Source organism: Raphanus sativus, chromosome 6 (genome assembly GCF_000801105.2).
Source record: "Raphanus sativus cultivar WK10039 chromosome 6, ASM80110v3, whole genome shotgun sequence".
NCBI classification, from domain to species: Eukaryota; Viridiplantae; Streptophyta; class Magnoliopsida; order Brassicales; family Brassicaceae; genus Raphanus; species Raphanus sativus.
This window is the reverse complement of record NC_079516.1, coordinates 24,692,070-24,764,158: the sequence shown is the minus strand read 5'-3', so window position 1 is coordinate 24,764,158 and position 72,089 is coordinate 24,692,070. Positions and strand designations below refer to the sequence as shown.

Below are 72,089 nucleotides of genomic sequence, written 5' to 3'. Positions count from 1 at the left end.
TTGAATCTTTGGATAATTTCTTAGAATTTAAAAGTGAAGTTTGAGAAATTCTTGAGATTACTTGTCATGAAAGAAAGGGTTTACAAAAGAGTTACAAAATTCAGCCTTGGTGTGGTGGTGGTGGTGGAGGCATAGACATGTGATGATGGAGGTGCATTGGTTGTTGTGGCGGTGGTGGTCCACCTTGCTGCATGTGTTGCGGGGGCCACCCATGTTGGTTCATTCCCATGGCTTGAGGAGGTGGTGGTGGTGGCCTTGGACCGCCAAAACCTTGTTGGTGATGAAGAAACTGGGGAGGTGGTGGCGGTGGCATGCCTTGAGGAGGACGATACTGCATGGGCGGTGGAACCGCTAAGCCGTGCTGTTGTTGATGAGGCTGAGATTGCCAAGATGGTGGCTGAGTTTGGTAGACTTGTGGAGGAGGTGGTGGCGGTGTTGGACGAGGACCCGGGATCGGAACAGGTTGCATGCCGCCATTGGCAAACGGACGTGGTATACCATTAGCTTGAGGAGCAGTTGGTGGACCGCTTGCGAATAGAGTATGGGGTCTGCTTTTCTGGGCAATTGGATTTGTGGCAGCCAAAAGCCTCTCTGCATTCACAAAAGTAATGTGATGTTTCGTTGATAGAGAGGAAGATCATTAAAAAAAAGCTCTATTGAATCAACTGAAATGATAAGTTAAAACAAGCAAATAGGCAGAGAACCGCAAAACCACAAGTTAAAATAAGAGACTAACCTGCTGGAGTACCATGGCGCTCTCCTTTGGTGTCTTTCTTGTATGCGTAAGAGACTGTTATTTGACGATTACACAGATACTGTCCGGTCATTGCCTGCAATATACATTCATTGGTTGTAGCCAAGTTTATAAAAGTGATAAGTCATGAAAGAATAAATAAAATTACCTCAATAGCAGCATCAGATGCGTCAAAGGAGTCATAGCTGATGAAACCAAAACCTCGTGAGCTCCCTGTATCAGGATCTCGCATGATCTGAAATGAAAGGCTCGGATCATCAGATTCTTAAGAGTACAGCCATTCTTTTTCCAACCACAAATGAGATATTACTCAAAAACTACAGATAATACATAAAACAATAATAAAGAATCTACCTTAGGATTAGAAGCGATCCCACCAAATGCACTGAAAGTATCATACAAGATCTTTTCATCCACGTCCTGTAAACACACAAATTTTAGTTGAAGTAGCAAACATTTCAGAGTAAAATTACCACCACTTACAGGGTCAAGGTTTCCAATGAAAAGGTTAGCACCAACATCCAAACTCTTCTTATCTTGAGAAGCCTAATAAAATTACAACCAGAAGAAAAAAAATCTCAGTATATCTTAATAAAGGATGATGCTGCAGAAACAAAGATGATACCTTGTTAACACGTATAGGCTTCCCATGGATCTTAATCATGTTAAGAACCTTAATGGCCTGCAACAAAAAGACGTTTACACTTTGAGCCAACAAAAGAAGTCTAAAGAAGGGAGGGAACAAGAAAACGGTTACATAGTCAGCATCTTCCTCGCTACGGAACTCAATGAATCCATAACCTAGGTGAAGACCTGTCACCCTATCTTTCGGGACGTAGACGTTAACTGAACCAAAACCAAAGAAAAAAAACACAAACATCAAGAAACCATTAGACTGTTTGATGAATCAGAGTGTTAGAACTTACCAACTGGGCCGGATTGTACGAACAGTTCCCAAAGCAATTCTTCAGAAAGCTAAATCAGAGAGAAAACAAACTCATAAACACACAAAGAATCTCCTGAATCAATCCAAAACCCTAAATACGAAGAGAGATTGACAGAAGAAACCTGGGGCTCGAGACCACCGACGTAAACAGTAGCTTCTTGGTTCCTCTCGGCGGAGTGTTGGCCGAGAAGATTGGCTCCGACTCCCGGAGCTATTCGAGTCGTCATCCACTACTCCTCCTTTACTCCGGTCGCCGGGAGAAAAGCCCTAACGACTGAGAAGGTTTACGATATTTCTAGCTCACAGAATGAACTGATTGGGTTTTGGGCCTTAATGGGCTTCTTTTAGGCCTATTAATCTTTTTTCAGTTGGTTAGTCGTTACTCGTTAGTGTCGATAAATTTTTTTTTCCTTTTAAGTGTCGGTAGGTTGCAACTTGCAAGTAATTTCCTTCTGTCTTTTGGCTAAAATTTGGTTCACACCAAAAAGTATTTTTTTTTCTCCAAGAAATTTGATTGTTTTAGATTTATTTTATGACTTTCTCAAGTACAAAGATAGTTGTTCTTGTGTTGTTATTGAAACCGATCAATAACACAAACAACATTCAAGAACGGGCGAAGTAATATATGCTAGAAAGGCCAAAATAGTGAAAGAAAAGGAAAGGTAGTGATCAAAATGAACGAGCAAATTAATATATGCTAGAAAGGCCAAAATACCAAACAACATGTCCAACCTTCCAAAAGGATTCTCCCAATGTCTGAGAAAAAGCATGTTATGACTGCGACTACTCATTACGCTACTTTACCATATTGTAAAAGATTGAAGATACTCCATCTCTTTTCCTTTTTTTGTGTTGGGGTGGGGGGTGGGGGGCGGGGCTGGGGTGTCAAGTTCATAATTTGATATGAAAAAGAAGGATATTTGATATAAAAAAAGTCTTCTTAACCTTTCGGAAATGAAATTATATTATATGTAAAATTGTTTTCTTTCAAGTGTCCGCTTTGTGTGAGTGTGATCTTTAGACTATATAAATTTTCATTTTCACTTAATTAACGACACTTAGTGCCATCATTAGCTATTAAAATGTAATTGATAGGTCTGCTTCATTTCTAAAATATACATTGCGATACGACCATACTTAATTCGTAAAACACTTAATTTGTTTTAGAAACACTATAAATCACTTTACAAAGGTCATAGTTAAAAATATGTAATATATGAATGAAAGGGGGGGTGTGGGGCTGGGGTGTCAAGTTCATAATTTGATATGAAAAAGAAGGATATTTGATATAAAGAAAAGTCTTCTTAACCTTCGGAAATGAAATTATATTATATGTAAAATTGTTTTCTTCCAAGGGGGGGGGGGGGGGGGGGGGGTCAAGTTCATAATTTGATATGAAAAAGATTTCGGAAATGAAACTATATTATATGTAAAATTGTTTTCTTTCAAGTGTCCGCTTTGTGTGAGTGTGATCTTTAGACTATATAAATTTTCATTTTCACTTAATTAACGACACTTAGTGCCATCATTAGCTATTAAAATGTAATTGATAGGTCTGCTTCATTTCTAAAATATACAACATTTTTCTTGCGATACGATACCATACTTAATTCGTAAAACACTTAATTTGTTTTAGAAACACTATAAATCACTTTACAAAGGTCATAATTAAAAATATGTAATATATGAATGAAAGTCATGTGCCATCTAGATTCTAGAACTATAAGTGAACAAGATTTACGAAGAATTACCCAAGTAATAAACAGCAGAGTTCATATATATGGTTTGTGGTTCGATGCCAGGTTAATTCATGTTTGATACCAAAAAAAAGAAGAGGTTATTGAGGTCAAGTGGACTGCTGTTTCTAATTGCTTAAATACTAAAAAGAAAACTAATGAATCAATTATGAAAACATCTAAATTACGTACACTGTTTATCAATTATAGGGTATACATAATTGTCGATATACATGCACAGCTATGCATCTATCTTATTAAAAGTGAAGTACAAAGGAGAACTAACCCTCACTTTATCTTAATATTTACGGTTGATTGCCACTGGTATTAATTAAAGGAATTTTAGAAATGATTCAACTCATTTCACGCAAGCCTTAGAAAAGCCCATTTCATTTTTAGACAATAATATAATGGGTCTACGTTTTGTTTATAACTGGACCTAATTGCCTTCGTCTAACCATCTCTAATGATCTAAGTAATCTATAAACATAAAATTAGACTCATATTCATATTTCACATAACCACAAACTTACTATACACATGAAATCATTTAAAACGAAACTGTAAAAAGAGTTCGTATAATCCATTACCAAATTCAAATATGAGTAACCTAAAAACCAAAAACTAATATATGTCAATAATTTTGTAACTTTAAGAATCTTTCAAAACCGAACATTATGTATTACATTGAGAATTGCTGAGTACAAACCAGTCGGTTTGTTTAGTCACTATTATATATGATATATAATAGTGACTAGGAGTGGGCTTTTGGATATTCATTCGGGTTCGGTTTAGATCTGTTTGGGTTTCAGATTTCCAGGGTCAAATATTGTAGCTCATTCAGATATTTTTCAATTTCGGTTCGAAATTATATTCGGATCTTTACAGGTTCGGGTTGGGTTCAGATAACCTATCTATTTTTTAAAATTCATTATATACTTTAAATTTTTCAAAGTCTATAAACAAAATAATATATTACATATAAATTTGAATAAATATGTTAGAATACATAAACTTAACATATAAATTGGTTTGATTTTAATATTTGGATTGATAATCAATAATTATTTAAATATTTTTGATGTTTTGATTATATTATAACTATTTTAAATATTTATTTTTGACTATTTGTATATATTTTCAAGTATTTAAACCAGCTAAAAAGTACCATATGTATTCTGGATGTTTTATATACATAAATCTAAAAATAATTAATATGTATAAGTATATAAATCTTTTTCGGAGACATTTGGAAATCCGAAATACTTTGGTTCGGATCAGATTCGATTTTTGTTCTTTATATATCATTGAATAATTTAGATATTTAATCAATTTTGGTTCGGATTTAATACTACTCTTTCGGATTGGAATCGATTCGGTTCTTCAGATCTGGATTTTTTTCCAGCTCTAATATTGACATGAAAGAAAAATAGTGACATATTTTTGAAAAATACACCTCTGCGAAAACCTAAAAATAACCAGATAACCAAAAATAATCATATTATCCTATTTGATTTGGGTTCGATTATGATATATTGAAACCTAAAAATATTAAAATATCTATACAATTAATTATATTATGACACATATAAAATATAATACTAATCATGATAAACAAAATATCAATTTATAAAAAATAAAACTTAAAACCCGCACGGGCGTGCGGGTCGATCTCTAGTGAACTTTTAAAACAAACATACTTTCTCGATCTAATTATTACTTTTCCTTGCCCTTTCTGCCTTGTATATTAATGAAAACGATATTTTATGTGTGTGAATGACATAAAATCAGAATCTACTTAAAACAACTTTCCCGTAGCTTTTACTGCTTTTGTGAGCTTCAAGCTTTCTCTACTTTAAATGAAACGTCTCTATGTTGTGCATCATCGATCGGCCTCTCCTTTGTTTTCCTTACTTCCTAAGTATTTGACTTTCTACGTTAGACAACTCGGTGTGCCAAGACGAAAATGTATATAAGCTTTAATAGCAACTAGATTTTGATCCGCACTTTCAAAACGTGGAATTTTTTCCTTTTTACGTATTTATTGTTATAACATATGTGTTTCTACATGAAGTTTATATCATGTGCTTTTGATTTTTATGATTTTGTTTAGTAATTTTTAATAAGTTTGGATTATCATATCTATAAAAATGTTACTCTGAAAATTTCTAAAAAATATTTTGTGGTTGCAAACTTCAGCAATCAATTAAATTAAAAATTGATTTGAAATAAAATTTAATTTAATTTTAGAAGGAAAATATAATTTAAACTACAAATAACTTGCAATATAATGCAAAACCATTGTAAAGGTATTTTTACATTTAATAGTTGTATATTTTATTTTAATTTAATGTAATTACAATGTATAATAGTTTTGATAATTCAATTTTACTATTGAAACAATTAATTGAAAGCTCATATACTTAAAAGATCATATTGGAAATCAAATATTAAAAGATACTTAAAAGATCATATTAGAACAATAGATCTTATGATACGTATAGATACCCTTAAAAATATTTTAAAACGACGGTATTGTCTATATTTAAATATTTTATTTTATAAATTAAAATATTTACTTCACTTTTTATAATATAGCCTGAAATTTTGGAATGTTATAGAAAAGGAAGAATGTTATTGGTTGAACAGTTTTAGGTTTGAATAATTAATAAAATTTTAAATAAAACAATGACATTCACTTGTAAATAACTTAAAAACCTAGGGGCAGAATCCTATGAGAGATTCTACTTTAATAGTCTAGATGGCTTAACCAAAATAATAATTTAAAGACTCCTGGTGTAACATCCCTATCGCTGACCCAAATTTTTCTTATGAGAATGGGCTTCTCTACGGCCCGTTTGTGAAAAACCTAGAATTTTATGCAGTTTCTTATAAATAGAACTGCAGCCCCCTTCTCTTCTCCCCATCAGAAACAGAAGCGAAGCTCTGCAGAGATTCCTGGAGACTGAAAGCCCTAGCCGTCAAGCTCTCTACCCTGCGCCGCCGTCTCTCTCTTCTCTCATCTCTCCCTCCGCGATCTCTCTCTTCTCTCTCTCCTCGCTGTCTGATCTCTCTCTCTCACCTCGGCGCCCTCTCTCTCTCTCCTTGCTGGCGGCAGATTGGTGGTGGTGGTGGTGATCGCCGTGTGGTAGTGTGGCGGTGACCAGATCAGATCTTGTTTCCCCTTTTGCCTCTTGTTTCAGATCCAGATCCAGATCTAGGTTAAGGTGAGGTGATCCAAACCCAGTCTCTCCCAAGTTCTTTATATTATTCTTGTTGGATCTAGATCTGGTTCGTCCTTGATTGTGAGTTAAGTTGGTAGATCATGATGGATATTAGATTGTTAGATGCATATACCATATTGCATAAGAACCTTCACACTGCTAAATGGGACATTAGTGGACTGCCTTGTGTTGATGTGGCTATTGTATGATGAATGCTTGTGTGCTTGTTTGGTCCCATGTGATGATAGAGATTTTCTCTTAGCATCTTGTTTAGTGGATGTTCATATTACTCCTGTGCTAAGTGACTTGTGTGGGGACACCGATAACGGGTGGCGTCTTGAGTATGAGTATGAGTAAGAGTCTAAGTGTAAGTGATTGAGTAAGTGAAAGAGTAAGTGTAAGTATGAGTAAGAGAATGAGAATGTGAAAGTAGAAGTGTCAATGAACCTCGTTTGTAGTCTTGCTTGGACCACCGAGATAGGGTGGGCGTCTAGAGTCTAGGATGTGTTGTGACCCGTGAGACAGTAGCCTAACAAGAGATACCCACGGGAAGTGTTGTGATGTGAAAGGAACCGCGCGAGGGCGGGATATAAATAAGCAAGTGTAGTGGTGCCTTAGGATCGAGTCAAGCCGAGAAGTGGCTGTACAAGGCTATGAATGGCCGGGGGGCAGACAGAGCCAGTGGGCCAACGTGCTGCAATCCGGGTAGTCTCTAGGAAGCTGGGCGGGTACGAATGCTCGAAAGAGGCGCCGTCCAGGATAGACCGGAACGCGTAGGGACATCCTTAAACTGTCATAAGTCCATCTCTTGAAGTGAGTCAGTTATGATTGTCGAGTCGGTATAATCTATGATTGAGTGTTATGCAGCAATGACTGAGTTTGTTGTATTGATTGACTGCTAGGTTGCTAGAAATGATGTTGTTACGAAATGTTTTATGATGCATTGTTGATTGTAGTCAGTCCTGGTTCCCGCATAGAGTAATGTAGAGTGTCTTGCAGGCAGGCTGGTCTAGAGTCACTTCACTTAGTAACCTAGTACACGGACCCTCCCTTTCCATTTTCCTGTGCGCAGGACTGTAAGTAGAAGTGTATGGATACAGATGGATCGGAATTTCAAAGAAAGCAATGCGACCGTCAACTCTTGGGACCAGTAACTGACACGGTGGGTTGCCTATAAGGGTATACGCGTGTCTATAACTCCCTTTCGGTAACCCCGGTTGGAATCGGGGGAAGGCGGATGTTACAATTGGTATCAGAGCGGGGTTAAGATCCCTTATTGCTATCCTAAGGGGTCGGCATTCCAAAGTTTTTTCGAAACCTTGTTTTGAAAGAAAAGAGTTTTCGAAAGTTTTGATGCTTGAGAAAGTTGTATGATGTTTTCAAAAACCACCCATTATATCTATACTTCTATTATGGCTCTTATCAGATCTTTACTTGAAGGATGTCTTCGCCAGCCAGTGGTGACCATGGTGACAGCCGTGAATGTAGTGGACCAGAAAAGCCGGGCCAGTTCGACATCCGGACTCCGCGCATCGTAGCGGGAAGAGTGGTACCTAGGTCGGGGCCTCCATTGCCGACGTTCGAGCGCCGGACTATGCAGTGTGAATGGGTGGAGGATCTGATGCGTGGGGATATTCGGGTATGCTCGAGCATCGACTGAGTACCAGTCGGGGAAAATTTCGGGTAAGCGAGGACGGGGTTGGCCAAGGAAAGAAAAACCAGTGTCAGATATGGAGTGGGTTCCTGGGCCGCTTGTTGAGGAGCCTTCTAAGAAGAAGCGGGGACGTCCGCGCAAGTTCTCAGCCCCGAGGGGAGACGCCTTCGAAGAAAGTTAGGAACCTGGTAGTTGTGATGTACCAGTCCAGATGAAAAAGAAACCATGCACTGTAAGAGATTACCTGAAGGAGTTCATGGATACGGCCAAGAAGTGAAAGTCGAAGCCAGCCGAGGAGTGGTGCCAGTTGTTTATAGCAGGGCTCCGCAAGGACGTTCGGGACGAACTTGAGGGTGCCATGGCCTCGTTGGAATTCACACTAGTAAAAATGGTAGCAAGCCAAGCAATAGCCGCAGAGGAGTGCTTCGCAAGGATGGGCAAAGAGGATCAAAGTGCACGCTTCTTCGAGTCAGATGAGGACGCGGAGACGGACGACGACCCGATGCCTATAGCTAGGAGTGCCAGCGCGGTTAGTCCTGGCAGTGCCGGACTAATCTTTTATATTGCCCCAGTCCAAATTTAAAATTATGTCCGTATGCATATTTTTTTTTTGTCAACACTTTGTGCATAATTTTTTTTTTCAACACTTTGTACATAATTTATCAAGACTACAAAATAGTATAAAAACAACATAAATTTTTAATTAGAAAAATCAAATTCCATAGTCTACTATCGTATAAAATATAAATTTATTTATATATTTAATTTTTAACAAATTCATAAATATTGTTGAAAAGTCCAACAAATATTATTTTAACTAAAAATACCTAATAAATAATATTTTAACAAAAGAACCCACAAAATTTATTTATTTATAAATAATAATAATTTTTTTTGAAAATATGCCTCATTAGTTTGGATGATAAGTATAAGCCCAACAAATCTTATTCTAACTAAAAATGCCTAATAAATAATATTTTAACAAAAGAACCCATAAAATTTATTTATTTATCAATACTAATAAATTTTTCTTGAAAAATATGCCCCATTAATTTGGATGATAAGTCCAACAAATCTTATTCTAACTAAAAATGCCTAATAAGTAATATTTTAACAAAACAACCCACAAAATTTATTTATTTATCAATACTAAAAAAATTTTAAAAATATGCCCCATTAATTTGGATGCCTCAATCTTTGGCTTGGGTGGCTTCCCCTCTACGCCGGCCCTGAGTCCTGGATCCGAGGCCGACCGTGCTTCTCCACATCATGGTGGCTAGCTGAGGCCATTTGATCATTTCGTAGGAGTAGGACTCGCGCTTTTGTTTGATTGAGTTATTTATTATTGTTGGCTTTGGTGTTTTCCATTTCTATGGTAGCCTGTGTTTGTGCAAATGCCTTGAGCTTTTCTATCTATTGTAGTCCTACTCCATTCCATTTATCAAATTCCTTCGTTGGTTTTAAAGACCCTGAGCAAAGTGTTAGTGACTGGTTTGTTTCCTGGGGTGATGTGTGATTATGTGGGTGTATTCCTGATCCGGACGAATGAGTTTAAGCTGGGAATTCGACCAGTCATGGGGAACAAGGTTTTACCTTTAGTGTTTTGATATAGATTCTGAGTTGAAGCATGTTAGTCGAGGACGATTTTATTAGTGAATTTGTATGGAGTTGCCACAAAAGTTATATGTACCATATGGAAATGGGATCGTCAAGACGGACAGACACACCTGAGTAGCAAGCTTATGTGCTGGAATAGGAAGAAGGTGGAGGGTACATATACTGCTGATGAATGCTTGCGCAATCTTACAACCTATTGGACTTCTGGAGATACTTGTACAAGGAACGTATGAGAGATCGTTTAAGAACCTTCTCTGCTTGATCGAAGTGGGGGAGAACTAAGGATAAATTGAAGAAGACTTAAGAAACCACAAAAAATCGATGGAAGACAATGTTGCGTAGATTACCGCTTAGGTAAAGGATGTTAAGAAATGGGAGACCCGTACGCGGAATTCGGGGACGAATTCCATTTAAGTGGGGGAGTTTGTAACCACCCTATCCCTGACCCAAATTTTTCTTATGAGAATGGGCTTCTCTACGGCCCGTTTGTGAAAAACCTAGGGTTCTCTGAAGTTTCTTATAAATAGAACTGCAGCCCCCTTCTCTTCTCCCCATCAGAAACAGAAGCGAAGCTCTGCAGAGATTCCTGGAGACTGGAAGCCCTAGCCGTCAAGCTCTCTACCCTGCGCCGCCGTCTCTCTCTTCTCTCATCTCTCCCTTCGCGATCTCTCTCTTCTCTCTCTCCTCGCCGTCTGATCTCTCTCTCTCACCTCGGCGCCCTCTTTCTCTCTCCTTGCTGGCGGCGGATTGGTGGTGGTGATCATCGCCGTGTGGTAGTGTGGCGGTGACCAGATCAGATCTTGTTTCCCCTTTTGCCTCTTGTTTCAGATCCAGATCCAGATCTAGGTTAAGGTGAGGTGATCCAAACCCAGTCTCTCCCAAGTTCTTTATATTATTCTTGTTGGATCTAGATCTGGTTCGTCCTTGATTGTGAGTTAAGTTGGTAGATCATGATGGATATTAGATTGTTAGATGCATATACCATATTGCATAAGAACCTTCACACTGCTAAATGGGACATTAATGGACTGCCTTGTGTTGATGTGGCTATTGTATGATGAATGCTTGTGTGTTTGTTTGGTCCATGTGATGATAGAGATTTTCTCTTAGCATCTTGTTTAGTGGATGTTCATATTACTCCTGTGCTAAGTGACTTGTGTGGGACACCGATAACGGGTGGCGTCTTGAGTATGAGTATGAGTAAGAGTCTAAGTGTAAGTGATTGAGTAAGTGAAAGAGTAAGTGTAAGTATGAGTAAGAGAATGAGAATGTGAAAGTGGAAGTGTCAATGAACCTTGTTTGTAGTCTTGTTTGAACCACCGAGAACGGGTGGGCGTCTAGAGTCTATGATGTGTTGTGACCCGTGGGACAGTAGCCTAACAAGAGGTACCCACAGGAAGTGTTGTGATGTGAAAGGAACCGTGCGAGGGCGGGATATAAATAAGCAAGTGTAGTGGCGCCTTAGGATCGAGTCAAGCCGAGAAGTGGCTGTACAAGGCTATGAATGGTCGGGGGCAGACAGAGCCAGTGGGCCAACGTGCTGCAATCCGGGTAGCCTCTAGGAAGCTGGACGGGTACGGATGCTCGAAAGAGGCGCCGTCCAGGATAGACCGGAACGCGTAGGGACATCCGTAAACGGTCATAGGTCCATCTCTTGAAGTGAGTCAGTTGTGATTGTCGAGTCGGTCTAATCTATGATTGAGTGTTATGTAGCAATGACTGAGTTCGTTGTATTGATTGATTGCTAGGTTGCTAGAAAAGATGTTACGAAATGTTTTATAATGCATTGTTGATTGTAGTGGCTAGTCAGTCCTAGTTCCCGTATAAAGTAATATAGAGTGTCTTGCGGGCAGGCTGGTCTAAAGTCACTTCACTGAGTAACCCAATACTCAGACTCTCCCTTTCCATTTCCCTGTGCGTAGGACTGTAAGTAGAAGTGTATGGATACGGGTGGATCAGAATTTCAAAGAAAGCAATGCGACCGTCAACTCTTGGGACCAGTAACTGACACGGCGGGTTGCCTATAAGAATATACGCGTGTATATAACTCCTTTCGGTAACCCCGATCGGAATCAGGGAAAAGCGGATGTTACACCTGGTTATGAAAAAAAAAATGAAAAGAAGGAAAAAAAAACTAAAATTTAGTAAACATTGAGAATGTCCTTGTCTAAATTCTAAAAATAAATGGACTTTCTAATATAATTTTCTGTTTCGATAAAAATATTTTTTTGTTAATATTAGTAAACAAGTAATATAGACCCTGCTGATATATATATATAATATATATATTATATATATATATATATATATATACTATAAAATCAAACCCCTTTCAATAAAATGTAAAACTAGCACTAGAAAATTCAATTTTGCATTATTTTTTGTTTTATTTTCAGATATGTCAGATAAACAAAATATAACTATGTAACCTAAATTAAAGTTGGTTATGATCAATTGATCTATATGACATCCCTATGGCTCTAATAAACTTTCCCAATATATTCTTTCAAAAAAACTTTGCCAATATATATGTCACGTTTTAGTTGACGAGGGAATCTAACGTACGTAGAAATATTATTAGGTCAGTTAAAATAAATACTGGCAGAATGGGAATATTATATATCATATGATTGATTGATTTGTTTAAACTTTGATCACATGTGCTAAAAACGGGGTTTTTAATTCCCGAAGTATTTGTAATTAGCATTTTTAATACCCAAATATAACTAGGGCAGATTTAATCCCAAACTCTTTGTTGACTATGCAAAATTAGACTAAAAAAAGTTAAACGTTAATTTATAGTTAGTGGCGTTAACTCTAATTCAGAAAAGGACGTCTTTGGTCTTTGAAAACTTAGAAATCCTAAAATCACTCTGAGAGTGATTTGAATGAACTGAAGGTGATTCTAGGCGAGTAAACGCTATTTCCGACGAATATAGTTACGAAATAACACATGTATATTTGGACAGAAACTAAGAATGAAGAACATGATTCTCTGCTTGTGCTTTGTGTCTTTGATCTGTTGGAATTGTTTAAGTATGTAAGGATAATCTGAAGGAGCAAACCAGAGACCCATTAGGACGTCAAGTGTAGATACAGCAAAAAAACTGATGAAACTGGTGTTAATGGATACACGTTCCAGCACATCCCAATACCCAAGAACAATATCAAGTTTTTTTCAGTCAAAAACAAGACATGAAGACAGGTTACTAGAGTTTTTTTTTTAACTGTGTTTTACAAGTTTCCGTTTCCAAAGAAGGTCTTCACCATCCTCCTTGCCAGAGATAACTTGATTGACACCAGAAATCACTTTCTCACGTAGGAGTCGTTCCAAAATTTACTCTAGGGTTTCTGTGTTTTCAAAGACCAGACATAATCCCTTTTTAATTAGAGTTAACGTTTTTAACAGAGAGTTAACGTTTGATATTTCTAAATCTAATTTTGCATAGAAAATTAATAGTTCAGGATTAAATATGCTCAAGTTGTACTTGGGTATTAAAAGTGCTAATTGCAAATACTTTGGGAATTAAAGATCCATTTTCCCCCAATATATATGTCACGTTTTAGTTGACGAGGGAATCTAACGTACGTAGAAATATTATTAGGTCAGTTAAATACTGGCAGAATGGGAATATTATATATCATATGATTGATTGATTTGTTTAAACTTTGATCACATGTGCTAAAAACGGTTTTATACTGCTGATGTTTAATGGGAAAAAATGGTGAGTCTCCCCCAAAGCGTTATGTAGAAGGGCAGTATGAACCCTCCATGTAAAAAGTAGTTTGTTTTTTATTATTTAATTACAATTAGGATTAGTTACAAAAAAAAATTACAATTAGGCTTCTGCAAAATATAAGGTAGTGGCATGTAAAGATTTTTTATTTTAAGTCCACGAACCTGCAAATTAATTAACTTTGCAATTTTTTTTTTTGCAAATTAGTTTAGAGAATCCATCAAATCAAATAGAACATGTGATATTTTTATATGTTGACATGAATATCCACGGGTTGATGCTAGTGAAAGAAAATTCAAATACACCGAAATATATGATGAAACTTGGGAAAAATGACAACTAACACCATTTAGACATATATGAAACAATGGCCTTTCTTCTAAAGAATTACGGTTCCTTTTTCTTATCAAATAAATTACGATTCCTAAAAGAGAACATGGTAGAACAAAACATGTTACTCTACCTCCCAATGCCGCAAATATAATGTTAATGAAGACTTCAGTAATGTTTTCATTAGCACACTTTATAAATCTAGCTTTTTGCTGCTGTACGTAGTGAAATAGCAAACTGTTTCAGCCACCACAGAACCAAAACTAACTTTGTTATATCGGTTCAGCTGATTTTATAATCTTTAATTATATACTGTAACATAGATAAAAAACGGCATATTTTGCAAAGGTTGATTATGTTTCAATGATAGGATGATTTTCCATCATATTATACTCGAAAAACAATGTGAACTTTGTTTGTAAAACATAAATTAGATAGCAATATATGTCCTTTCCAAACGTTTCATCTATGTGTTTCTAGGTTTAATGAACTTAATAGCTATAAAAAAAAACTTAATAGCTAGCCAAGTATATTGTATGCGCAAAGAAAAATGTTCCTTTTCGTAAAGAAATTCACATTTCTATAAAAGATATAGCAATATAAACATAGAAAATGGCTCATGCAAATACATATTTTCACAAACGGAATCAATCAGTTGATTATCTAACAACAACAAAAGATATAGAGAATTTAACTAAATTTTCCTATCATCGTTTTGTCTTATATAATGTATTTATATGTGCTTGAAATGAACTATTTAAGATTGAAATAATCACATTAGTAGGAAATTTCTAAACTCATATATATGAAAAAAATGAGAAAATAAAATTAGTAAAGGGTAAATATTTAATAGAGCGAAGCCGTGTGTTTTAGAACGATCAAGCTCTTATGTTGAAATGAACTGTTACGTGAAATCGAATAGAACTCTCAACCCTCTATTTTCCAACACAAGAGCTTGATCGTTCTAACAACACACGTTCAAACAACACAAGCCTTTGTTCTCTCTCACTAAAGTCGACAGCTCAAGATTAAAGAATTGTAGATATACATATACACACACGAAAAAAGAATGTAAAAGAAATAGAGCACACGAGACAAGACTTGATTACCCAGTGTTTACAGTGTGTATGAGTTATTCAGCAAGTCCAATAAAACAAAGAAATAAGTTATCAAAATCAAGAAATGCTCGCGAGGAAGATGATCACTCCTATCATGTTAACAATGACGACTCTTTTTTTCAAAAAAAAAAAAAAAAAAAACAATGACGACTCTTAGCCAATGTAAACTTCAAAACCCTGCCGTGCTTAACAAAGTATGCATAAGCTTTGAGTTTAGTCCACTTGTCAATAGAGACTAAATTTGCAAACCAATCAGTGAGGAATATATTCTCTGTCTCACTCATCGCAGCAAAGGCAAAGAAAAAAAAGATGAAGAGAAAGAAAAAAAAAAGATGAAGAGAGGTGGGAGTGAGCGTGTTATCTACGCGCTGATATCATTTGGTTCATAAATCGGTGAATCTAACGGTCCATACGCCTTCAACGCAAATCGCCGACAAAACTAATTACAAAGTGGGACCAAGGACTTAGGCAAATCCACTGTCTTGGTCGTTTCCTGTGTTATTTTTTCCAGCACACCATCAACCGAACCAAAATGTTTGGTTTTGCCTTTCGTCGGTCATGGTTTCAGTTTAATTTGATAACAAGGGTAAGACCAACAAAATCTTTTAACGATCAAAAATATTAATTCGATTAAGAATATAAATTTTGTTTTCTTAATATTCTTAATCGAATTAATAATTTTGATCGTTAAAGATTTTTCTAAATCTTTTTGTTAATTATATAATTTATTTAATGATGAACTGATTTCATTTTTAAAATATTTAGGTTAAAAAATCACTTATCATATAATAACCTAATGTTCAAGCCAAAAAATCTCAGGCTTACTATTTGGTTACAATAAAATTATGTCAGCTCGGTTTATACCATGATTTAACAATTTAAAGTTAATTGTGGTTATAAAAAGTTTACGTTCACATGTCAATCCTTTATCTCTTTAAATTTTCTTTAGTATTGTTTTTTTATTTTGATTATTTCTCGATATAAATATTTATTTTGCAGTTTATTCTTAGAAATATTTAAGATTTAAAATTATTAAAAAGATACATAGTTAGGTCAAAATCTGCGTCTTGTTCAGAATAAATATTTTATATTTTATATTTATTTTATGTTTTTCTTCAAGTTATGAAATAATACAATAACAACTATATTAAATAACTAAGAAAACAATTACTATTATGTAATAAATTGACGTGCGTATATAAATTAAACAATCACCCTTGTTTGTTCGCAATCATTTTAGGGTAAATATATCAAAACAATAAATCTTATATATATGTATATCATGTATAATCAAATTTAAATGATATTAACATAGATATATAGTATACTTTTAATATGAATATTTATTAAATGAGGTTTCTACTCATATGATTTTATGATCATTTGCATATTTGTCTAACAAAATTTTACACCATCAGATTATTTTTAGTGTGACATGTTTAGTGATTTCAATAATTTTTAAAAAATAATGAAACTTTCAAAATTAAAATATTAACTTTTCAATATATGTTTAATGCAAATATCAAAATATAAGTATGCATTTTCATATGATGTATAGTTTAACTTAAACGATATATTAACATAAACACCTATTAAAATAAAATTATTTATTCATATGATTTTATAATCATTATGTCTTATTACATAAAAAACTTAAATCTTGATTATAAAAGTTTATGTGATACTTTTAACAGTTTTAGTAATTTATAATCGTTTTGAAAATTTCAAAATTCAACATATACAAAAAAAATTTATTATATGATTAATGTAGTTATGTAATTTATTTTAATGATAAAGAATTAAACAAAATAATATAAAGTATACATATTGTTAGCAAATTTTTATTATTTAAAATCATTAATTGTCATATATGTTTTAATCACATTAGGTTAATTTCGTAGGCTTTATTTAAAGAAAAAATAGATAATAAATTTTAATTTGATAAACAAATGATCTATAATTAACATATTATATAATATAATATTCTCTAACAATTTAATTTTGTACTAACAAAATTCTTCATTGATTTTTAGGTCGACAAGTAAGCAAAATTAACATTTTAGTTAGACGACAATTCAGTATGACACTTTTTTAATTAGTACAAATTATATGTTATAACTTTTAAAAATGTTTTTCTTTAATATATAGGGAATTTTGAAAAAAATGGTCGTCCATTCCATTCAGGTAAAAAAATGAATAACTATACCAATTTTAACCAAAATTTTGAAGGGGATTAACCAAACTAGCTCAAATTTTGAACCAAATTAACTAAAAAATTTAAACCAAAAGAACCACATATATATTCAAAGTGAAACTAAATAATCCGAAATCGAACATTTTCAATTAATTTCCAGATTTTTTTTTCACACAGAATTAATCACATACCCAATCAAACTTTTTTTGGTTCAATACGGCACACAATTTTAGACAGACCGAACCTGCAGTCCTATATATACAACTACAACTTGATTTTCTTATGTCAAAAAATTGTCTTTCTGATCATCATCAGCATAGTGGAGCTCGAACATCTCGTGATCGAAACCTCATTTTCATAAAAGTAAAGAATCATTTTCCTTGCAAAAGGCCTCCTCTCTTTCCCTTTCTTCTTCTCCCACGCAAACTTCGAGAAAGAAAAACCGATTACTAATTCTACATTCACAAGACATGAGAGTCCCTGCTTCATCGGACAGCAACTCAGGAGGAAAGAATCTTGTTGCCTATGACGAGCCCACTTCCGTGCTCGGCCTCCGTAGAAGCCCAAGCCCCACGGCGGTGGAAGAGAAGCCACTCGTCTCAGCTGCAAGTGGTGTTGATAATCAATTTCCGTCAGATGATCACGCGATGCGTTCCATGGATTGGGATTCAATCATGAGAGAGTTAGAGTTAGATGACGATTCTACCCCTAACTTGAAACCCAATTTCCCTCCGCCTGCACACTTCGCCGTCGTTGATCCACCGCTTCCTGGCTTTCCCGATCAGCTTAATCCGGCGGAGTACGGGAACGACAACAATAACAACGAAGGAGGAGGATTTGATATCATTGAAGATCTCATCCGAGTTGTAGACTGTGTGGACTCGGACGAGCTGCAACACGCTCATGTGATATTGTCACGGCTCAATCAACGGCTGAGGTCTCCGACAGGTAGGCCGCTTCTGAGAGCAGCGTTTTACTTCAAGGAAGCTCTCGGTTCACTTCTATCCGGTACGAACCGGAATAAAAACCGGTTAACTTCATGGACCGAGATCGTCGAGAGAATCCGAGCAATCAAAGAGTTCTCCACTATATCTCCCATACCTCTCTTCTCTCACTTCACCGCGAATCAAGCAATCCTCGACTCTCTCCACCAATCTTCCTCTCCGTTCGCTCACATCGTCGATTTCGAGATCGGATTCGGCGGTCAGTACGCGTCGCTCATGAGAGAGATCGCCGAGAAATCAGCAGTAACCGGCGGGTTTCTGAGAGTCACGGCGGTTGTACCGGAGGAATTCGCCGTGGAGACGCGTCTCGTCAAGGAGAATCTTGCTCAGTTCGCCGCCGATTTGAAAATCCGATTTCAGATTGATTTCGTTCTGATGAGAACGTTCGAGATGTTATCATTCAAAGCGATCAGATTCGTAGAGGGAGAGAGAACCGTCGTGTTGATTTCTCCGGTTATATTCCACCGTTTAAACGGAGTCTCCAGTTTCGTCAACGACTTACGGCGAGTTTCGCCAAACGTCGTCGTTTTGGTCGATAGCGAAGGATGGAATGGAATCTCAGGAGCTGGATCGTTTCAGAGAGAGTTTGTTAGTGGGCTCGAGTTTTACACGGTGGTGTTGGAATCTCTCGACGCAGCCGCTCCTACCGGAGATTTGGGGAAGAAGATAATAGAAGCGTTTTTGCTGCGGCCTAAAATCGCGGCGGCGGTTGAAGCGGCAGCGGTTAGCAAGAGACATGGTGGTGGAGAGATGACGTGGCGGGAGGCGTTTTGTGCGGCGGGGATGAGGATGGTTCCGTTAAGCCAGTTTGTTGATTTCCAAGCTCAGTGCTTAGTGGAGAAAGCGCAAGTCAGAGGGTTCCACGTGGCGAAACGACAGGGAGAGTTGGTGCTTTGTTGGCACGGAAGGCCTTTAGTTGCCACGTCAGCTTGGCGGTTTTAGAAACAAACCGGGAGATCGGGTATACTCGTATAGATTCAGAAGTATTTAGCTGGCTGGTTTCTTATTATTTTATACTCATGTATATCAAACATAATATAACTCGAACTGTATCGAATTTACCCTGCAATTTTTTGGTTTCTTTTAAAAAAATGTTATCTTTTTTTTTTCCCAAAAAAAAGAAAAAGAAAAATGTTATCTGGTTTTAGCGTGGAAATAAAATATCTAATTAAAAAAATTACACCTGCGGCACGTCGAAACGCTCATTGTTTTTTTTATTATTAATTTTTTTTGTCGGGTTTATTATGCTAATAGGAACAACTAGAAATATTACATAGACGATATTACAGCTGACCATTCTACCTGCCTTATGAGAATTCATGTCTAACTGCATCACCCTGAGCCGCCCTATGAGATTCATTCTTGACGGTATTCTTTGCGCCATGCTGAAGATCCCTTGTAAAACTTGTCTCCAATATTCTGCATAATTCGCTTTCTCCAGGAATTGAAACCCAGACTTCCTGATCGAAATTGCGTCGCCTGAGATTCGAACCCCAGACTTAGGTGTAGAAGCCTTTAAACCTTGATCACTAGGACACGGTGCTTCCACAAACGCTCATTGTTAAATATGTAAAATTGTTCTCTGGTCAAGACTCGATTTAGATTCGATTTATTTTTGTTTAGGGTTACAAGATTATTAACCGGTATAACAAAATGCTCTGCATATAAAACAGAGTACTGCTCGTTCTTTAGAAGGTGTCAGCGTGAAATGTCCATGCCATGCGTATAATTTATGTATGAATTAAGATATGTTAAATCTAAATTCGTTGACTAGTAACTAATAAGATACTACAAATTTGATTGTAAATTTAAGAGATCTAATGTATTAAATCGGAATGTAGACGAATACATACAAAATATATTTATTAACTATAAACTTTATAAGAGATCTATTTAGCAAAAAAAAAAATCAATATACATGAACACTTTTTTTTCTTTTCCTATTTTCTTGGCAAAATTATAGTCGTCTTCATTTTTTTTTCCCGAACGATGCCTCCAGCGTGGATCTCCCTCCCACTATGATGTAGTCATGTAGCACATTTTTGCGTCGATTACAAATTACATTTTGGGTCTTTGATTTTATTTTCTTTTATTATTATAATAAAGGTAGGAGTAATATTTCAATTCCTTACTCTTTCGTTTAGATAAGTTTTTTTTTCTCTTTGACGTTATCTTTAAACTAATATATAGAAAACATTTGTGTTCATCTATACTCGTTTTTTTGATTAACATAAGTTTAGAGACTTTTCTTCTCTTCAAATCGCCTTTGTTTACAAACTTTCAGAAGCTTGCAATCGAAGACGTCAAGAAAACAATCTCGTGTTGATTGAATCTTTGCCATATCCTACATACTTGATGCAACAGTTGGTATCAAAGACAAAAGATCATAATCATGCCGCCTAAGATAAATGTTCAGAAGCAACTTGATGACCAAGCGAAAGCTATGCGAGACGCTATGGCTGATCTTCGCCGTGAATTTCGTCAGACTTTACAAGTCTTGATAGAAGCAGCGATGTGAACAGTGTTATAAGCACGACATCCAGCTCCACAAGCTCACAATCGCCATGAACAAAACCTTACCGAGGAAGATGATGACTATCTCGTTGATGACAACCCTTTTGCGGGACTGCAAGAGCGGCAAGTTTTATCCCAAAATCGTTATGTGATAGCAGCCCCTCGGGGTGAAAATCGCAACTGGGAGTCTGGTTTTCGACTTGATCTGCCAGAATTTAACGGTAGCTGAAAACTTGCCGAACTGCTCAATTGGATCAGTACGGTTGAAGAGCTCCTGACGTTCAAACATGTGTCTGATGTGATGCGAGTTCCCTTAGTGGCGACTCGGTTCAAAGGAAGGACGTTAGCCTGGTGGCAACAAGTTAAAGAACAACGATCCGGAGTAGGGAAAGAACGTGTGAACTCATGAGACAAGCTAAAACGTCTTCTGCGCAAGGCGTTTCTCCCTTTTAATTATACGCGGACAATGTACAATCAGTTGCAGAATCTAAGAGAGGGAAGTAAAACGGTTGATGAATACGCGGCTGAATTTTCACCCTAATAACCCAAAATACTCTTCTAGATACGCATGATCAACTGGTTTCAAGATTTAATGGTGGCCTGCGACTGTAAATACAGAACTATCTGCTCTTATTCAACCCGAACTCAGTTTCTGAAGCTCATCAGCATGCAATCCTTATTAAGCAGAACTTAAAATCGTCACAGAGTTCTTGGTCTTCTTCAAGCGCTCGAACACATACTTCTGTTTCCGGTGAGCAGTCTAATTCGTCTACTGCAGAGACAAACACAAGGGATAATCAACAACGTCCGGCTGGGCAAAGTAACTCCACAGGCACTCAGCCACCACTTAGCACTGCAACTTTCAAGTGCTTTTATTGTGGAGAAATAGGTCATCGCAAACAAAATTTCCCTAAATGAATGTTCTTATCCAATGATGAGGTCGAATATGATGATGACGAATCTTGACACGACAACAGATTTTAAAGAGGAACAAGTCCGCGGGGATACGGGTCAACTTCTGGTGATTCGTCGCAAATTACTTAGTCCTCAAGGAATCGAGGAGTCTTGTTTGAGGACCAATGTTTTCCGTTCTTCTAGTACAATTCGAGGGGAAGTTTGTCGTTTCATGATTAACTCAGGCAGATGCACTAATGTGATATTAGAAGAAGCTGTCGCGAAACTGGCCCTGTTCGCTGAACCTCACCCTACACCGTACAAGCTGACGTGGTTAAACACACAAACCGATATTCGTATCTCCAAGCGATGCAAAGTCCCATTCTCAATAGGTTCAAGCTATCATGATCTGGTTTGTCGTGACGTGGTTCCTATGGATGCTTGTCATTATCTTTTGGGGCGTCCATGGCAATTTGATCGGCAAACAAGACATGATGGGTTCAATAAAACTTATTCCTTTATGTTTGAGTCAAAGAAGATAGCACTGCTGCCATCAAAAGACCTTGCCTCTTCCTTTGACACTTATGTTACACATGCATCTCCACCCACGGCTACAGTTTCAGACCGACCAGTTCTCATGCTTTCACAATCAAAATTTGAGGAAGAGCTTCGCGGATCCGACTTCTTGTTTGTTCTCATGGCCTCGCAACCTAAGAATTGTGAAACATTAAAGTTCCTCCCAACTTTGAACCATTAGTACGAGAGTTTGTGGATGTGTTTCCTGATGATATCCATGCGGGTTTGCCTCCTCTAAGAGACATACAACATTGCATTGATTTAGTTCCTCATTCGCCACTTCCCAACCGACCACACTATAGGATGAGTCCTCAGTATCATGATGAACTACGCAGACAGCTGGAAGACTTACTCGCTAAAGATTAAGTACGTGAGAGTCTTAGCCCGTGTTCCGTACCTGCTTTATTAATCCCAAAGAAAGATGGGTCGTGGCATATGTGTGCAGATAGCCGTGCGATCAACAAAATCACTATTCGGTACCGCTTTCCTATTCCACGGCTTGATGACTTACTGGACCAAATCGGCACTGCTTACATCTTTACAAAACTGGATCTAAAAAGCTGTTACCATCAGATTCAAATCCGTCCTGGTGATGAGTGGAAAACGGCTTTCAAGACGCAGGAAGGTCTTTTCGAGTGGTTGGTAATGCCTGTTGGCCTCTCTAATGCACCGAGCACATTTATGCGCGTGCTGATTTAGGCACTCCCTCCATTCATTAGCAGGTTTGTGGTTGTCTATTTCGACGACATCCTAATTTTCAGTACATCGATCTCTCGACGATCATCTAAAGCACTTGCGTGGTGTCTTGCTCGTTCTTCGTCGCGAGAAATTGTTTGCAGCCACACAAAAAAGTTCGTTTCGGTGTAGTTGAGGTATTATTTATGAGCTATATTATCTTCTGATCGTGGTTTAGAAGTTGATACTTTTAAAGTTGACGCCATTCGCAATTGGTCAACGCCAAAAACAGTCACTAATGTGCACAGTTTACACGGTCTGGCTTTGTTTTACAGAAGATTTGTTGCTCATTTCAGTAGCATTATGACCCCGATAATAGAGTGTATCAAGCTCCCTAAAATTTGTATGGTCACCAGCAGCAGAACAAGCTTTTCAACTCATTAAGCAGAAATTGACTTCAGCACCTGCTCAAGTCTGCCTAACTTCTCTGTTCTGTTTGAGCTCCACTTCGATGCGTCAAAACATGGTATCGTTGCTGTCTTAAGTCAACAATGCAAACCAATTGCTTTCTTCAGTGAAAAACTTGCAGGACCTCGTGGAATATACAATACATACGATGTCGAACTTTATGCTGTGATCCAAGCGGTAAAACACTAGAGGCACTATTTTTTTCACTGCGAGTTCGTCTTGTTCACAGACCATGACGCCTTGAAACACATGGGGTCACGAGATAAAGTCTCCACCATACTTGCTTCCCAGTTTGCTTACTTTCAACAGTTCACCTTTGTTATTAAACACAAAGCTGGTGTACTTAATAAGGTTGCAGATGCGCTTTGTCTTCGGCAATCACTTCTCTCGACTCTCCATACATCGGTACCTGGTTTCTCTGTTCTTCCTGACATGTATCCAACCGACAGTTTCTTTGGCAAATTCTGGATTGATGCGGTTGAGGGTCGTTGTTCGGATTATTTCGTGTTGGAGGGTTTTCTTTTTCGAGGGATTCAATTGTGCATTCCAGAATGTAGTCTTGGATTACAAATCATCAAAGAATTTCATAGTGAGGGTCATGTGGGCCGCGATCGTACACTCCAGCTAGTGACTCATTCTTATTTTTGGCCTTCCTTACGAAGAGATGTAGAACGGTACGTCTTACATTGTGGTATTTTCCAAGCTTCTAAGGGTCATGCCTCTAACCTACACAGCCATGGTCTGATATTAGCGTTGATTTTTGTTCTTGTATTACCACGAACACAGCGTGGTCACGATTCTATCATGGTTGTTGTTGATCGCTTTTCCAAAATGGCTCACTTTTTAGCTTGTAGAAAGATGACCGATGCAGCGCAGGTGAGGAGTCTTTTCTTTCAAGAGATCTATAAACTTTATGGTTTGCCGCAGTCTATAGTATCTGATCGAGATTCAGATTTCTTGAGCCATTTTTGGAGGTCCCTTTGGAAACTTTTGCCCACAAGCTTAGATATGAGCTTTGCATACCATCCTCAAACAGACGGCCAAACAGAAGCTACAAATCGGGCTTTGGGTGATTTACTGTGTTGTCTCATAGGGGACAATATCAAAACATGGGATTCAACCGATTCCCTCCAGGTATGTATAACAAGCTGAAGCCAAGGAAGATTGGGCCTTTGGATATCTTGGAGAAGATCAGTGGAAACGCGTATCCGTTGCGTCTTCCGCCGGATATGAATACTGCTGATATCTTCAATGTAAAGCATCTTAGTTCATTTCATGGGGATGACGATGTAACAAATTCAGGGTCGAATTTTTCTTCACCTGGGGCGACCTGATGTAGCACATCTTTGCGTGGATTGCAAGTTACGCTTTGGGTCTTTGGTTTTATTTCCTTTTATTATTATCAATAAGGTATGGAGTAATATTCCAATTCCCTTAAGTCTTTCATTTAGATAAGTCATTTTTTCCTTTTTGGTGTTTTCTTTAGACTAATATATATAAAAAATGTTTGTGTTCTTCTATACTCGGTTTTTGATTAATATAAGTTTAGAGACTTTTCTTCTCTTCAAATCGCATTTGTTTAACAACTTTGAGAAACTTGCAATCGAAGACGTCAAGAAACAAAAATCTCGTGTTGATTGAATCTTTGCCCTATCCTACATACTTGCTGCAAGCAACACACCATGACCAAGATAAGAAACCTAAACAATCTGGCGGTAGTTCCATTGGCTCCGCAAAATCCTCGGGTTCGTCCGTCTCAGTGCCTGAATCTTGGAACCTAGCTATCTCTAGCCTGCATTTGAATATCAGTTGCATGTGCATATCTCACTTCCAGCCAACTCTGCTACAGTTTTATTGCAAACCACATATTCAAATTTTGCATCCATCGCTCTGAAAATTACGGGAAACCCTAAATCGCTAAATCTCATCTACTATTAAAATTGTATTTGAGGAAACAAAATCCTAATATACCTCCTGCTACTTAAACAGATTTCTTTAGGAAATGCCGACATCTACTACTAATGGATTGACATTCCAGAACAGGAAGTCATTTGAATGCCCGAAGTCTGCATCTTCTATTACATCGCCGAAAGAGTGAAAAGTCCCTTCTTGCCTGATGAGTTCTTCTTTCTTTTCTTGCTCTTCATAGTCAAGATCCCGCAAATTCTGACTGACTTGAAATTAATAGTCGTTTTATCTGATGATATGAGATGACGAGCGTCAGACAGAGAAAGAGAAAAAATTCTAGTCAAAAAGCTTTCTCCTCAATTCTTTCTCAAAGAAGTTCCCTAAGCAGTAGTGAACCCTTTGAAGAAGCTGTTGAATGCTCTGCAGTATGGAGGCTCCCAAGCAGTGGACTCTCTCCTTTCTTCAATCATGCTTCAGACATTTCTATGGAAGGAAAATGGTAGGCCAAAGTTAGGCAAACTGGATCATAAGACTAAGCCTTTTGTTCTGGACTAGGGTGAGACTTGTGTTAAGATCTCCAACTTTGTCATAGAGAATAACATGAAATGTTAGGAAAGTTTTATCATTGGACAATTCTATGAGGTTCACCAGTTAGGGTTGCTGTCCACGCGATTGTAAAAGGGATGTGGAGTACGCAGAGGCATGCATCTCTATCTCCAAGAAGGACATGAACACATTCTTATTTTGTGTTCCATGTTCAAATGCTCATCGACGTATTCTCTCGCAATGTATGTTGCATGTTGACAGGAAAACCATGTTCGTAGCGAAATGGGCTCCCAGAATCAAACCCGAGAAGCCGGCCATATCCACATTTCTTGTATGGATTCATAGGAAATGATGTGCAAGAATTTTTTCCACAAGCAGGCGTTACAACAATGAAACTTTACAATCACTACTCTTATTCCAAAGATGACAAATGTTATGCATATTGTGGATTTCAGACCAATCTCTTGTTGAAGCACCATTTACAAGGTTATTTCTAAACTCTTGGCTAGTAGACTCAAATGGTGATGTCGGTTTTCATCTCGAGCACTCAGTCTGCTTTCATTATGGGTCGTCTATTATTGGAGAATGTTCTAATGGCGTCGGAACTTGTCCATGGTCACAACTGGAAAAACATCTCCAAGAGATCTATCCTCAAAATCGATCTAAAGAAGATTTTTGACTCTCTCAGTTGGAACTTTGTTCTTTTCATCTTGAGGGCCTTGAATTTCCGGATTTTTTTGTCAGTCTTATTGAGCAATGTATATCTACTACCAGATCTTCAGTTGCAATTAATGGTGAATTGGGTTGATATTTTAGGGGCTCAAGAGATCTTCGTCAAGGCGACCCTTTCTCCTTACTTGTTTGTCTTTGCCATGGAGGTTTCTGGGAAACTGCTGAACAAATAATATATTGATGGCAATACAGGATACCACGTTTTAGCTTCTGACCTACATGTGACTCATCTCACCTTTGTGGATGATATTATAGGTACTTTTCTTATGGTGAGAAAGGATTGTTGCAGAAAATAACATACAATGTTGATAGATTTTCCTCATGGTCTAGCCCTGTGATGAACAAGTCAAAAACTGAACTCTTCACTGCATGGATGAGCCCAATATAAGCTTCTAACCTTGCGAGTATTTGGTTCTCCATTGGCTCATTACCTGTTAGGTACTTGGGCCTTTCTTTGATGCACCGAAAGCTTCCTATCTTTGATCACAGACCATTATTGGATAATCTAAAATACAGGTTCACATCCTGGTCCTCTCGGGCTTTTTCTTATCATGGTCGTAGGCATATTGCTCTCTTTTGTGATTTTCAGTAAAGTCAATTTTTTTGGTTCTCCACTTTATCTTGCCGAAAGGTTACATCTAAGCTATTGAATCTCTTTGTGATTGTGTTTTTTTGGAATGGTAAGGTTACTTCAAAAGCGGCTGCCAAAGTATCTTAGCGTTTGGTTTGTTTACCAAAATCTGAAGGTGGTCTTGGGCTGCGAGATCTCTCAACCTGGAATAAAACTCTATGCCTGAAATTGTTATGGATTTTTGCATTTTGAATCTTAATCTCTATGAACACAATGGACAAAAAAGTATAGACTCAAAGGAGCTAGCATTTGGAGTCTTGATGAATAAAAAAAACTCATGAATTTTGGAAAGCAACTTTAGAGTTGAGATCTCTTGCTGAAAGATTCTTGAATTGGCCACCTAGAAATTTTCTGGTTTGATAATTGGAATTCTTTAGGGTTTTTAATTAAGTTGTTCGGTGATGATGGACCTAGATTTACTGGAGTCCCATTGACTGCAACATTAAGTGATTGTTACACAAACATAGGTTAGCAGATCAGACATGAACGCTCCCCAACAGTTAAAGTGCTCCTTATTTCCCTATGCTTTTATGCTTTGTAAGTTTGTCAAGCCACTCAAACCAGCATGATAGATACAGATGGGAGGTGGATGGAATCTCAATCACCACTTTCTCAGCCAGTCATACTTGGAAAGCTATTATGGTTCGTGAGGACACAAAAGAGTGTTCTTCTATTATTTGGTTTGCAGATCATATCCCAAGTCTTGCTTTGCACATTTGGGTTGTCCATCTTGACAGACTACCAACCCGTTCGTGGATTGCTTCATGGGCACTGCTGATGAACAATTTTGCCTTCTCTGTAATCTACACGACAAAAACAGGAACCATCTATTCTTGGGATGCCCCTCTAAGTTTGGATGAACTGGTGAATTGGATTTGCATTGTGTTAATGTTTTTGAATCTAAGTCTGTGGATCTGAGATTTGTTCTTCAACTTTCATGGCAACCTAGGTCAGGTACCCCATTTTTGAATCAGTTGTTAGATCAGTTTGCAAGAGTTACTAATGTATGTCTGAAACTATTTCGTATGCACCCACCACATGGTCTTCCGTTACCGTGGGTTCTTGTCAGAGGAAGAGTGTGATCATCTGGTAACGTTCCTCTTCCCTTTACCGGTTTTTTTTCATTATATTGTTCTTTGATTAATTAATGGTTGTTACTTTTTTTCTAGGCAAAGGAAACCTCAGAGGTTGAATCAAGGGAAGGTGATGGGAAGACGCAACTTTCAAATTCTGAGCACGTCTTAGATGTGCCAGTAAGTTCTTAGCTTTTCTTCAATTTTGTTTGATTCTCAAGCTGCTTGACAAGAATATTTTGTCATGTTCTTGGAACACTATGTGGTAAAAATGATTAAATGTTCTTCAAGCAGACTATGCTTTGTAGTTTTCCGTGATACAGTAGTCATTTACAACAATTTTATGTACCAATTCTTATTTTGGTATATAACTTTAGGACCCAATAGTCGCTGGGATTGAAGAAAGAATTTCTGCTTGGACTTTCCTCCCAAGAGGTAGTTATCTTGGTTTTCAGTCTATGAACACTCCTCTCGGAAAGGGCTATTTTCTTGAATTATGTTTGTAATCGGTTTCTTCTTGGCCAAACTGCTGGCTTGTGTTTTTCTCTTTTGATGCACATCTTTCAGAAAACAGCGGTCCCATCAAGGTAAGAAGTTACAGTTTGGAGAAGTCTGGCAACAAGTTCGATTATTTTGGAGAAGAATCTAGCTCTGTGACGCATGAATCCTTGTTAGCAACCATCATTCTCAACGTCTTAAACACAACTCAAGGCGGAGAGCTTCTCTTTCCAGACTCAGAGGTCAGTAAATAACAAATAATCTTCTTGGCAAAACTCAAAGAGTATTGAATTCATCTTTTCTATCCCTTTTCTTCAGGTGAAACTCAAAAAGAGTTGGTCAGACTGCTCAGAGCCCGGTAACATCTTAAGACCGGCAAAAGGAAACACAATTCTGTTCTCACCAGGCACTTGAATGCGACTTTAGACCAGAAAAGCACTCATATTAGATGCCCTGTCCTGAAAGGGGAGCTGCTGGTGGCGACTAAACTGATATACGCTAAGAAACAAGCAAGAAAGGATGATGATGAGGAGAGTGGTGAATGCAGTGATGAAGATGAGAACTGTGGACGATGGGCTGAGCTTGGAGAGTGCAAGAAAAACCCTGTCTATATGATTGGCTCTCCTGATTACTTTGGTACCTGCAGAAAAAGCTGTAACGCTTGTTGATTCTTTGAAAAGCATTCTCATCATGTTGGAAAATAATGGTGGCATTATTGAAACATTTTCAATATCAGCTATTTTTTTCTGTGATAAAGTTTGTAAACAACAAAGTTTTATTCGCAACACCATTCACTCTTCTTCTTTCTTTTTATGAGAATCTAAAAACACTTTGATCTAAAAACAATTTGATCTAAAAATAATTTGATCAAACACCAATATATATCGCTTCTTCTTCTCAAAACACTTCAGAGGGATCAATTGATGATACATTTGATCAGTATTTTGATTCAAAATTTTGAGAATTTTACCATTCATTATGGTGATCAAGAAGAAGAAAAAAAAAAGAAAAAAGAACGATCTTATATCGAAAGAAATCGTGAAGAATACCATGTACATTTATGGAATGATTATTGTTAATATGTTTTATTTAATAAATAAATTTTATCTTTAAAACAATGTTTAATATTTTTTCTGAAAACCCTTAATTAAGAAATTTTATTTTTCAAATTATTATCGTTTTCACTAATCTTTGTTTATGTTTAATGTTTTTATTTTAAACTATATGTTTAGAATGTTATCTTTAGTAACGTTTTAAGTTTAAGTTTAATAAGAAAAATAAAAAAATTAAGTTTAATAAAAAATTTTAATAATGTTTTTAAAAATCCTAAATTAAGAGTTTTGCGTTGGAGCACATACATTCTTAATTCACTTTTGTATTTTAAAAATATTAAAAGAAATAAGAGACCCATTTAGGGTATGTAGGATATTGATGCTCTTATTTGTATAAATTTTAAGTCAACATCATTTTAAAAAAAAAATCAGAAAACAGTTTTTTGTTGATTTTTTATTTCGTGTCGACTTTTCTTCTGTGCGACTTCCATTTTCTAAATGGCTGGTTCAAATATAAGAAAGTATTCGTTCAAAACCCATCTCCAACATGATATATAGTTAAGCTCGTAGCTGTTTGTTATGCAGTTCTTCTATTTTCTGACAAGCTTCTTCTATTTTCATTCCTTGTTAGCTATTAGCAGTGACCCTTTTTTATTAGTAACTAGGTTTGGACCCGTGCGTTGCAAAGATTTTGTTAATTTTTTTATTTTATGATAACAAAATAAGAATGATAATTTTTACACCAATTTTAGAATTTAGGTATATGTTATGAGACACATTTTTGAATTAAAAATATTTTTAACATAATTTACGATATTTTTATAAATAGTTAATTTTATTTTTGAAATTTATTTCATTATAATTAAATTAAAAGGACTATAAAATTACAAACATAATTTGTTTAATGTGCCCCGTTTATGTAATGTCATCTAGTGTTGATTTGAAATCCTTTCCTGCATTTGTTTTGATTTTTTGTTTTGTGGGTCAAAGGTTAGTTAAAATTGCAGAAGTAATAAAGTCATATGCTATCTATGTTTAGTGTGCTGAAGTTGGATAAAGAAAGTTAGATTTGTACCGGAAGTTTTGCTTGGATCATGAGGGGAAGACTTGAATTATAATATGTTTATAAATTTTCCAATTTCGGTTTATGAATTGAACCGAACATAACCGAATTTTGATCTAAAAGGTTGGGTTGTGGTCAGAACCAATCATACGTCCGTCCGCAGCTACCAAACGTCTACCTCAAATTCCTCTCCGTCTCCAACTTCACCGTCTTTGACAGCCACCTCGCCAGGAACTGGGACCTCTGTCTCCAATTCCAAAACCCTAACTCGAAGATGTCGCTTCGGTATGACCGAGTCCTGTTCACTCTGTACAACGATTGCGAGACTCTCTCCTAGACGCGTCTGCCGCCGTTCATGATCGAAGCGGATCAGTCCAAGGCGAGTTGAAAATTCCTCCATAGATCCATTTGATTGGCACCAAAAGGCACGACTAATTGAAGATGCAAGAAGAGCTTGCAGATGTCAATAGTCTTCCGTGACTAACTAGGCGACGAAGTCACTGATGCTGGAGGCATTAATCGTTACTACATAAGGCATGCGGAGTGGTGGGTTACCATGTGGATGCAAGGATATGCTGAGATGGAGAAGAATAAACTGAGGATTTATGTCTTGACGTAGTCGTTGAAGTAGTTGCTGATGCAGTGCGTGTCAGAGAGTGAACCATGAGGCATGCGGAGTGGTGGAGACCATGTGGATGCGAGATGCTGAGCTGGCGTGGGATAAACTTGAGGAGCAAGTTTATACCGTGGAGAAAAGGCAAGAGATAAACTTGGGGAGCAAGTTTATGCCTTGAAGAATAAGTACATTCCAAGAAAAGGAAAGTGTACTTATTAATATGGAAGTTGTCCATATATCCATGTTGCCTTGGAGACTAGGTTTCAGGAACGTGGAGATCACTATAAAAGAGCTATGGAGTCGTGGGTATTCCAATAAGACAATGGGAGCTATTGTCGAGGAAGGGTGAAAATCCCTTAGGGTGTTCTTGGGTCGTGCCGAAGCAGTTGCTGAAGTACTGACGATGGAGAGACAAGTTTGGGTAAATTAGGAATTGTTCAGTGGCGTGTGTTAGGGTGTAACACTAGACGTGTAAAGCTGATTAAGCATAGCTTGTAATAGGGTTTACAAGGCGATTTCTAATAAAGCAATTGGTGTTTGCTTGTATCTGTTTTGTCTCTTGGTTTACCTTCTGCATTACTTAATTGTGGTGTCATCTTTGCACTTACAATTGGTATCAGAGCGGGTCACCTAAGTTACTGGTGTGGTCCTGAAGGTGAAGATGTACACGATTGTTTGATGCGGAAGACAATCATGTTGGATGATGGCTGGTGGTATGGTCATTGGAGGGCGCACATGAAGCTGTTGGTTTGAGGAATCAAAGAGCGTGCGTGGATAGCTGTGAAGACTGGGTGGGAGGAGCCTACCATATTTACAGCAGAGGGGAAGAAACCGAAGCCTAAGGAGCCAAGACAAGGAGTGGTTCGAGAGGTAGTTCGAGAAGTAGTACGACGGATGCGTCATAGCCTGATGCAGTACTCATGAAGAAGCAGACAGGTGTGTCTGTGATGTTTGTATTGACATCTAAGCATCTATGTTTTAGCTTAGTATGCAATCAAGCAGGGGGAGAAGTGGTGACGTTCTGGTCCAAGGAGTGCATATCTCGTGGGGGAGAAGAGCATGGTGATGGACGTCCTGATGTAGATGGTGCATATCTCATGGGGGAGAATAGCATATCTATGAATGAAGATGAAGATAGTGCAAGTCTCGTGGGGGAGAAAGGCATATCTAATGTGGAGGTTTCCAGGTGAGGAAACATGGTTGTTGAACCAGAAGGGTATTGTGCTTGATTGGCACACAAAACTAAAAGGGAGAGATTGAAGATGCAAGAAGAGCTTGCAGATGTCAATAGTCTTCCGTGACTAACTAGGCGACGAAGTCACTGATGCCGGAGGCATTAGTCGTTACTACATAAGGCATGCGGAGTGGTGGGTTACCATGTGGATGCAAGGATATGCTGAGATGGAGAAGAATAAACTGAGGGTTTATGTCTTGACATAGTCGTTGAAGTAGTTGCTGATGCAGTGCGTGTCAGAGAGTGAACCATGAGGCATGCGGAGTGGTGGAGACCATGTGGATGCGAGATGCTGAGTTGGCGTGGGATAAACTTGAGGAGCAAGTTTATACCGTGGAGAATAGACAAGAGATAAACTTGGGGAGCAAGTTTATGCCTTGAAGAATAAATACATTCCAAGAAAAGGAAAGTGTACTTATTAATATGGAAGTTGTCCATATATCCATGTTGCCTTGGAGACTAGGTTTCAGGAACGTGGAGATCACTATAAAAGAGCTATGGAGTCGTGGGTATTCCAATAAGACACTGAGAGCTATTGTTATAGAGGAAGGGTGAAAATCCCTTAGGGTGTTCTTGAGTCGTGCCGAAGCAGTTGCTGAAGTACTGACGATGGAGAGACAAGTTTGGGTAAATTAGGAATTGTTCAGTGGCGTGTGTTAGGGTGTAACACTAGACGTGTAAAGCTGATTAAGCATAGCTTGTAATAGGATTTACAAGGCGATTTCTAATAAAGCAATTGGTGTTTGCTTGTATCTGTTTTGTCTCTTAGTTTACCTTCTGCATTACTTAATTGTGGTGTCATCTTTGCACTTACACTAATGACATCATTTAGTTTTTTTTAATGTAACTCTCTCTTTTGTATATGTTCTAGATTCAGCTGAGTTTCTTTGATCCCGGAGCCTCGTCCTCGTCTTCAATGGTTTCATGTTTAGATAGGAGTGTTACTCTAATTTCCAGACGGAATCTGACTGTTCTCGCAACAATCTCTGTTGCCTCAAGTTCTCCACCTAGAAAAAGAAGGTGCGAGAGAATCTGAGATAGATTGGCCGTCAGGATTATTATTTCCCTCACCAGTAGATCCGATTAACTTTGATCGGATTCCTTATCCCTCCGTCTGTGTCCTGATTTTTGGAGTTGAAAATCACACATGTCGATTGTTCGTGGTTTGGCTATTGCATGTATTTTTTCTCACTTAGTGCATGTATTTTTTGAACACTTGTCAGGCTATTGTAACTGAGATGCTTGTGTTGCTGTCTTCTTTGTTGAGTGATTATTTATATCTCCTAAAATTTTGAACTGGTGGTTTTGCTTGAATGTTGGTATTTCTGCAATTCTAGGGTTATCGGGTAATTTCAGTTGATATTCCACGGGTTCGGAGTTATCATGAGTGGATTCAAGCATTTGAGAAATTCCTTGACACCATTGATGTTCATCATGTAAGATCTCTTTTGAGTTACAAATCACCATCTGTGACTCTGAAATGTTATTCTTTTACTTGTGCGGAAAAAATATTGCAATGGAAGTGACAGTACTTGACCATTGTTACATAGGTGCATCGGTACTTCCCTTGGAGGCTTCTTAGCGCAACTCTTTGCTCATCACCGACCAAGAAGAGTTAAATCATTGGTTCTATCAAATACATATTTGGACACTCGCAGTTTTGCTGCTGCAATGCCATGGGCTCCTTTGTGTGTTCTCTCTTATAGAACTTTTCTTTTTTTCTTGCTTGTGCCTAAGGTATCTGCACTAACTCTCTACACCTTTTGTGATGCAATGTGCAGTGTAAGTTGGACTCCTTCCTTTTTGCTGTAACTATAGGTCTTAACAGGAATACGTGACGGACCTCACGAACCATTTATCGCTGACTCTGTCGATTTTGCTGTCTCTCAGGTGGTTCTCCTCATAATCTTCTCTTTAGTATTATTTAATATCCCCTGTATATTAAAGGAGAAGCATTTTTAAGGCTTTCCTTAAACGATTTTGGTGAGAATGCATGAGAAGGCTCGGATCCACGTGTCACTCTGTGAGGGAGTTTAAGAAAAACGGATCATTTAATTCTTTGCTTTGTTTCCTTATTTGGTTCCATAAGAAGAAACGTAACCAATTTTTTTTTTCATTCATGCGAAACACTTTGAAGCATTACCTCTCGACGATTCAAGGATCCGAGTCATTGTTCTCTCCCTGAGAGTCTTGCCGTCTTCTGTCGCGTCGTCTTGACTTCGAGATCGATGAGGCAGCCCTTAGCGTAGACGAGGATGACAACAGTTAGGGAGAACATACAACTGGCTTAAACTTCAGTTGCGAAGGCGAAATCGGATGAGTTTGCCGTTTGTAAACAGGGAGAGCTAAGGGACGAGCAAACAAGTTGAGCTAAGGGAGAGATAAGGGACGAGCAAACATCAATCCCGAGTATATTATATAAGTTGCGTTAAGGGACGAGCAAAGTTGTTTTTTTTGCAGCCATAACACGTTTACGTGATACCTTAATCATCCTAAAGATCATGAAAGAACATCTGATTCTCACCATGTTGACCTAATACAAAAGCCTTAAACCCCTAAGACGCACACGAGCTCTCAAACGAAACCCCAAACAGTAGAAGCTCCCAGAAGGCAGCCCGAAATCCGATTTTGAAATACGTGAGAGAAAGAGTGGGGGGGGGAGGGGGGAGAAGCGTACTCTCGCGGGTGATTTTCCTGAAACTCTTGTGATCTCCGCCATTTGAGTACGATCAAGAGTCGGAGAAAGACATGGCGTATATGAAAATTATGGTCGAGCCGAATGTAAATCGAATCGGGATAAGAGATTCGGAAAAGATAATTATGAAGATCTTAGATCGAAAGAAAAGGAGGGAGAATCTAGGGTTTACTTGGTGATGAAGAGAAACGTAAAAAGAAAGAAACTTGGTGCTTCTAGATTTATCGCGTCGGCTGAGCCCACGATTTTTTAAAATTTGAACAAGTTTTCTCAGCGACGTGTGTGAGTCAAACTTAGGGACACAAGAATTGTTAATTAATTAGGTCAACATGGTGAGAATCAGATGTTGTTTCATAGACTTATCAAAACTTTATGTATGGAACGTTAAGCAGAAGTCAAACATAAAACAAAAGAGAACTTCTATAATTAAGATATAGTGGCATAACTAAAAAGGATCGATCTCTTTCATGTATCTACTATGGACAAAAGTTACAAGGTCTGAGGTCTTTAAAGAGAGAGAGAATTGCAGTATTTTTTAAGCCAAAAAAGAGACGAGGAGTTCACATTTAACGTTGGTCAGCCATGTTTAATTTAAGTAAGACAACTTGCTTAGATAAAGCAAAATAGAGATAGTCATAAACATTTACAATTGGAACGTAAAACAAAGATGCTCAGTACACACTGACCATTTTTCATCGTTGCTGTTTTCCGTTTATCATGAATTCCGTAGAAAACACCATCACACCTATTCAATCTACATCATTCTGTATAGAGTTTCTTTCTATTCCCTTGCATGGCCAATGGTGTATTACGATATTTGTTACATTAATGGCCATTCCGTAGAAGGTATCAATGGAAGTTCAGATGGTGTATTTTGATATTTGTTATTGAAACCTTTGATATATATATTAAATGGAGGTTCGACCGATAAGAATATGCGTAGCGACTATATATAATTTTGTTACATTCTTATGATAAACCCTGAACACATTATTGTATAAGGATGATTCATATTTGATCTCCAATAGATGTGTATGTGTATGTGTATGATCAGCTTCATAGTTCAGAGATCTACCATTATGTTAGCTATATCATACATAGTAATGTATTAGATTATAGTTTAAATGTTATATTAATAAGATATTTACTATTTATTTATTAAAAAAATTTAACCATGCATTATATCTAAAGTGACGCATTATACACAATATAAGTTATAAAGCTTGGTCCACAAGTTTTGTCAATCAGTAATAAAAAAAAAGAATATATCGACTATCAATGTAGGTTCCTTATAAAATAGCATATTTAACATATTTTGCAAAGTAATTAGTATCTTCTTTCCTAATTAAAAAATCTGTAATATTCTAACCTAATGTTTAGAGAAGAGTATATATTAAACCTGCATCTCTTAATTTCCACCGCAATACCAAACACCCGAGAGTTTTGATCATAAAGAAGATGGCAGCAGTTTTTTGACCACATTACCGAATTGAAACCTTGCAAAAGGACGTAGAAAATTAGGTCAAGATCATTTGTCTATGGAGACGATACTCCGCAAGAGGTATTGAGAGTATTGAGATGGTGTTAGTCGATTCAAGTGTAAGTTTATTTTTCTGAGGCTTTATTCCAATCTAAAAATTATTGTTATAAAACAAATGATGCTCAGACATAGATATATTTTTCAGGGCGATAATATTCATGCGACTGTTAAAAATACTTGGTTACTCATTTTGAACCACTCCTCCAAGAAGATAACTCGAATATAATGATTAATTTTTCACTTTCTCAAGCATGCGGCTCCTATCGATCAACAAAACATCCTTATAAAATTTGGTTCAAACCCACAACTCGGGTTTGGTTTTGTGACAATTTGTCATTCAGATTGACTGTTTTCCAGCATGTCAATTTTCATGAAATCTTAGCTGGTAGTCTGAGCCCTGAATATTTGGTCGGTGATTTTTTTTATTTTAAATCAAGTTATTTTATATTTTTGATTCCTATTTAACGAACCTATTTTATAGATATTATCGGTTAGGTTGTGGAGGTTAGTCCTGCTGAAATCGTGTCTCTTAGTGGGAAGAACACGGAAAAGATTTCCTGTGAAATAAAATATGAAGAGTAAGTTATACTTTTTGTTATCTCAACCGTATTATATGTATTTTCACATACTTATCACCACAACCTTTTAAATTTTGTTGCTTCAGAGATGTTAGGCTTCCATTGATTGTATGGGGAAATGTTGCACTAGATTTAAGCAAAACAATTCAACTTCTTAGTGATAAAACTATAATATGTGTAGTTGTGTAATGACATTTGGCAAGATCAAAGTATGGAAAGGTAAACGTGCTTAATTTTTGAGGTTACTTATTTTGGTTTAACTATATAAATTTGATATGCTTTTAAAACTTGGTGAAATACATATTGCTTGCATACAAAGTCTTATGAACTTGGAGAAGCGTCAAACATTAATATTGTAAATGTGACAATATATAAAATATGGACATTGAATATTACTATAATGAGGTTTGTAATATTGCTCACCGTCAATTTAATATGAATTGACGATTTGTAATATATGTAATTTGAGCTAATATTTGAATACTAGCTTTTCAAAAAAAAATTGAATATTTTTATTTCCAAAAAAGCATATTAGATGTAACTTGCGATGCTTTCTACCCAAGGCTAATTAAATATTCGATCACAAAAGATCGTTTATTCTTATTCTCATGTACAACTTATAAACTATATAAAGTGGCATAAGGCTATCGATAATAGATCACATATCTAGAGAAACAGAAAGTAAGAACATTAATTTTTAAAATCATAGATCTTACTATAAGGTTTGTAAATTATATTCATATATTTGTTCCATATTACTAGATAATACTATTTCTTCATTTCAACTTTCTGAAAGTGAACCAAAAATGATGGCATTATCTCCAGTGAATACATATAATCTAGACAGAATCATGAGCAAAAAAAATCTGATAATCAATAACAACATAGTCAAAATTATCATTCGTTTTGTTCTACCTAAGGATTGCTAAACATTTTAGTACTTTTACCTCTAATTTAAGGAATCGCTTTTTGTTGAAGATAATCACAAACATACACCTATCAATTCTCTTAGATGTTTCAATGGATCTACTTTTTCCAGATAGAATAAACTCGGCAAGTGAGAGAGAGAGAGAGAGAGAGAGAGAGAGAGAGAGAGAGAGAGAGAGAGAGAGAGAGAGAGAGAGAGAGAGAGAGAGAGAGAGAGAGAGAGACAGAGAGAGAGAGAGAGAGACAGACACACAAAACCCAAATTCCAAACTATATATATATACATACTTTCTAATATTTTCGAAAAATTGCTGATCTAACCATCTCATCCCGCGCAAGGCGCGGGTTACTACCTAGTTATTGATATTATTATACAATAAGCATTCACTATTATGCTTATTGTCATAATTTATTACTTCATCTATATTATTAAAGTTGAAGTACAAAATGGAGATGTTTGGAAACAAGAATAATAGAATAAATGAGATATGTTTGGTAATATGAATAGTAGAATAAATGAGATATGTTTGGCAATACGGATAGTAGAGATGTGTACTTTCTTTTATTTACATATTTAGCCATTGTATTTTCAGTAAATTAATAACAAATGAAAATTAATTGGAAACATGAATAACATAATTAATACTTCTTTTTATTTAAACATTTAGCTATTGTTTTTATAATAAATTAAACAACCTTCTTTCTATATTTCTTTTTATTTAAAATTATGTCACTATATTTATAATTGTTTTTATTTAACATTCTTTATGGTGAAAATAAAAACACAAATTGAAATATAAATAGTATATTATGTAAAACAACAGTATTGTTACCTTATTTAGTTTAGTCAAATATAAAATTTCAAGAGTTCAATTTTCAAAACAAATATCATAAAATTAATAATAACTCATAGAAAACTAATGCAAAAAAATTTAAAACTTTGAAACATGGATAAAAGTATGTCAAGAAGAAAAAATAAGAAGAAAAAATAATGGCTTATGTTATTAATAAAAATTGGAAATCCATTATATCAGTTTTAAAAAATATACAAAATAGACTAATCTAATTACCTAAAACATTGTTTTGACTAAAATAATCATAAAATAAAATTTAAATTTTATATACATATTTCAAATCAAAATAATAATTTAAAGTTCATTTATATAAATTTTTCTAAAAACTATTCATATATTCAAAAATTATTTTACTAAAATATTTTTTAATAACCATTATTAAAAAATGTTTTCATTATATATAAGAAAATACAACAAAAAGATTAATTTTATATACCAACTTAAATTATGGTTTTTATATTTCAAATTAAACTTTAAGAATATAATATATATGATTATTTATAAGATGATACATATAAAATACTATTACTTATATGATTATTTATATGATGGACCAATTTTTTTTTGACGTCGAAAGACTATTCTATTATTTATATGATGGACCAATACAATTAATTATATGATGACATATACATGATACATAATAGTGACTAGGGCTGGACGTTCAGGTATCTATTCCGGTTTGTTTCAGATCTGTTTGAATTTCGGGTTTCTAGGGTCAAAGATTTCAGCCCCATTCATATATTTCTAAATTTTAGTTCGAATTATAACTAGGGCTGGGCGTTCAGGTATCCGTTCGGGTTCGTTTCACATCTGCTTGGGTTTTGGGTTTCGGAGGTCAAAGATTTCAGCTCCATTCAGATATTTCTAAATTTTATTTCGAATTATATTCGGATCTTTGCGGGTTCACTTCGGGTTCGGATAACTCATTCAAATTATTTTTAAAAATTCATTATATATTTTGAATTTCTTAAAATCTATAAATAAAATAATATATTGTATATAAATCTGAATAACATATGTCAGAATATCTAAACTTAACATATAAATCGGTTTGAAATATACACCCGCACGGGCGTGCGGGTCAAAATTTAGTTTAAATTACAATGTAAATATTTAATTAATATAAAAATATGTCACATTGTTTAAACAAAATATTAATGTAAAAGTATTGTATAGTTTCGTCTTAAAATCATTTATTTTTAACAACAAGTCAAATAAATATGTTGATTGGAGAGAGAATAAAACAAAGCCAGAGAAACATATAGTTTACCAGAGACACTCTATGTGTCGAATTTATTATAAAGAAAATTTCACTATGATAAATACATTCAATAACTATAAACAAATAATATATTTCATAAAACTGAAAAATAATACCCGCGCTTTCGAAGCGCGGATCAAAATCTAGTTGTGGATTAATATTTATAATAGTAGGTGTGAAATTACTTTTAAATAATATTTTGTTTAAGATTTTAAAAATGGAAATTTACCATATAATTAATTTCACCAAAAATTGTTTTTATTATCTTATATATTTATTTTATATTATGAAGTAGTTTAACACATATCACAATTTTAAATATATAACTATCATGTGTAACAATCATGTTAATTAACAACTTTGAAGAACCAAGTTTCCTATTAAGTAATTTTAATTAAGTATTTTTAAAAATTTCCTTTTTACTATTAAATCAATTTCAAAATTAATTTATTTCAAAATTCATTTTTGTTATCTTAGTATATATATTTTATATCATTATAAATTTTAACCTCTTTAAAAATATTAAAAGGAAATTTACTATCAAATAATCATTTGCAACTATGTTTTGTTTAGGATTTTAAAATAGAAAATTACTATTAGAAATACTTACAATTACTTTTTAACAAAATTTGTTTTTATTATTATCTTAATATATATTTTAAATTATAATATAGATTAACACATGTCGCAATCTTATTAATTTTATTGATACGTGTCGCGATCATGTTAATTAGTAACTTTGAAGAACCAAGCTTTATATAATAATATCCACCTACCTCTACTTCCTACCTCTACCTCTTCAACGCGGTAAAAATAGTGCTTTACTAGCTTTTGCTGTTTGGTGTCACTATCATTCTCTTAATTATTCTCCTTGATTCTTTTTCCGACCTCCTTGATTCAATAATGTGGAGTCGTGTGTTTGTGGAACAATTCTGAAATTTTGTAATGTGACACTTTTCGTTTTAAGTATAAATGGAAGACGGTGCTTCAGTTTTTCTAAGTCTTTCAATGTTTTCTCTAGATTTTTGCTGATTGAATAGTGAAGAGTCATGTAATTGTGGACAACTTAGAAATATTCCATGTCTTAATTCGGAGCGTGAAAAAGACAAACACACAACTTCTGAAACAAGGAAATGAGGGAGGGAACAGCAACAACAACAACAATTTGGAGATGAGCCTAGTTTGGGCCAATTTTATGATCAAACTATTTGACAGAAAACATTAATAAAAGCCCATTTAACAAGATTTGTAACAAAACACGTACATACATACTGTACTATCTTGCTTCATAACATGTGATGTAAGAGTCGAATAGAAAGAGAAGCGGATAAATTGTGGATGGACCGAAATGAACCTTTTGGACATAAGTAATAATGTGTTACAAAAAAGGACATAAGTAATAATGTGAGAATTGTTACTAAACTACAAATCTTTGGCCTAATAGCCTATGTAGATATATGTATTTTAGATTTACCAATGTCATGGAGATTCTACGTACCAATGATCGAGGCAAGTAAATGCTGCAGCGTTTATACTGGTTCTTTTTTTTTCCAATCGGTTTATTTTAGTTCTCTACAACATTCTATCCTATGTTTTCTTAACATAACTATATCCTTTGGTATATTTGATCAAAAAAAAAAACTATATCCTTTGGTATTAACTTTTTTTTGCGAAGTGGTGCTTCTTTTAGATTACACAGTGTAAAATCTGACTTTTTCATTAATATTTCCGAAAACTAAATATAATAATTAGGATAATATTTTCATTAGTTTTAGTTTTTATTTGTTTATGTATTTTATGTATTTTAATTACAGTTTAAATTTATGAGTTATTTAGTTGTGGTTTTCTAATTTTGCAAACTATTTAACTTGGCCATGATATGTTTTTTTATTGAAAAATTTGTGATATGGTTTAAATTTGGCATAGTTAGTTAACTTTAGTTAATGCTATTAGTTATGACTGTAAAATTATATTTTGATTATTTTGGTTAAATATCTTAGTTCACTAAATTTGTTAAAACCCCTAGTCATTTAACAGTTCAACAAGTAACAAAATATAATAATTGAGAAAATAATTTCTTGTTTACGTCTACTGTGGATGAAAATTGCATAACATAAAATGACATTAAACTAAAAACAAAACTACCGAAGAGAAAAACAATATATGCATTTTGGTTGTTTCTATGAATTTTTTTCATAAGTAATAAAAAATTGAGACCATCCTTTAGTTTCACTTTAGAATTGATACATATATTGTTTTTTGTCAACAACATACACAGACTCATATACACTCTATAAACTAAACGGATTAAAACATATAATTATCCGTGGAAAAGAAAACAGATCTTGTTAAAAATAAACCAACTTTTTCAGTGATTAACTTTGACTGGTGTTTATGATCATAACCAAAGAAACATCAAGTGAAACTGTCTATGCCACATCCTTAATGAAAATCTCCGTAAAGTGTTTAAATGGATTCAAAAGTTGTAGATAAGGAAAAATATTTTTTTTTTTCAAAATTTCTAACTAACGTATTTTTTCCTTTAAATTAAGAAAATATCCAAAACAAAAAAATTGTTTAAATGTACGAGGAAATATGTAAATTTAAAAAGGAAGCACATGCTTTATAAAAATGTAAGTGATCAAGGGTTTCAAAAATATAAATTTATTATATATTTTAATGTTAAAGATATTACTTCTTATAGAGAATTACTCTTTGATAACAATTTGGTTACAATAAATTCATTTTCGATAATGTGATTACCAAAAAGTTATTAATAAAAAATATTTTTTTTGATATTATCAATTATAATAATTAATTCAATTTATTAAGTTTATCAGTGTAATAACCACTACGAAAGTCAACGTAAGAACGATATGTATGAAACTGACTTATCAAATAATATTATAGAGATCATAACTTTTTGGTATTAGTTATAATGTGATTTACTATGGATTTGACTACTTTTTATGCTATAGTATATATTTTATTTAGAGTTCTTATATTATGTTTGAAGTCTAGTGTTTTATATACATTATGGAGTTTATGGAAGATGTATACTCTGTGCATTCTGTACATTCTTTACCTAGAATATATGTATATACTTTGTGTCATTGTTTAGGTAAGCGACACATAAATTATTAGGGTTTTAAAAGCTTAGGGTTTTGGCGAGAAGATCAAGAACTCCTTCGGAATATTGTATTAGAACTCCAGTTTATCTATCTCTAATCTATCATGCAATTCATTCAGTTTATCTTTATGTCTTGTTTGATTATGTCTGAGACTTTGTTAGACTTAGGGTTTGTATGATATTGATGAATTATTGATTGTTAAAACTACATACTAAAGTCATTAATCTAGAATCCTTCACAGAGTTAGAAATTATTGCTTGAATCATGAGTTAGGTGTTGACAACTACGAAAGTAGGCTCATACCTGATAGTAATTATGTTGAGCTAGGTTGTTAAACACGATCTGTAGCTAGCTAATTTAACCAGCCTAGTGAACTTAACGATCTGAATAATAACGCCTGTTTGGAAGTGTATTGATCGACATCCTATAAGTATGTTGATCGAAACTCGTTCCTTGTGACACGCGAATGTGTGGACATGGATTCAGACTTGTAGAATCACACTGAGAACTGGATATCTTGCATTAGTATTCGAGTTCTACAATTGATTATCACATGTACTTAGAAACTACATCATAATTAGGATTACTTTAACTTAAAAGTCTAGCTTCCGTCTTATTCTGTGAACTCAACCAATCTATCTTATTTACTGGTTATTACTATTTACTATCTCAATCATATTATCCGGTTAACTTGATTTTATATCTAATATTTTATAGTGTGTGTCACGCTATCTGTGGATTCAATCTCTAAATGCTATATTTTATCTCTTATTTAAAAGAGTTGACTCTAGGTTAATTTGAGCTTCTCTGTAACATCCGAGTTGTGATATATGGAAAGACTTTAAGAAAATTGATTTGGCTACCTATGTCATCAAAGTTGACTTATCTTTTCTGTCACACATCCGTTTAGAACTCCAGAGTTAAGCATGCTTAGGCTGGAGTAGTGAAAGGATGGGTAACCTATCAAAAAGTGCGAGTGAAGCCAAAGTACATAGAAATATCATGTGGTGATTTCAAATAAATAATGATTTCGAACTTTTGAAAAAATTAACGAGCGACCGTCGGATGGGATGGATCCATAGGCGTAGACGAGTCGGGACGTTACATTCTCATTATGTGTTGGGTAAAACCAACTAATTAATCCGATCATATATTTTATTTGACCTATTTAATCTAGATGGTTTACTGTGATATATGTTTGTTTCCATTTGTTGTCGTTTGAAAGTATCATCTAAAACGTACAAAATAAAAATATCAAAAAATGTAAAAGTTAATTAAATATACAGAAAAGATGACCGACTTTCGACACATCAATCTATGATATCTTGACACATCATTATATACTCCAATGAATATAATGAACCTGACTTCAACTTTGAAAAGTACCCATAGACTATGGTTTCTTTAAACTTTAATATCAATCCGTATTGCCTAAAATTGCACCAATCGGGTTCTTTTATCCCTTCTCGATTCCACTTTTTCTTAGGAATAGACTGCAAACTTTGGACAAATATATACGCACATAACATATCTCTATATATACACATGTATAGTTGTCAGTTTCTTCATGGTTAATTTGACAGAATCTGAACTTTATGCAACCATTTAGCTCGATCACATGCAATTTAGAGACAACAAGTAGGTACAGAACCTTGATCTGGTGATGAGATAAGAGATATGGGACAGTGAGAACCATGAATGCTAAGTTGCTGTTTCTTAGAACACCCATATCGATAAGAATTATCTCAGAGATTTCGAACAGTGGTTCTAATCAAAATAATAATTATATGTGTTTTGAAAACTTGTAACAAAATTACCCATTAAATTTTTCGTATAGCCAATTTGTGTGATGTTATTAGGTTTACAATATTTCGCTTGGTATAAAAGAAACTTAGTGATAAAGTTTTATGTTTCTAGACGTGGACAGACATCATATATTATCTGAATCTGTTTGATTCAAATAAGAGACTGATAATAGTAAGATATGTATAGCAAGATATATTCTAGCTAGAGTCAATATTGGACCATCCTATAGTCACAAGCTATCCAATTTTGTGATCACATGAGGTGAAACCACACTTATTTTGTTACCTAATTGAGTTCCATTTTATCCGAATATCTTTTCGAAGTTTTTTTTCTTTTGAGAAAGATATCTTTTCTAAGCTTTGGCAAAATATTAGCTTCGACATTTAAAGTTTTATCGTCGTTTTGTTTGTGTTTGTATATGATGTGCGAATGCGATACCTTTAGCCGTTAGTTTTCTGAGTCATGCCACTAAATGTGTTAGATGATGATTAAAAAGTTCTTAAAGAAAATCCATTTTTATACAAGTTATATTATTATTGTTGTTTTTTTAACGGTTTTTCTATTGAAAATTAAGTATTTAGTTTTTTTAATAAAAAAATATATTTCCACAGTTAGTATAGCAACACGTACGTGCCAATCTGACCATAAGACATTATTTAGTTCTATCAGGCTATAGATTCCAGTGGTCCGTATTTCTTTTTATTATTATTATTATGACAACCAGTGTCCGTATTCTTGTTCAGTGATTATCTACGTAGTACGTTCCGTTTCTTATACGTACGTGTATCACACAATCTCATAAGATTTGTTTTTTTTTTCATCAACAAGCAGACTCATCTAGACTTTTCACACCAAACAGAGAACTCTGCATCTATGTGAACGACGAAAGATGATTGCTGTCTGGCACCACGTGCTAAATGATCCGTCTTTGTATTCTCCGTCTGTGGTACATGGATGAGCTGTGAGCTCGAGAAACTATCTTGTAATCTCTTGATATCATCCAGATAACTTGCGAAGGCTGGTCATTCCTCTGGTTCCGAAATCATCTTCACCAACTGAGTACAATCCGTTGCAAACGTAACCTAAAACTATCGCAAATTCCTCATGCATTCTTTTGCCCAAATTATAATTTGGGCAATGCAATCTCATAAGATTTGTAAATATAAACTTTTACCAAATTTTTTTAGTAAACATAAAATTTGCCAATCAAGTCGTGCAATGCATAAAGAAAATAAAATCATACCAATCAATAATTCATATGTTACCAAAAGAATAATTCATATCACTCTCTATTTTAGAACTTACAAAACTCTATATCGAAGTTTCAAAGTATTTTTTTTTTTAAATATAACACTTTAAGTTTAACTTCAAAGTTATTTATAGTTTACTCTATAATCCTTATTTTGTTATAATTAATATAGATTCATAAAACTTTTATAAATAAACAAACATATATAAAACATATTAAATCAATATTAATTAATAAAATTTTACACTACAATATAAATTATAAATAAAGTACATAATTATATATTAAAATACAAAAAATCACATTATTCCCTAAAATTATTTTTGTAATGCTCCACCTTCGATTACACCAAATTTGTATAGACAATTTTTTAAAGATTTTGAAAGTTCCAGAACAAATTACTAAACCATTAGTGTTGTTATAATATTTAAATGTGTATCATAATTTTTGTTTTCATGTACCTTTGAAAAAAATATTTTTATTAAGTTTCTTTTGTAATATTTTTGTTGTCTAGTTCTAGTTTTAAAATAATATAAATTTAATTTAATTTAATTTTATGTGTAAAACTTCAATTTATAAAAATAAATATGAAATAATTATGAGATATGAAAAATTTAAAAATTAAGACGGTAAACAGAAAAGTATTTAAGAAACATAAATGTGATGTATAGTTAATTGTAAAGACCAAAATGCAAATAAAAGATTTACTCCTCAAAATTCTAAATTTGAAGTTTTGAAGTTTTGAAATTTTTTTTGGAGACTAAAAAACTCTATATTTGAAGTTATAAAATTTCTTTTAGAAATGCTCTCATGCGTCTAAACAGTGACGACCAACATGATTTTTTTTTTTTTAATTCAGGAAGTTTGTGCTTTGGGACCCTAGTCTCTATGGTTCGGAGCCAGCATGCGTATGTAACTGTTTTCACTCCCTAGTTAAATTTATCGCATATATATAATATTATATACAGAAAAATGCATTAATCGACAACAAACTATATATTGTTTTCAAGTGCTCTGCAACCATCGTCAAATATGTGGTCATACACTTGGCAAATTTTTTTTGTTCATTGTAATTTTTTCTTTCAATAATATGTTACGGTTGGGTTTGAGTAGTTAAACTGATCTGAATATAGATAACTTGTTGTTAGGTAGGTTTTTCCTCGATAGGATTCCTAAGAAATCAGGAATAGTTTATATATCTTAATGATTTGTACGTTTGTATAAAAGCCAATTAAAAAATGATTTGTTTGTATGTAAATGATTTGAATTGATTATATCCATGCACATTTTTTTTCAAAAAAATAAAAAAATATCCATGCACATATATTGGAGAATAATTTTCTCTAAGGTTTTATCTTTAAAAAAAGACTAGATTTTGACCCGCCTTTAAAAAGGCGAGATTATTTTCGAATGATATAAATTTTTATTTTTGATTGCATATATATTTTATATGTTACACATGAAGTGTTATATTCAGTGTTATGTAATCCGATCCGGACCCGCAGTTAAACCGATAACATCGATGACTATATATGTAATCTGGTTAAACTTTATTTAAAAGTTCTATCAAACCCGTAATTTTGTAATCTATTGGTAAAATATATTTTGTTATTATATTTTCTGGTCAGCATTATTATACAAATTAACTATTGTCATTCGACCCGCCTTATACTTGACAAATAAATTAGAGTTTTAAAATATTTAATATATATATATTAACTTATGGAATTATTTATTAGTTTATATATCATACTTTAATATTTGTTTTAATAAGTTGAACCATGTTGTAAAATTCATGCATTTATTTTATTATGTTATTTTATAATTTAGAAAATAGTTAATAGATGGATTAAGTTATTTTATATCTATTACTTGATGTAGCAATTTAATTGGGAACATAAATTATGTATATATAAATACTATAGAAATTTATTTCTTAGTATATAAATAAAATATGAATTAAAAATCGTTTTAACTACAATTAGTTATTAATTATGACTTTTATGATTTAAAAGTAAATTTTAAAAAGAAATGTATATTTACATTTTTAAATAAAAGATATTAAAATATATTATTAAGATGTAATCTTAGTAAAAGATACTTGAGAATATATTTTTAAAGATCTTGTTTTGAAAATATTAAAATAATTGGTTAGACATAGTATATATTTAATAATAATTAAGTTAGTTATAAAAATAATAATAGGAAATTAAATAAATGTAATGGTCCAACCTAAACTATTTAAAAGTAGATAAAAAGTTCTTATGTTTTAATAGTATTGAATAGATTTTATGGTTTGGAGGCCACATTAATTAAGAATAGATGTATTTATTCTTATTGAGATTAGAATATTCTATTCTGTTATATTATATGTATATAATTAATAGAAACATAAATAATTGGAAATACATAATCAATATGAACTGAAGTTTCTCTTTATAATCTTTGGCTTTATGTAATGTCAATGATGAACATGATATAAAATATATTTGTTTGAAGCAATTTGTTGTAATGTTTTTTTTTGTAAACTAATTTGTTGTAATGTTTCGTATAGTTGAAGATGAATTAAAATTTAAAACAATTTTATTTCTTTATGTGACACAGAAATGATAACGTTTATAAACATGATCTTCAATTAGTGTTATTGTATTATTGGACTTCTTTACTAACATGATTTCCAATTAGAGTAATTGCAAAATTCTTGTATTTGCAGAATATAAGGAGAAACGATCATAGTAAGTAAAATGAAGTCAAATTAGAGTCATTGTATTATTATTCTAATAGTTAATAAGGTACCGGTTAAGTATATTTAATTTCAATGGTTTTAGTAAATTAGATTTTGGTTTATTTAAACTATACCGGAAATATTATGTAGGTAGCTAGTAAAATATTATTCTAACAAACTTGTGAATGTTTTAATATGCGTCTGGTACAAAAGAGTCCAAATTTTAAAAACAACATTCTATGGTAGATTTTTTTAGGACTCTAAATTAATATAGTAGATTTACCGACAACCACGAATAATAAGTAACTTTTAGACTTTTAGTACGATTAAACAAATAACAAAAAAAAGAGAAATCACAATTTACTTGTAATTAACAAATTAATACATTTTTGTCCAACATTGACCATATTTTCAAACAAATTAAAGCAGCTTTCGGCCTAAATTATATGCAAGTTGTAAGCCATTATGCTTAGAAAAAGATATCCACAATATTAGACAACCTAATCAAACCCATAGTTTTATCTACATTCTGCTTCGTTATAGAAATCGATCAATCATATAAACAACCTAGTTATTTATCACAAATAACCCCTATCATTTTACGAACTTTATACTAATTAAGTTAGGTAGTTGTTTTCACATAAGTTGGCTCATCCATTCTAATCCATCAATGTATTCCGGCGAGTAGAACAAGTTCTCGTAACCGTCACAGTCGTCTCCGATTTGATAATCTCCAAAAAACGGCGTAGCCTGATTAGCTTCAACGGAGATAAAAGATGAGATTGGACTGTTGCTTGCGGCTCCTTCGACTCTTTGTGCCAACCGTTGGATCTCTCTTTCAGCGTCATAAAGCTGTTCCTTTAGGTGAAGAACCTGAAATAATTAGTTGATTTGATTAACAAAAATACTCTACCATAAATAGCTAATAATGTTTTATGAGTTTGATTTGATGAGTTTTATTTCGTGGGCCTGGTGACTAGAAGACCAGTGACTAAGACAAGCGAATGAGTGACCATTAGAAAAACGAAGAAAGTTGTACGGAAAGATATTTTGTTTATTATTTTGGTTTTTGCAGGTCACTTCTTTATTATTTTGTTTTTTGTATAATATAATAAATAGTTTTCTTTTTGTCAACAATATATAATTTTAATTTTTTTTTGATATTTACTACTTTAGCTATTGACTAAAGATGACAAATAAATTTGAAACACAATAAAAATTCTGGTTTCTTTGTCTCTCGCTCACAATTTCTTACAAAGTGTGTCGGTTTTATTTGGCAATAATTTCCTTTATCTTTAAAATAAATTTTATTTTATAGCAAATATCTAAATCTTTGTATATGTTAACCAGAATTTTCACGTAAAACATTTTACCAGTTTATCTTCACAAATACAAAAAAAATGTGGCTAAAAGACAATCGAACGTTGTCTGTATAACATTAACCTATCTCTATCATAATATCTTAGCCCTTTTTCAAGAAAAAGAAAAAAAATTCTATCATATATCTTTAAATAATTTATATAGTTATATGGCAAATAATGTATTCTTTAAGAAAGAGAAGACTATCACGCACCTCAGAATCAAGACGACACTTCTGAACGACGGCGTTTTCGTGTTCGTTCTTGAGTTTGGTGTATTCATCTTCAAGCCTCTTGTTCTTCCACCGTGCACGGCGGTTCTGGAACCAGACGGCCACTTGACGAGGATCAAGCCCTAACTCCGAAGCAAGACGGTTTTTCCTCTCGGACTCAAGCTTATGCTCAACTCCGAAACTCATCTCCAGCATTCTTACTTGCTCATCACTCAATTTCCTCTTCCTAAACCACCCATTGCTTCCATCTCCAGCTTCCTCGGCCATCTCAACATTCTTGCTCCTCCTCCTCCTCCTCGGACGCACTGGTTTTGAATCTACTGCTAGACCAAGAAAATCACATCAAAACTAAGCCCTCTTAGTATCATACACGTTTGTGAAAAGACTAAACTAAGACTAAGACATATTATCAACAAAAATCAACAAGAACCACTTGAAGATATTTGTATAACCAGCTTTGGGTTTTTGTTAAATAACTACAAAGATATAAAAGATTATAACTGTAGAATGGGCAAACCTTGTTGTGGTACTAATGAAGCATAGACATTCGGGTACATCTGAGAAATGAGTAGGAGATTATGATCATTTACATGCTGGTTATTCATGTTTCTTGTTCTCTCTCCAAATCTTGTTCTTCTCTCTTAGATTGAATAGATTGATGTTTTTTGTCTCACTTTTTTCTACACCAAGGAGAAGATGTGTTGGGGGAAGAGGGGAACTTATCATTTATAAAGGAAGAGTAGGTGTCAAGGGGTGTTTAACTAAACCTTTTCATTTATTTTGTATAAAATATTTCTTTTTTTTTGTGATTATCTTTAAATAACATAACTGCCACTTTGCATATTAATACTCTAAATTCCTCAGGTCATGATAATGTATAATGTATATTTGGAATGCGAAAAGATGGATACATATACATCATTACTATTGTTTCATGTCGCAAAGACATGATTTTATTTGTTCACTTGACACATATCATTTTCTCGAACTCATGTGAAAGCAATAAGAAATAAATAAAATAATATACTCCCAATATTAATTAGACGATAATGTGATAAAGCCTTAACGTGTGATGAGAGTATTAGAGGAAGTCGTTATCACTATCATATGGATAAGTCTCAGCAACAAATTAAAAGAGAAAACATAAGTGACTTATCTTTCAAAAGGTTGTTTACTTTATAGTGTTTATTTGTATCTCAACTACTTTTTACTCGTTTTTCAGGAAGCTTTTCTTTTTTTTTTGTCACAAACAGGAAGCTTTTCTTTAATAGGGTTTTTAGACTAGCAACACCTAAAATAAAAGATATATAAAGATTCGCCTATTGTAAAAAAAGATTGATTACAATAATAATCAGCACCAATACAATGGATTCTTTAACAGTACAAAAAACTTATGTGGTTGTGCAGAAGTTAACCACTGAAGCCGGACCATGAGTTCGATACCTCTGTTGAACAACCGAATTGTGTAAAATACCGCTTGATTTTTTTTTTTGAGAAGAAATACCGCTTGATTTTAATTCTGTTTAGTTCAGACAAACTGGTGTAGAGTGAGTCATGGGATTCGAGAATATATGATAGATAACTATATGATAGAAAACGAAAGGTCGTGACTCGTGACGGAAAGATTAAGATGTGTAGACTCGTGGTCAATTTTTTTTTTTTCACAAATTGGAATTAGATTAATGGCCCAAGGTCCAAACGTTACAGGGCCGAAGCCCACAAACCAAACATACAAACAAACGCTAAAGCCCATACCATACTTGGGCCAAACATACAGCAAAGGAAAATGGGCCACAGTCCAAATCCACAAAAACCTAAACTTCACCGACACCTCGGGAAGCCCTACTACGTGTCGCAATCCGCACCCCTTCGGACGCACGTGTCTCTCGATCCCTCCAATCCAACGATCGCTGCCGTTGCATGTTTTTTCCGGAGACCACGACCGGGACTCACCCGTCGCCGCAAATCCTCGGAGCCAAGCCATCTTAAGACCACCGGCGAGCTTTATCGGGATTCACCCGAGTTCTCGAACCGCATCAACGCAACCCACATTTACTTCAACACCGCTTCCAAACGCCGGAGAGCATCCATCGTCGACGCGAGAGCTCCTCCAGAACAGAAGCCGAAACCCACAAACTAGTCACCAAAGAGAGAGATACCGGAGCATAAGAAGCCTTCTCCTACACACGCAACCTAAAACCGCTTGTTTTCCTTTAGACAGAAAGGACCAACAACGGAGAACTAGAGTCGACCGTCCACCGGGAGATCGGCGCGACGACGGAAGCTAAAAAACAAATCAGAGATTAGAAAGATGAAACTTAGCAAACAGAAACGCGAGCGGGTAAGAAATCCGGACTGACGGTGGCTGTGGAAGCAATGGAAGCGACGACGGACTTTTTTCTCTCTTTTCTCTCTTTTTCTTTCTTTCTTTTGACTCGGGGTCAAATTTAAGTCATTGGTTAATAATTAACTTTATTTAAGTTGAACTTTGTAGATGTGTAGACCTAGGTCTTAGTTGCTTGTAGATCTGGACTTTTGTACAATTTTGGGTCCCTGAAATGGGAGAAAAATATGTCTTTCCCTTATTTTTATGTATAACTAGAGTAACTCTGGCTTCGTGCAGAATTTGTTTCACTATATTTTTCTTTAACATTTGTTTTTAGCTTAAATGATTTTTATCTCAATTATGCATATAACATTATAATTGGTGATTTTTATCATTCTTTGTTGACGTCGTTTGTTGTAAATGACAACGTCAATTTTGTTGGGGTTAATTAAATTTTCTAATATGTTATTATTGCGATTATTAATGAAGTTCAATTCTATTTTTATTATGTCTTTTTTTTTGGCAACTATTTTTATTATGTCTATATCTATATTTTAATCTGTTTGTTTTAGTATAACTGTATAAGTTATATAATTTCATTTCCATTTTTTGTTGGACTACGCAAGTATATATATATATATATATTATTTTGATATCAATATTAAAATTATTGTTGAGATTTTTTATTTTAGTACTTTTTTACAAATCACATTAAACTAAAAACAATAATCTTACATTTTCTCTTCACTATTCTTTTTAAAATATACTTATTTTACGATTAAGACCATTTAATGTACTTTAAAAAATTATTTATTCTCAATTATATGTAACATTAATTTCAAATATTTCTATTAAAAATTTCATTATTTATTTTATTATTTTTTGTAAGTTATATATGATAATGATTATTTTTATACTAATTGATTTTTAATTATTTGACTTTCACATAAAATGATAATATTATTTATTTTATTTATAACTGTAAAAATTAAGAATATTATATAACCAAAAATAATAGGGTTTTATATGCAAAATAATGTATTTTTACATAAATGTATATTTTTAGTCATGATCGCCGAAAGTTAAAGGACTATTGTAAAAATAAAAAGTATGCATCTTTTATAGAGAAATGCTATTTTCTCTTAAATAGAGGAGAATAGTAATCTCTATTTTAGTAAAAAAAAATAGAAGTGGGATAAAATAATTTTTATTCTTTTATAGCAAAAAGGCAAATATATGGAAGGATTAATGGAAATGTTCTTAGATCCATTAAATGTCATTAAGGGAAACCAAACCTTTAGGTAACGTATATAAGCAAGAGACTATATATTCTTTTACTTTTTTTTTTAAATTGACAAATATTTAGTAAATATCATATTTTTCATATATTTTTTATAAAAGATTTAAGCTTTTTATTCTTTTCTATCGTATTTCATTTTAAATGAGTATAGGCCTGAACATAATATCCGGATCCAAAGAACCAACCCGAAACCGACCCAAAAATAAGGGTCTCGAACCCGATCAGACCCTGGGTAAATATCCGAATAAGTTCTAAATTGCTATATCCGAAGAACCGGTTCCGAACCCGACCCGAACCGAGAACCGAATGAGTGTCCAAAGATACCTGAAATGTGAATATATATCTAAAAATATATGTTATAATTATATTTATAATTATTTTAATATTTTAAATTAATATTATAAGTTAACTATAATAGTTATTTTCGGTACTTTTGAGTATTTTTGGATAAAATATGATAGTTTGGATAAAAGTTTACCCAAAAATCTGTATAGAATGTATATTTTTGGTTACTTTTGGATACAAAAATTTGAACCGAATCGGATACTTTGGTTACTTTGAATACAAATAACCGAACCCGTTTTAAATACTTTGGTTATTTGGTTATTTTCAGGTTCTTATGCATGAGAACCGAACCACCCGGACCCGAAAATACCCAACTCAAATCCGACCCAAAATTTTATAATACCCAAATGGGGTTTAATTTCAAAACTCGAAAAATCCGATACCCGAAAGAACCGATCCGTACCCGAGAATGGGTATCCGAACGTCCAGGTTTAATGAGTATTTATGTTTAGAAAATTAAACTTTATTTTTAATGAATTAAGTTGGTATAACTATGATAAATTAATTTTATAATGTGGTTAATTTTTAAATAAAAAATGATATACTTTTAGTAAAGATTTATGGGGAAATTTCATAACTACACTTTGTGTAGTACCACAATTCAAGTTTACCACCGCTTTGAGGACATTTTCACAAATACACTTTTCAGTAGTGTGAAAAAGACTAAATTAACCCTACCATATCTCTAACATATCACCTCTCTCCGTCGCTACCTTCTTCTCTCTGTCGAGACTATCGTTTCTCTCCTCCGGATCCGTCGTCGTCATCGAAATTCATCGTCGTCATCGAAAGTCATCGTCGTCGTCGTCATCGAATCGTCGTAGTCGTCATCATCGAAAGTCATCGTCATCGTTCCGTTGAGATCTCCGACGAGCTAACACACGGATTCTCTTTCTCACGCAATCGTCATCTCGTCCCTCTCTCACACACCGTGGATCAGATGTCGGATCCTTCTCCTGTTCAAGTTTCCCAGCTGGTATGCGTATATCTCCTTTCGATTTTGTGTATTTCTGAACGAAATCTGAAACAACGAACGTTAGTAAACATTTGCTTTTATCTAAAAGAAAAACAAGGTTGATTTGGATTTCAAGTTGAGATTAAGATTTTAGAATAGCTAACACTGCACTTTTTACAGAATTATAATCCCTTAAAAATCTGAATTTCTTGATATTGTTAAAAGTACAACTCGACGATTTATAAATCTTTATAAATAAGAACGATTTAGCAATAGAGGAGTAGTGTATATTACTTCTAGTGTTGAGATGTAGTGTCTATTACTTGCAGTGTTGAGATTAAGATTTTGGAATAGCGAACACTACATTTTTTACAGAATTATAATTCCTTATAAATCTGGATTTCTGGATTTAGTTAAAAGTACAACTCGATGATTAATAAGTCTTTATAAAGAAAAACGATTTAGCAATTGAGGAGTAGTGTCTATTACTTCTAGTGTTGAGATGTAGTGTATATTACAACTCGACGATTTATAAATCTTTATAAATAAGAACGATTTAGCAATAGAGGAGTAGTGTATATTACTTCTAGTGTTGAGATGTAGTGTCTATTACTTGCAGTGTTGAGATTAAGATTTTGGAATAGCGAACACTACATTTTTTACAGAATTATAATTCCTTATAAATCTGGATTTCTGGATTTAGTTAAAAGTACAACTCGATGATTAATAAGTCTTTATAAAGAAAAACGATTTAGCAATTGAGGAGTAGTGTCTATTACTTCTAGTGTTGAGATGTAGTGTATATTACTTGCAGTTTTGAGATTAAGATTTTGGGATAGCGAACACTGCATTTTTTTACAGAATTATAATCCCTTATAAATCTGGATTTCTGGATATTGTTAAAAGTACAATTCGACGATTTATAAGTCTTTATAAAGAAGAACAATTTAGCAATAGAGGAGTAGTGTCTATTACTTCTAGTGTTGAGATGTAGTGTCTATTACTTGCAGTGTTGAGATTAAGATTTTGGAATAGCGAACACTGCATTTTTTACAGAATTATAATCCTTTATAAATCTGGATTTCTGGATATTGTTAAAAGTACAACTCGACGATTTATAAGTCTTTATAAAGAAGAACGATTTAGCAATAGAGTAGTAGTGTCTATTACTTCTAGTGTTGAGATGTAGTGTCTATTACTTGCAGTGTTGAGATGCATGTTTAGACATTACTAAAAATATTAACAAACATAGTATTAAGGTTTGGGATTATGAAAGCACGAACATTGTTGTAATATCCCACATCTTTTATATTGTTAATAGATTAATTTTAATTAGTATTTGAAGTTTGAAGATTGAAAATTTAGAAGAGATTGAAGGAGTTGTGGAAGTCGGAGCTCGCCGTATCTTCAGAAGCAAACAAGTGTTGATTGACGTGTTCCAAGCAAGGCTTATCTCCTTGACGTGTGTCTCAACTCACCGCTTTCATTACGTTTTTATATTTTTATGTTGACCTTTGTTCTGTTGCCCAAAAAAATGTTGAACTCTGTTTTAATTTGGCCTTTTTTAAACTGTGCCAATTTATGTTTTTATGCCAATAAGAGTTTATAAAATCATTTATAAGACTTTATAAATCGTTTATAAGAATTTACAAATAATTTATAAGATTTTATAAATCCACATATAACTTATATGATATAAGGGTTTATAAAACTATTATTAGAGTTTCACAATCTTCATAATATAATTTATAAGAGTTAACAAATCATTTAGAAGAATTTACAAATCCTTAAAAAAAAATCATAAGTAAATCTTTCCAAAGATATTTATAAGTGTTTATAATTTTTTAATAAATCTTTGTAAATTATTTATAATTATTTATGAATCATTGATAAGAAATAAAAAAAATATTTATAATGGTTTATAAAACCATTTACAAGAGTCTGAAGCGGTGAAGCCTTGCTTTCTGTACGCATGTGCTATAGAATCTGCCACGTATCATCATCTCTTTACAAAGCCTGCACGTGTTCTTTAGCTTTATAAAAATATTTAAAGTTATTTATAAGGATTTATAAAATCATTTATAAAGATTTAAAGAAACCCTTATATAATTATCTATGAGTATATAAATTCATTAATCATAGTTTATAAAGGTCTATAAAACAATTTATAATGATTTATAAATGTTTATAAACTGATTTATAATGGCTTACAAGTTAATTTTTCTAAAGTCCCTCCAAAAGACAATCAACACAAAAAGGCAAATCTAGTGAACTTGAGAATTCTTGTGAGGAATGTTAGGCAGAATGAGTATAAGAAACTCAAAAAATGATTTATAAACGTTTATAAACTGATTTTATAATGGATTACAAGTTAATTTTTTTAAAGTCCCTCCAAAAGACAATCAACAGAAAAGGCAAATCTGGTGAAAGAGCCACGTCCTTTAACAAGAGATATATTTCCTCAACCCATTATAAACCTTTATAAAACTCAGATATACTAGTTTCAAGAAGAGATTATATAACTTATAACCCCTTATAAACCTTTATAAAACTTATATATACTAGTTTCATGAAGAGATTATATAACTTACAACCCCTGATAAACCTTTATAAAACTCAGAAAATACTAGTTTCGTGAAGAAACACTTATCACAAGAGATTTATGTCTTTATAAAGATACACCAGATGATCAGATCAAACATTTTCATGGCTTTTACTTCTCCACAAAGTTACAAAGCCTCCGCTGCAAACACACAACATAAACTGTTAAAATTAAACAATCTCTGAATCAAGAAGACAAAGAGAAAACTTCATTTACACACCTGAAAAGATGAAACAAGCTCAGGCACTTGGAGAATGGATGAAGCATACATCAACTCAACGATGAAATCAATAGCAGGTCGACAAGAATCATGAGCACAAACAGAGTCAACACAAGTGGAAACCTCCAAAGGAAATGGTTTTAACCGCCCAGTGTAGATACAACTCAGGAAATAAATGAAACTTTCATACCCAACCGCTCCATAAGTTTATGCCTGAATATGAATCCTGAAATAAAAAGAATCAGAAGCAAACTTAGATAAAAACCACTAAAGCGTCACAAAAATCATATGTTTCTCTTTTAAGTAAAAGTTACTTGGAGAGTACAACTCTCAACTTCCTTGAACAGAGCACACAACACTGCCCATAAAGCCTCTTTATTTCATGGCTTCGTTAACCATAACTTCAGATATGAAATTGCAAGTTAATGTGTTGTTCTAATTTCTATCGAAAGACACAAAAAACTAAAATGATCTTCTGTATAGTTGTAAAGGAACAAAGGAAGTACCCAGTAGCTGTTGAATCAACGACGCCTAGAAAACCAGTGACTGATTGCTGATCACTGCCGGATCCGTACGGCATATCGTGAGAGTGCAGACGAAACTTAGTCTTCTCGTGCATCAGCTTAATCGCACTTACATACGTTATCTATCACACACCATCACAACCACCAAAGACATTAAAAATCCCAATTCCGAATCTAAATCAAGAAGATCACTTAATCGATACAATGTATAACACACCTCGACGCCTTCGGCGGCGAGAACGGCGAACAGCTCTGGATCGATCAGGTGAGAATTCTCCTTCCTCATCTCCTCGATTAGACTCCAAACGGCTCTGAACCGCTGCATCTTGCTTATGATTTTTGTCATCAATTTGTACTGCTCGATGTGAGCTCTCGGAATGACGATACGGCTTGGACTGAGGAGATGGCGCGAGATGGAAGCAGCAGTGGTTAGGGCGGATGAACGGAGGACACAACCCGAGCTCAGAGACACAGAACGGCCATGGTCGCAGATGAAGCTTGGTGACTGCAAGGAAGAAGATGAAGTCGTACTCTTCTCTTCGTCAAATGTGACTTCGTAGGTGGTTTTAGATTTAATTAATTAGGGACATAGTGGTCATTTTGCTATTAAAAATCTAGTGGTATAGTTGGTTAGTGTATAATTGAAAAGTGGTATCTTGAAAGTGGTATTAGTGGCAATTTTCCCAAGATTTATACTTTTCAATGAAAAAATTCAAATTTTTTATGAATGCTTAAATTATATTAAAAAGGAAAAAACATAATAATTAAGTGATTAATTTTTGTTCACTACACAAAATATTAAGAATGATTGAAAAAAAATTATTTGAACTTGGGGAAAAAATAAGAATTGTATCTGATTTTTTAATCGGCCCAAATGGCTCAAGAAAAATCTAATGTGGGCAGTGGGCTAGATAAAAAAAATGACCCAATATAAATGTGTTATTAATATTACTTGATTGTTTTTGATGAAATATGCAATATTAGTAAAAAAATGTATATTTTTTTGTCAAAAACCAATAGGATCCTCCTTTAATAGTATAGATATTCATTTAGTCTGTAAATTAAATTTAGCTAGTTTATCTGATCTATTAAAACAGAATTCTATTTTTTATCTACTTAAAAATGTTGTCATTAACTTTTGGACTTATTCATATTTCATTAGAGATAAATGTAACATGCCTTAACAACTAACAACTAAGTAGTATCTTCCAATATTTTTGTTAGTAACTACCCTATATCTACTGAAGTTAACTAGTATACGTACTAATTAAATATAGTAACTATTATCAATATATGTATAAAAGATATTTGTATTCACAAAACTGCATTTGTGTATCTAGGAATATGCGGGATCCATAGTTATTTTCTAAACTTTATTGGTATATTATATATACTAATAATCTTATATTTACGAAGAGTGATTAATAAGTTTAATTATATTTATATACACTAGTGTATTTATATCATGTAAAGAAATATAACATCACGAAACATCTTTACAAATTATTTATCTATACTATGTTAGTAAGATACTTTCACTTTTTCAAGATATAAAAGTGTCGATAATGAAAGTTCTAAAAAATTTATTTACATAATCGCAACAATACTCACACTAAATATAATATAAGTTTTATTCATTTTAAAATCTAATCTATTAATTTAGAGTTCTAACTTTTTATCTACTTATAAATAATCTATGTTGGACAATTACATCTAACTAGCTTTCCTTTTATATCTACTTATATCTAACTTAATTATTATTAAATATATATACCCTAACCTTAAATTAAGGAATGAAATAACTAACCTATTGTTTTTAAATGACAAATTCAATTTATATTAACACTATGTTTAAGTTAATAATAAATTATATTTTATTTATTAATAAAAAAGAATAATATATGCCTACTAAATCATATATATAATTGTTCTTTAATTCAAATGCAAGAAACAAATTCTTTAAAATCCTGAACAAATACATAATAATACAATTCTTATAGATAGAGTATTAAAATTACATATATATGATAAAATAAATAACAATAGTTATTAATATTTAATGATATGATAATACATGTTATTATTGATTTTTTATGAGTATAGTTTTACAGGTTATTCCAACAAACATATAAAATATTTATCAAATATAAAATTAACTGAACAAAACATTAAACATACTTTATGTTAAGTTCGGGCGTTCAGGTATCCATTGGGTACGGATTGGGTATTTGGAATTTTTGTTCAAATTTATATCACATCCTAAGTTTCTTTCCGGTAAATATATAAGACATTGGTTTTGCTTCTAAGTTATATCACATCATAAAGTCTATAATGTAACCATATATTATTCCGATTCAGGTTATATGGGTTTGGTTCAAATATATCTGAAGTTAAATCCAAAATTTTAAAGCAAAACATAAGAAATAAACTTATTTATATAGAATTGGATATCTAAGGTATTTATTGAAAATTTAAATACTTATTTTAGATATAATTTCATGAGTTTTTGGATTTATTGGTTTTTTTGCTTTTTCGGATTGTCCGTTCGGATTTAGTTAATAACACTTCAAGTTTGGATATATGATGTATTCACCCTAAAAACTAATCTGGGATTTCTTACATTTTGAACTGGGTACGGATCGTTTTTTGTTTTGAGTTTGGTACGGATTTTGGGTTACAAATTTCATACTCGGACCTATTTTAAATAAAGAAAAAATACGATTATATAAAGTTTTTACCAAAAAAAATTATGCGTTTTAGCGCGGATCAAAATCTAGTTAATATTTTAAGAGCATGTTCAATGGTAAGCATCTTAGCACGAGTACCACGAGTGTCTAAGAAATATGAAATTAATTTGAAGTAATTTAGTTAATAACTAAAATTTAAATTAAAAAAAGGAAGTTAAACCATTAATAAAGCAACACATGTGCAGTGTGTATCTAGTTTTTTGGGTTGAGTGCAGAGAACTTTTTCTTTACTTCTTCTTCACATTTTTTTCATTTTTTTCATTTTCTTTTGTCATTAAAATCTTTAAATATTCAGTTGAGATCTTTTCGATGGAGTTGCCCTAAAAATTTCTATACTAAAGGCTAATGGCAATTTCTTGTTATTATTGAAGAAGATTTAGGTATAAATATTATTTGTATTTCTATTTTAGTAGTTCAGATGACATTGCGGTGACGAGTATCTTTACCAGATTAATTGAATTTAGTTGGGTTTTGAATCGGGAAAATTAAAAGGAAATGGTTTACGTATCTCTTTAGATATTCCCCAAATGAAGAAACGAGACGGACGACGAAAGTATGTGTTTAAACTTTCAACGTTTGTCCCGATTGAGGTTATTCTCAAAAGGACACGTGTTAGCGGTCCAACTAACTTATAACCCACATTTTGTATGTTAGTAAGAGACATAGACGAAAGAAAATAAATGAAAATAAAATCTTATAGTTTCTACCATACCATGTTCAATACTAACATTCTGATGAATAACGAGAAATACTTGGGTTCACCTCTAGGATGAACTTAAAGGTTCACCAACCAATCATATTATTTTATTTTGTATGTATATTTTCTTTTAAAAAGAAACAAGATATTTAGCATTTATTTTTAAAAGTAAAAAAAAATAAAAAAACAAAAAATAGTTCAAAAACAAATTAATATTATTAACCACGTCTGCACTAAACCCTAAATCACAAACTAAATATTAAACTTAAACACTAAATCCTAAACTCTTAGATAATCTCTAAACCCTTGGATAAATCCTAAACTCTTGAATAAATCTTAACCCTAACTCCTAAGCATTAAACCATAGACAGTAAATTCTAATTTTTTAGATTTATCCAAGAATTTAGGATTTATCCAAAAAATTATTATTTAGTGATTAGTGTTTAGGACATGAGTTTAAGATTTATTTCAGAGTTTAAGTTTTATCTAAGAGTTTAGGGTTTACCCAAGGGTTTAGAAGTTACTTAAGAGTTTAGGGTTTAGGGTTTAGTTTACGATTTAGGATTTAGTGTAGACAGTGTTAATAATATTAATTTTTTTTTTCAAACTAATACTATTTTATCTTTAAATAAATGCTAAATATCTCGTTTACTTTTTAAGAAAAATCTGCATACAAAATGAAACAATATGATTTGTTGAACCCAAGAATAACTCATAAATAATCTAAATAGTATTTACCATATATGAATGTGCTGACATGGTAGTAGACATCCTAATAGTAAAACATTACCAGACTTTTTTATTTACTAAAATTTTGTGGCCAAATTGACCAAATTACCAGACTATTGAACCCTATCACGAATGAAAAATATGAAACCTGTTCTTTCTAAATTACTAGTGGGTTATTGGTTGTAGTATTTTAATGAATTTAGGATTCTTTGTTGGATTTACAAATTTTGATAAATCCATTGATTTTAAAATTAAATAAGTAAATTTCAGAATCAATGATATAGATTTCAAAATCAAAATAACTGGATTATCATAATCTGTCAAATGGATTTGCAGTAACTTCAGTTTTAATAATAAAATAAATATAAAAACTATAATATGTGTAAAAGCATTTTGTATAGCATGAAAACATAAAATCTGCCCACATATATGTAGCTATTGCCGCTCTCACTTGATTGGCATATTCCCTTTACTGATCTTGAGTTATATGAATGTCTTTCATCATTGTGATTAACTTCTTGAAGTTTTTCTACTTCAGCAGAATCTTTTTATTCAGGAAAAATATAACTTCGACAGAACTTTCGAAGAAAATTATGTAAACCAGCACATGCAAGTACAATCTCTGTTTGTGTCTTATAAGGAAAAGGAGGTGCAGACTTAAATAATAGAAATCGAGATTTGAATATACCAAAAATTCTCTCGACAACATTCCTCAAGGAAGCATGAAGATGGTTAAACAACTCTTTGTCATTTTGTGGTGTAGAATCTTGACCAGCAAACTTTTGGAAAAATGAGCTTTCTTATTTATTTTCGCAGAAACATGAGTTGGCTTTTACAGTATCTATAGAATGTAAGAATCATTTTATGCGAGGAATTCTTCGCTGGTGCTAAGTTAGCCGTGAATGGACTCTAACTCTAATGGCTGAGCTAGGTATAGATGCTTACCAACCTCAACATCCCGTGCAATTGAGATGTTTACGTTCCATATAGTTTGAGGAGACACAAGGTTCTAGAGGACCATATCAAAAGAAGAAATTCATATAAAATCTATCATTGGCTTGGCTTGCTTCCTAGGGGTTTGGGGAAGTTTTGGAAGTTGTGAAGGTCCTCTAAGGTAACTCTAGTCGTCGTTTTTGATGGTTTTTCTGCTTCTCACAGCTGCTCTTTCCACACCTCCAGATATCTGGTGCGCAACAGGTTGGGAAACCAAGAGAACGCTTCGCCTTTTCTTATCTTCTTCCTGCCCTAGGAGTAGAAGTAGCACAAAAAAAGAGGGATTAGCATTATTGACCCAATGATAAACCACTAACACCTCTATTCTTGAAGCACTTGACCCCGAAGAGGTTGAATTCCTCAAGAACTCGACATTTGGCACTCAACTATTAATCAACTATTAATCACCGAGGATTACCGAGATAAGAACTCACCTTAGAGCAAAATGATTACTGTCAGTGATGAAACTTTTTTTCTTCTCTCTCAATCACAGTTCTCGTTCTAATCTGTTTTCCTCCCATAACTCTTGCTTAAGCTGTTATCTCCTCTTATTTATCTTAATAAAACCTATTAACAAGTACAACTAGATTTTCAAAAGATCCCTCTCCTTTACCGATGAGATATGGGAGATAGCGTCCAACCTTTTCGACTCAAAAACCGGAGAGAATGAGTGGAGGAGAAGTGAAACAGCTGTAACCTACGACATTGAGCGCCACTCTACGCGCCTGTCACGCTTTTCGCTCACCTGCTGCGCCAGAGTACGGACCAGCGGTTACATCATGGAGCTGAGGGCAAAATCGTCCATCGACCAGCTCAATTGTATGCAACTGGGCCTTTAAGTCATGTCATGTATACTTTGCCAATATTGGGCTCTGATATGTATATTGGGTTAAATATCTCATAAATAAATAGAAACTTTGCAATAATGTCAAGATGCAACGAATGAGTTTTTTTTCAAAAAAAAAATAAAGTCAAGATGCAATGAATCCAGGAAAAACCACATTGACCTGTCATAGAGCAAATATTGTCCAAGCACATATTTGACGTTAAAAACTATATACATTGTAAGTTTTTTTTTCACCTCTCTTTAATTAATTCCAGTTTTGTTTGTATGCACCACATAATATGATTGTATTGAGTCACGTGCATAATGCATGTTTTGGACATGCTCAAAAACTTACAACACAGTGGAATTATAAAATTTTTGGATGCTATGTTTTTGCATTGTACTACATGATTTTTATAATAAAATTGCTTTTTTATCATTATCTTCTACAATTTTATTATAAAAATCATGTAGTACAATGCAAAAACATAGCATCCAAAAAACCCCGACTATAAAACCAACATCAGATGATACAAATAAATAAAAATCCAATGTATAAAATAATAACTAATTCAAAATCTTATGACATTATGTTTAATCCAACCACTACGTTCATCAATGGACATGCTAATAAAAACATCTTTCATTCCAAGCTGATTAATCATTTTAACCGCATCAAAACACATATGTTCCTCCAAGTCAGAAACTTCTTTGATAGCTTCCCATAATCTTTTTTTCTCTGCTTCTCTTTGTTCAGCTTCTTGTTTTTGTCTTGATTCTCTTTCTTTTATCAAATTGAAGAGTTTCTGAGTGATCGTTGTCAAAACATTAATCTCAGTGCTAGCTTCTTCTACACTTTCCTTTTGACTGCATGGTTCATCAGCTTTATAAAGAGAATTAGTTCTTTGTCTCTTTCGTACTGGGAGTTTTTCCACAGTATCATTCGAAGGACTGCCAAAAAAGGATGATTGTGATTCATAATTTTCTTGAACATTAAAAGAAAATTCTTCACCACAATTTGGATGTTCCTTTTCTGCTTCCGCAGTTCCAGTTGTTCTAGCATCACTGGTATCACCGAATCCAATCGCATTTCTGCCGGTTGCTAAATTCCTTTTAAATATAATCTTGACATCATCAAATTCTTCAAAGGTTTCATCACGAAATTTTTTGTAATTTGGATGTGCCTAAAATTTTTTAAAAAATCAGTACAAGGAAAAATATTATAACAATATATTCTTGTGTATCTTTTTACCTTTATATATTCAGTCCACACTTCATCTGGAGCAGTAAACCGTTTTGTGGCTGAATCCCATCCGAATCCAGAACTAAAGCGAAGAAGTTCAGCAGCAGCTAGATACTTTGTTTTCAAAATCTTCATTCTGTTTGAGTAGGGCTGAAAAACTTTGGAGCTCCCATGCATTCGATTGAGAGTAGGTAGGATTCTTTTCTCTACTGTGAATTTGCTGAATAGACCATTTCTGACGTAGGAGAATCATAGTATTCCTAATCTATTATTTTTTAGAAGTTTTCCTTTTATTTGGTTTTCCTTTTATTTGGTATTTTTCCTTTTTATGTTTTAGACTATCTCTATATAAGAGAGTCTTAGGTAATCTGTTTTAGACATTCTTATTAATCTTATCAATAGAAGTTTCAAACTTTTATATTTCCTGGTGGATTCCAGAGCTTTATAATTCAAGTTCTTGCTTGAGAGCTTGATTTTAACCTAAGGATTAGTGTTTGCTAACCTTTTCCGACTACGTCAAGTGGTATCAGAGCAAGGTCTTCTCCTTCTCTTTTCGAAGCTTGATCAGCCATGGGTGATCAACCAGTAACCAGAGCCGACTTCGAGGGTTTTGCAGAAGGATTAAGGGAGGCAACTACAAATCTCACTGCTATAACTGCTCAATTGGCAAATCTGGTAACATCGTTAAATAATCAGGTTGCGGCTTATCCCAATCAGGTTAATAACGCCGGTCAAAGAGGTGGAGAAAGAATTCGGGGTCAGCAAGGTAGAAACAATCGTGATGTTGTTGATAATTCTAGTTCAGATGAAGGATCAGAAGAAGAACTAACTGAAGAATACCAACAAAACAATCATGATTATCGGGTGAAGGCCGATATTCCATTGTTCTATGGAACTATGGGAGTGTAGGAGTTCCTTGATTGGCAAATTGATGTTGATCGATTCTTTGATGTCATGGGTGTTCCTGAGAGTAAACAAGTTAAGATGGTAGCAGTCAGATTGAAGAAGACGGCTGCAGTATGGTGGGATAAACTCGTTGTCCAAAGGCAGAGACAAAGGAGAGGACCAGTAAGGACCTGGCGCCGAATGAAGCAATTAATGCTAGAGCGATTCTTACCGGAAGATTATGAACAGATTCTTTACAAGATGTATCTCGATTGTGTTCAAAGAAACAGAACGGTGACTGAATACACAGCTGAATTCTTGCGTTTCTCTGAATGCAATGAGTTAGGCGAAACAGAGAATCAAAAGGTGGCTAGGTACATCAGCGGTTTAAAAGGTTCTCTCCAAGGAAAGATGGGTTTACAAACCGTATGGACCGTGCAAGAAGCTTCCAGTCTAGCGATGAAATCCGAGATAATGGAGAAGTCATCACGAGGGCTTTCAACATTTAGAAGAAACACGGCTCAGACCAGTTTTGAGCCCACGAGTGAGAAAGAAAAGAGCGTAACCAATAAAGACTCCAACCCGGGAAACAAAGGAGCTAGTAGCTCTAATGCTGTACAACAGAACAAAACACCAGCTCAGAGACAGAACAATTCTTATGCTAAGCCTTCTCTTGACAAGTGTTTCCGTTGCCAAGGACATGGTCATAAATCCAATGTCTGTCCTAGTCGGAAAACAGTCGCTATAATAGAAGAAGAAGATGAAGATGATGAAGAGGATTTCGCTGGGAATAAAGAATATGAGGGAGCTGAATTCGTTGAAGAAGAATCCGGAGAGAGGATAAACCTTGTACTGCAACGAGTCTTGTTGTCATCGAAAGAAGAAGGCCAACGTAAGAATTTGTTTAGAACACATTGTTCTATTCAAAACAAGGTGTGTAATGTGATTATGGATAATGGAAGCTCAGAAAATTTAGTTTCTCAGAAGCTGGTGGAGTATCTTAAGTTACCCACGACCCGTCATGAGAAGCCGTACGGCCTTGGTTGGGTAAAGAGAGGATCACAAGTTCGAGTTAGCATGACTTGCAAAGTTCTCATATCTATAGGTAAACACTATAAGGAGGAGATCACTTGTGACGTCCTTGACATGGATGTTTGTCACATTCTTCTTGGTCGACCTTGGCAGTATGATAATGATATCACATACCGAGGTCGAGACAATGTAATAATGTTTACGTGGGGCAATCATAAAATTGCCATGGCACCTGTTAAGGATTTCTGTAACAGTGCAAAGGAAAAGAAGTCAAGCTTCTTGGTTATGACACATGACGACAAGGTGCTTGATGGGGATGTTCAGGAAGCACAATGTTTTTATCCCTTAGTGGTTAAAGGGGTGGTGAGCGCCGTAACAAAGGAGGCGTCTACTCCACGTGAAGTGTTAGAAATTCTAGACGATTTCAAAGAGTTGATTGCGGAAGAACTTCCTAATGATCTACCTCCCATGAGAGATATTCAGCACCATATTGACTTGATTCCAGGATCTAGTCTACCGAATCTTCCCCACTATCGTATGAGCCCGAAGGAGAATGAGATTTTAAGAGAACAGATTGAAGATTTGCTGAGAAAAGGATTTATTCGTGAGAGCATGAGTCCATGTGCTGTACCGGTTCTTCTAGTTCCTAAGAAAGGTAACCAGTGGCGGATGTGTGTTGATAGTAGAGCCATTAACAAGATAACCATTAAGTATTGGTTCCCTATACCTCGGTTGGAAGATATGCTTGATGAGTTGTCAGGTTCTAAGGTGTTTTCAAAGATAGATCTTCGGAGTGGTTATCATCAAATTCGAATCAGGCCGGGAGATGAGTGGAAGACTGCTTTTAAGAGTAAAGATGGATTATATGAATGGATGGTGATGCCTTTTGGGTTGTCAAATGCTCCTAGCACTTTCATGAGATTAATGAACCAGATTCTCCGCCCTTTCATTGGTTCTTTTGTGGTGGTTTACTTTGATGATATTTTGATATACAGCAAAACCAAAGACGAGCATATGGAGCATCTGAAACAGGTTTTGCAGGTGTTACAAGAAAACCAATTGTACATCAATCTTAAAAAGTGTATTCAGCACCAACAAGCTGTTATTTCTTGGATTCATCGTTGGTGAAGAAGGGATTCAGGTTGATGAGGACAAAGTGAGCGCCATAAGGGATTGGCCCGTTCCTAAGTCAGTTACTGAGGTACGCAGTTTTCATGGTCTAGCTACTTTCTACAGGAGGTTTGTTAGAGATTTTAGTACCATTACGGCGCCTCTCACTGAGTGTTTGAAGAAAGGGAAGTTTCACTGGGGATCCAAACAAGAAGAAAGTTTTGCTTTAATCAAAGAGAAGCTTTGTACGGCACCAGTACTAGCCCTGCCCGATTTTGACAAAGTGTTTCAAGTGGAATGTGACGCTAGTGGTGTGGGAATAGGTGCTGTCTTATCGCAAGAAAGGCGCCCGATAGCTTTCTTTAGTGAAAAGTTAAGTGAAGCTCGCCAAAAGTGGAGTACGTATGATCAAGAGTTCTATGCGGTTTTTCGAGCTCTACGACAATGGGAGCATTACTTGGTTCAGAGAGAGTTTGTTCTATTTACGGACCACCAAGCTCTAAAGTATCTTCACAGCCAGAAAGTGATAAATAAGATGCATGCTCGTTGGGTAAGTTTTCTACAAAAGTTTCCTTTCATTATTCAGCATAAGTCTGGAACACTTAACAAGGTGGCGGATGCCTTGAGTAGAAGAGCTTCCTTACTTACTATCTTAGCACAAGAGGTTGTGGGTTTCGAGTCTTTGAAGGAGTTGTATGAACGCGATCCTGAATTCGAAGAATTGTGGGGTAAATGTAATGGGAAGCATCCTTCAGCAGATTTTCACATACGAGATGGCTATCTTTTTAAAGGAGACATGCTGTGCATTCCTTGCTCGTCACTACGAGAAAAGTTGATTCGAGATTTGCATGGTGGCGGCCTTAGTGGTCATTTGGGAAGAGACAAGACCATTGCTAGCTTGGAAGCAAGGTTTTATTAGCCACATTTAAGGAGAGATGCGGGTGCTATAGTTAAAAAGTGTTATGTCTGTCAGGTTTCTAAAGGACAATCTCAGAACACTGGTCTTTATATGCCTTTACCGATCCCAGATGATATCTGGCAAGACTTGTCCATGGATTTTGTGCTAGGCTTGCCTCGTACACAGCGAGGCGTTGATTCTGTGTTTGTGGTCGTTGATAGGTTCTCCAAGATGTCGCATTTCATCGCCTGCAAGAAGACCGCCGATGCCTCTAACATCGCCAAGTTGTTTTTTCGGGAAGTAGTACGTCTTCATGGGGTTCCTAAGACAATAATTTCAGACAGAGATACCAAGTTTCTCAGTCACTTCTGGATTACACTTTGGAAGATGTTTGGAACCAGTTTGAAACGAAGTTCTACAGCTCACCCACAGACTGATGGGCAAACCGAAGTAACAAACAGAACTTTGGGGAATATGATTCGAAGTGTTTGTGGAGATAAACCGAAACAGTGGGATCTAACTTTACCTCAAGTGGAGTTTGCTTACAACAGTGCCGTGCATTCAGCTACAGGGAAATCACCTTTTTTGTTGGTCTATACTTCTATTCCGAAGCATGTGGTCGATTTGGTTAAGTTGCCTAAAGCTCCAGGAGTTAGTATCTCAGCTGAGGCTATGGCAGAGGATATTTTAGCACCTAAAGAAGCCGTTCGAGCGAAGTTAGAAGCAACTGGTCAAAAGAATAAAGAAGCAGCAGACAAGCGTAGAACAGTCAAGGTTTTCAAAGAAGGAGATGAAGTGATGGTGTTTCTACGGAAAGAAAGATTCCCGGTTGGCACATATCGCAAAATACAGCCTCGCAAATATGGGCCATTCAAGATTTTGCGGAAGATAAATGATAATGCTTATGTGGTAGCACTTCCAGAAGACATGAACATTTCTAATACATTCAATGTGGCTGACATCTATGAGTACCATGCTGATGGTGTTCTTTATCAAGAAGAGAACTCGGGGTCGAGTTCTTTTGAGGTGGAGGAGACTGACGTAGGAGAATCATAGTATTCCTAATCTATTATTTTTTAGAAGTTTTCTTTTTATTTGGTTTTCCTTTTATTTGGTATTTTTCCTTTTTATGTTTTAGACTATCTCTATATAAGAGAGTCTTAGGTAATCTGTTTTAGACATTCTTATTAATCTTATCAATAGAAGTTTCAAACTTTTATCTTTTCTGGTGGATTCCAGAGCTTTATAATTCAAGTTCTTGCTTGAGAGCTTGATTTTAACCTAAGGATTAGTGTTTGCTAACCTTTGTGATTTCCGACTGCGTCAATTTCTATCACGTAAACTGCAGCAACACAATCTAAAAGTAGATTTATCAATGTTCTGTTTCTTGAGGACTCCATTGAACATAAGAACATTTTCCAGTTCTTGTTGTGATTCTTCCATTGATGCTCTTAAGGGTTTTCGTGTTTTTTTTTGTTTTGGTTGTCTAACGTATAATAGAGA

At 34.3% G+C, this 72,089-nt stretch overlaps 4 protein-coding genes, 1 long non-coding RNA gene and 1 pseudogene across 6 annotated transcripts; 4 read left to right on the top strand and 2 right to left on the bottom strand.

Annotated features, from left to right (window-relative positions):
- Positions 1–7: 7 nt before the first annotated feature.
- Positions 8–1,998, bottom strand: LOC108806437 (uncharacterized). The gene is made up of 9 exons (XM_018578557.2): positions 1,823–1,998; positions 1,681–1,729; positions 1,512–1,600; positions 1,380–1,436; positions 1,238–1,300; positions 1,109–1,174; positions 903–989; positions 737–830; positions 8–591 (listed from the first exon to the last, which is right to left on the bottom strand). Exons 1-9 carry the CDS (start codon positions 1,925–1,927, stop codon positions 101–103), a joined length of 1,101 nt encoding a protein of 366 aa, XP_018434059.2. The 5' UTR covers positions 1,928–1,998; the 3' UTR covers positions 8–100.
- A 15,586-nt stretch (positions 1,999–17,584) lies between these two features.
- On the top strand, positions 17,585–19,385 carry LOC108807441 (scarecrow-like protein 15). Its single transcript, XM_018579730.2, has one exon. The coding sequence runs from the start codon at positions 17,781–17,783 to the stop codon at positions 19,254–19,256; it is 1,476 nt and encodes a 491-aa protein (XP_018435232.2). The 5' UTR covers positions 17,585–17,780; the 3' UTR covers positions 19,257–19,385.
- A 4,305-nt stretch (positions 19,386–23,690) lies between these two features.
- On the top strand, positions 23,691–24,775 carry LOC108808163 (uncharacterized). The gene is made up of 2 exons (XM_018580349.1): positions 23,691–24,415; positions 24,535–24,775. The coding sequence occupies exons 1-2, from the start codon at positions 23,691–23,693 to the stop codon at positions 24,773–24,775; spliced, it is 966 nt and encodes a 321-aa protein (XP_018435851.1).
- Positions 24,776–28,296: 3,521 nt separating this feature from the next.
- On the top strand, positions 28,297–29,599 carry LOC108808162 (probable prolyl 4-hydroxylase 12; annotated as a pseudogene).
- Positions 29,600–31,836: 2,237 nt separating this feature from the next.
- Positions 31,837–35,436, top strand: LOC130496531 (uncharacterized). Its single transcript, XR_008935691.1, has 5 exons — positions 31,837–33,421; positions 33,666–33,972; positions 34,132–34,230; positions 34,345–34,482; positions 34,576–35,436. It is a non-coding gene; the product is annotated as an uncharacterized LOC130496531 (long non-coding RNA).
- Positions 35,437–49,922: 14,486 nt separating this feature from the next.
- On the bottom strand, positions 49,923–51,869 carry LOC108809749 (homeobox-leucine zipper protein ATHB-21). Of its 2 annotated transcripts, none has more exons than XM_018581898.2 (3): positions 51,672–51,869; positions 51,137–51,477; positions 49,923–50,436 (listed from the first exon to the last, which is right to left on the bottom strand). In XM_018581898.2, the coding sequence occupies exons 1-3, from the start codon at positions 51,757–51,759 to the stop codon at positions 50,200–50,202; spliced, it is 666 nt and encodes a 221-aa protein (XP_018437400.1). In that variant the 5' UTR covers positions 51,760–51,869; the 3' UTR covers positions 49,923–50,199. The 2 variants fall into 2 exon arrangements, with proteins under 2 accessions (XP_018437400.1, XP_018437401.1); XM_018581899.2 differs by having other exon boundaries at positions 51,137–51,474; positions 51,672–51,865.
- Positions 51,870–72,089: the final 20,220 nt, after the last annotated feature.

Bases quoted from the DNA above. Each gene is read 5' to 3' on its own strand.
- LOC108806437 (XM_018578557.2), bottom strand. From the start codon at position 1,927: ATGACGACTCGAATAGCTCCGGGAGTCGGAGCCAATCTTCTCGGCCAA. The intron at 831-902 runs GTAATTTTATTT...TGTATATTGCAG, and splicing joins CATCTGATGCTGCTATTGAG to GCAATGACCGGACAGTATCT. The intron at 592-736 runs GTTAGTCTCTTA...TTGTGAATGCAG, and splicing joins GCGCCATGGTACTCCAGCAG to AGAGGCTTTTGGCTGCCACA.
- LOC108807441 (XM_018579730.2), top strand. From the start codon at position 17,781: ATGAGAGTCCCTGCTTCATCGGACAGCAACTCAGGAGGAAAGAATCTT.
- LOC108808163 (XM_018580349.1), top strand. From the start codon at position 23,691: ATGGGGTCACGAGATAAAGTCTCCACCATACTTGCTTCCCAGTTTGCT. The intron at 24,416-24,534 runs GTCCCTTTGGAA...GTTGTCTCATAG, and splicing joins TTCTTGAGCCATTTTTGGAG to GGGACAATATCAAAACATGG.
- LOC108809749 (XM_018581898.2), bottom strand. From the start codon at position 51,759: ATGAATAACCAGCATGTAAATGATCATAATCTCCTACTCATTTCTCAG. The intron at 51,478-51,671 runs GTTTGCCCATTC...TTCTTGGTCTAG, and splicing joins TTCATTAGTACCACAACAAG to CAGTAGATTCAAAACCAGTG. The intron at 50,437-51,136 runs GTGCGTGATAGT...TAATTATTTCAG, and splicing joins AGTGTCGTCTTGATTCTGAG to GTTCTTCACCTAAAGGAACA.